This window comes from Beta vulgaris, chromosome 7 (genome assembly GCF_026745355.1).
Source record: "Beta vulgaris subsp. vulgaris cultivar EL10 chromosome 7, EL10.2, whole genome shotgun sequence".
NCBI classification, from domain to species: Eukaryota; Viridiplantae; Streptophyta; class Magnoliopsida; order Caryophyllales; family Amaranthaceae; genus Beta; species Beta vulgaris.
Window position 1 is genome coordinate 24,855,564 of NC_079208.1, and position 60,774 is coordinate 24,916,337.

A 60,774-nucleotide genomic window follows, 5' to 3' on the forward strand; every position below is an offset into this window, starting at 1 on the left:
TCAAGTTATAATCTTACGAGTTGTTCCCCTCACTAAATATTGTTTGTTCCTTTATTTTGGGTTGTCATAAACTAAGAAATATAATCCGTAAAGCGAACCCAAAAAGAAATACTTTGTGCATTTTAATATTAGTAGGTTAGTCAAAAGAAGTAATATAGTTAAGGAATAATTGCTTCTAATAAGCTAACCTTTGCCTCATCTGCCAAAAAAAAGTCGACCTTTTGATTATCCAGAAATAAGTCAACTTTGCTATCATTTAAGTCAAAAATAGGCTAAATGATTTTTTAACCTGTTGGTTACCTCTTATAACAATTCACTACTATAATTATTGTTAATTATAATTATTGTTAATTATTACTATCATTATTATTAGTAATTTTTATTAGAATTAATTGCTTCTCACCCACTGCTGAACCACCGACCACCACCCACTGCTGAACCACCGACCACCACCCAATGCACTAGGCCACAACCCACTGCCTCAACCAGCCACAACCACCACCCACTACCTCAACCAGCCACAACCACCACCCACTGCCTCACCCAATCATCACCACCACCACTAACACCACCCAGATCTAATTAAACCCACAACCCCCACCCCCACTTGCAATAACCCAACAACCCAATACCTGAACCTAGCCCCGCTGCTAACCATCGAGCCTCACCCCGCCGCAAACCACCGAACCCATCCAGCAGTACCACTAATCAACTTAACTCAACCCCACCACTACCGTCATACCCACCCAAAACACCCACCCATAACCTGACCCAACCCCACCACAGTCACCCACTCCAGATCCGGAACACCCACCCAACCCAAAACATGACCCTAAAAGCCAAAACCCCAAAATCGTTAACCCACCGTCCTCCACCCCAAAACCAGCCACCTAACCACCCACCCAAAACCATAAAAACCACCAAAAAAACTAGCTACAACCCGAATCCATAAATCCACCGTCAACCACCATACCCCCACTAACAAAACCCCGGAATCGAAAAAACAAAAAAAGAGAGAGGTAGTGGGCGGCGACCGGCGACAGTAGGCGGCAACCCGGTGACGCAGACAATGGATTAGAGAGAGAAGATGATAAGAGAGAGAGAGGAGTAGAGAGAGTCACAGAATTCAAAGGTGGGAGAGAGATTTAAGGGGATAAAACAAAACAAAACAAAAAAACATTTTTCTAACCGGTAACACAGGTTATTGGTTACATAACCTGTTTAAAATCAATACCCCTAAAAGTTTAACTTATTTCTGGATAATCAGAAGGTTGACTTATTTTTGGCAAATGAGGCAAAGGTTAGCTTATTAGAAACAATTATTCCTATAGTTAAAGCATATAATGAAATAAAGTTCCTTAAAATGATATCTAACAAGGTTTCTCTTTAAATATAAATGATTTAACTTAGTTAAAATCTTTTTCTTAAAACCTTCCTAAATTTTAGCCTTAACATCTGTTCCATTAGGACGTGAATATAAGTTAACTGTTGATTCATGCTTAATTACTATGTTCCTATGACTATATATTTTATTGTGTCAATACGTCTGTCCCTTTCAGAGGAACTGACGATTATTCTCTTATTACATCCATAAGTTCCTTTATCAATATTAATTGAATCCATAGACGAACCTACAAAATATAATTATACTTGCACAAAAACTTGAAGAGAAGTTAGATTGAAATAATTCATATATATGTAACAACCATAAAACAACTTCTCTTTCATAACCTTCTTCAATCATGTATTTATAAGAGATATCAAAAATCAAATTTGATAATAATAATGACCAAGATATATAGTATGTAAAGATTATTACCCAATTTCCTAAGAAATATATTTCACCTTTTACATACTTTTTCTAGCTTTTGTAGTCATAGGAACTCATGTCTAGAACTACTTTCTAGAAACAACTAACCTCTACATCAAGAGATGTCAGTTCCTTTCACATTACCTGCAAAATAAGCAAGTTCTTGGTTTTTGGTACCCAAATATATGTTGGGTCCTTTCTTGTTAGTAGGAAGAACATAAAATATCCATATTCATGATGCACGCACATATCTACCACTACTAACAAGGAACATCATGTACCGACATAAGAAATATTTCAAATATTCATGATGCATAATAAAACTATCATTTGGCAAATGAATAATAATATGAGTGTGATATAACATGCCAAAAATAATGGATTTTCCTTAAGATGAGAAACCAAGTTCCAGAGACACAAATATGCATTGTTCCATATAACTTGTTCCTTCAACTATTTCTAGTATATGATTCTTTGATATTTTAAAAAATTGGAAATCTGAATTTTGTCTTTAGAAAACAATGTTAAAGCTATCCTAAATTTCTATAAAAACATCAAAGCCAAATAAAACAATCTTACTAGAAATACTATAAGGAACAAGTTCCAATGTAATATATGCGTATAAAGAATATCTCAAGGAAGAGATACTTACATCAAAGGGGTTGTTCATAATCCTCGAGTGACTTTTAATTGTGTATAAAAAGTCAGCCTTCACTTGTTCCTTTGAATGACATCGGGTGGAGTTCCTTTCTCGTACGTGTTCTTTCTTCTTGCAGGAACTTAACTCAGCAGGGTTCCTGCTTATCAATGAGTTCCGGCTCTGATACCAATTGTTATTTCACTAGGAACACTACAAGAGGGGGGTGAATTGTAGTGTGGAACTTATTGCCCAAATAATGCGGAATTTAAAACATAAGCAATAAGGAACTGAAAGTGCAAGAGAGATTTTTACGTGGAAACTTCTTGTCTCAATACAAGAAGAAAAACCACGACCTACTCAGGATTTAAACTCTTCACTATAATAGGAAATCTCCTATGATTCAACCTATTACATACTCAAGTTCCACTCGGAACTCCAACTCTCTCACAATCTCCACTCTATACTCTAGACTTAACTCTAAGTCTTTCAAGAGTTCCCACAACTCTTTACAAAAGGTTTACTCAAACCCTTCACCCCTAGATAGACTTCACCCTAAGTCTACGCATACACAACAAGAACTTACTCAAGTTCCTAACATGCACAAACTTGATACAAGAATTCACTCAAACCCTTTACCAAGTTTCTATTACAAGAGTTCACTCAAACCCTTTAACCCCAAATCAAATACAGACGCTTGATAATTTGGTTTAACTCTAGTATATAGAAACTGAATAACTGTAAAGGAACATGGCACTCGTAGGAACTTGAAACTCAAAGGAACTGACTCAAACAAGGAATAGAAAATATAATTCTTTTGTAACGCTATTCCTTAAGCCAAACTTATGGAATGACATAAGTCTAACACTATGGAAAGACACTAGTCAGACAATTTGAAACTCAATTGAACTTGTATATTTATAGCAGTCTTTTAGAATGAACGTGGGATTAATCATGTGTTAGTGGTTAAACCATTATCCCATGATGTTCCTTACACGAAGGAACACGTTCCTTCATCATCCCATGATCTCCATGATCACTGTTAAACGTGGGAGATTATAGTTACTGCTCCTAATTTTAGCAACCACTTTGAGCATTAATTTGAAAATCTGATTTAATTAAAAACATATTAATTATTAAATCTGAAATTAAATCATTTTAATAAAAATATTATCTTTAAATTTCTTCTGTAAAAACCAGATAATATTTTTATCATCTTTTGAAAAAATAAAATCTTTTCCTTAAAAAGATTTTCCATAAAATCAGATTTTTCCTTAAATAAAACGGTTACCTACAATCTAGGCATATTTTCTCAACTGACATATTGTACCGTTGTAATGCTCCATCCTAAGTCTAGTTCCTTTTAATAGTTAGTTCCTTTAACTTAGATTAATAGACTACCACGTCTGTTCCTTTAGAGAGGAACAGACAGACAATTTCTTTAACAATACTCATTATACGTATTATAAATCTAGGCTTTTTATTTTCCAAAAACTGAAAAGATAAAATTAAATTAATTAAAATCAGATTCCTAAAGAAACCGATTTTATTAAAAACTTATCTTTTATTTTAAAACTAAAACTTATCTTTTATTTTAAAACTAAAACTTATCTAAAACAACTAATGCATATTATTTATAAATGATTAACCACGTAGAGATTTATTAAGAAATAAACTCTAAATAAATTCTTATAGATTAAGATAATAATATGCATCAGATTTATTGACTCTTAAATACTTTTGACTCTAAGTTCCACGAGTTCCTTTGACCTTACGAGTTCCTTTAGACCTTGTTCCATTACCTTTCATGTTTCCATATACTTACATGAATCCTAGAAAATAAACTCATATTTTCTGCCTTCATGCTCCATGCTGCTCCAACTCAAGAACCGCATGTTGATAGCTCCACCTTTGGAACTTCAGTGTGCTAGTTCCTTTAAGAAACTTCGCACTCATAGTTCCTGCTCAGGAACTTCTTGTTTCAACTCTGAAACGTTATATTGCTGCTCCCACTCAGGAACTGCTCCAGAACTTCATATTCAATGTTCCTCATAGGATGTACCTAGGAACCGCTCTATTTGTGTTCCTTATAGGAACTCTTTTAGGAACTTCACTTGTGGGAAGACCTTCATGATGTGATATATTCAACCTTTGATGACTTGTTTCATGTTAATGTAATATGCACATCTCAAACACACATGTTAGTTAGATAATCATCATTTGTTTACAATCATCAAAATACTATATGACTCAACATTGAGTTTGATAGCGTTGAGTTTGAGGGCAAGTTGGGATTATATGATGGAGAAGTATGGCCTAGAAGGAGACAAGTGGTTTGCTTGTTTGTATGAGTTGAAGTATAAGTGGTCCAAACCATTGAGTAAGGACTTCTTCTCAGCTGGAATTTTATCCTCCCAACATAGTGAAAGTACTAATAATGTTATAAGCTTTCAAGCTTCCAAGACAACAAGCTTGTATGATTTTTTTGGTATGTTCCAAAACACTATTTTACGACGAAGACAAACTAAAACCAATGATGAATTTGTTGATTCTAAATCTGTCCCCAAGTCTTATTTTCCTATGGCGTGTATGTTGATACATGCTAGTCAATTTGAACAGCTACAATGTTTAGGGATTTTGAGCAAGAACTTGGGTATTCTTTGGGTATTATTTGTGAGTTTTTGACTATCGATGACACAATATTAGTTTATAAAGTGTCGCCTGAGAAGCATCCACAACGGACACACCATGTCACTTTTGATTGTGTCAATAAGTTTGTTAGTTGTTCTTGTAGGAATTTTGAGGAGGTGGGGATGTTATGTTATCATTGCCTAAGGGTACTTCACATGCACCCGGTTAGTAGACACCTTCATCTTATATTTTACGGCGGTGGACAAAGTTTGCCAAAACAACGGGTGAACATGTCATCACTAAAGAAAGATTGCATTCCTTGGCGATTTCAAATATGTATGGTGTATAACAATCTCACCATAAGAAGTCATGATAATGAAGAGGCAAGGAAGATAATGGAGAAGGGTTAATTATATGCGTGATCTTGTTGATGTGTTGGCTGTTTTTGCTAATATTAACTTAGGTGATTCAGAATCAGGTGTTGGAGAATCAACAGCATCAAATTCCTCTACCATTACTGTTTTTGATCCTCCTTAGATTAAAATGAAAGGAAGAAGTGTGAGGCCGAAAAGTGGAATATAGAAGAGCAAGGGGGGTAGAGGTCGTGGGAAATCTGTTTCAAATGCTGCAAAGGAGTTTGGCTCTTACACTCAACCTGCAAGATTATTTTACTTGCTTATAGTGAGTTAAAAGGGTGACTAATAAGCTTTAAGTGGTCACTAATAGGCGTAAAGTAGGGACCAACACTACTACAAAAATGGCCAAAGAGACTACCTATAGGATACCGGTTGTTACTAACCCATTTCTTAAATGTAGGAAACCATTGATCATCTAAAACCAGACTCATAAGTTTAACTATTTAACTAATAAAAAAAGTGTTTGTGAAATAAGAGATTGCTTCTAAGTAAAACCGGTTTTCTTGAAATATTTAATTTTTTTTAATTTAAGTTTTTTTCAACATAATATACTATTATATGTATATATTCTTCTTGTGAAGATATAGGAAACTACTTCTAACTTGAACCGGTTTCCTAAAAATAATAATTCTAAAATTTAATATATTTTCAATTTATATTGATACAGTATAAGATAAATCTATTTACTTTTAAAATTGTTTTTCCTTACAATAGAAAAAAATACTACCACTCCTAGTATTATTCTATCTATACATCGTGGTTAACGTAACCAATCTATAACAACCTGTCAAAAAAAAAAAATCTCGAAGCATCCTCGCCATAATACTCTCGGGCTCCATAGCTTGAAGCCTCACACCATCGTCAATAACCACCACTCCCCATAATCCAAATTCTCCCCATAATCTAAATTTTTCCATCACAATTCCAATTAAATTTCCCACATTTCTCAATTGAAAAACTGAAATTTGTGATTCAGCTTCGTCAATTCTTTTTGCTATAATCGATCTTAGGGCTCTCACATTGTTCGTCGATTTTAGGTTAGTTGACTAACATTAGCTTTGCATTTGTAAAATTCATAAAGTTTTTAGTAATCATTGATTTAATCTGTATTGGTTTGTTTAATTTTAGTATTCAGTGTTTGCAGAATTTGTTCTGGATATTAGATTTTGCTATTGTTTGTTTTATTTCACATCTTATTTTACCTAATGTGTGTTGTATTTTCAGATAATATGAACCAAATTATTTTAACATGAGACTGATGTATACTGAAATAATTAACAAGGGATAAGCAGCAAAATCATTAACAATAACTAAAAACAAAATGAAATGCACATCAAAGGATAGTTCGAAATCTGAAAGAAGATGCCAAATTGTATTCTGGATGAGTGTATATAGATAGCTTTAAGATTCGCTATCCCAGAACGGCAAGCCGATAGTTCTTGTGCAACTGTACCTCTCCTCTTCCCAAGCAAATATACTTTCTATGTTTCATAATGCACTAATCATTTGACTTACACAATCCACGAAAACAAACTTTGATCATAATTCCATCATTGTATAGAAGAACTAATAGAAAATTTAATAGGATTCTTACATGGAAGAACTTTTAAATACAAATATAATGCTAACAATTTTACCAAAAGAATCATCATTATTATAATTTCTGGCAAGCTGATGGTTAAAAAAGAAAAAAAATGAAACTTAACCACCAAATGTATGAAGAAAATCATAAAGGAAAATCTTACAAGAAAAACATCAGTTGTCATAAGGATACTTGTAGGTATTACAGTATTAGTAACCTCTGTAGACCATTTTTTAGAGTAAAGCTTTGATTGGAAGAACCAATTTTCCATACTAAATAGTTGCTGTTTTTCAATCCCCAAAGAAAACAACTAATTAAGTGAGCATCTACTGCTTGTTGCCCAATTCACCCTCATCTTTCCCCTCACCCCAATACTTGAATCTCTAAAAACTAATACATTTTCTAAAAACTAATGAATCTCCAAAACAAACTAATAGTTCAAGGAATCTATGCTAGAACCTATCTAGTATTTAATTATTTGTCCAAAATCAGTCCGAAAGAACTTCAATCTATGCTCTTCCTACCATCCTTGTATCTACCAATTTACTTCTATTTACCATCCTATAAATAGAAAAATAGTAGTCAATACAATAGGAGCAAACACTTGCTGCAATCCTGCAAAACATCAGCTTAAAGCCACTATTGAAGATGTGTACACTTATGTGTACACCTAGGCACCAAGATATTTCCTTCTCTTAAAATATCTTTTTTAGTTTTCTGTTCCTAGTATTTTGTACTGATCCCTAGGTGGATTCTAGTCGTTATTTTTGTCTTTTCTGTTTCTTGTCTTTATGTACAGCTTGCTTAGTCACCCTAGGTTAGCAAGCTTTCTGATATAAAAAGGTAGAGGAGGTAGGATTCTAGGCGCAGCTTTGTAAGGAGAAAAGCTCCATTTTTCCTTGAAGGAATATATATCAAAAACTACTGGAAAACTGATTTTCCAGATTAAAAGGAAAGTTAGAGTCACTGATTCTTTTCATGGTATCAGAGCAATAGGGTGTCAAGATCCTTTCTTTAAAGTTTCAGAGGCTCTATCTTCCTGTTTTGAGTAATGGCAAAAGATAAAGGAGAACAATCTGGAAATGAGAATTCCAGTGTGAATCCTTACAAGGATCCCTTGTTTATAGCTGTTAATGATAATGGTTCTACTCCATTAGGAAGCATAATTTTTGATGGAACAAATTTTATGAACTGGAGTAAAAGCATTAGGATAGCTTTGGGAGCCAAGAACAAACTAGGTTTTCTTGGAGGGAAACATCCCAAACCTACTTCAGGTGAAGAAGAAATGCAGAAATGGGAAAGGTGTGATTACATGGTGAGATCATGGATGCTGGCTACCATGAAATCAGATGTGGCAGCAAGTTTGGTGAATATGCAATCCACCAGGCAGCTTTGGGAAGAGATTGTTGAGAGGTATGCACAGACGAATGCACCACAACTTTTCTCTCTCAAGAAGGATCTTTGGGAGCTTCAGCAAAATAATCTTAGTGTAAGTGAGTACTACTGTAAGCTAAGAACATTTGGACCAAATTGCAGATCTGGAAGGGATACCTGAGTGCACATGTGGAGCAATGGCAAAAATGCTCATGTGATCTTGCAAAGAAACTGATGGAATTACAATCCACTGAGAGATGATAAAATTTGTGATGGTCTTAACAATGGTTATGACCAAATGAAGTCAAATCTTCTAAGCACTGACCCTTTGGTCACAGTGAACAAAGCCTATAATTTGGTTCTTCAGATTGAGAGGCAGAAGCAGATTACAGGTGAGATGACAGCAGCCTTGGAAGCTAGTGCGTTGGCTGTTAACAGACAAAATCAAAGTAGAAGTTTGGGACCATTGAAGAATTTTCAAAAGAAGGACTATTTTAAACAACTCAAGATAGAGAAAATGGCTAGATTTTGTGATCATTGTGGGAAGAAGGGTCACTGCAAGGAAGAGTGTTTCAAGATTGTAGGATACCCAGACTGGTATAAGAAGGGTGCTGAGCAATTTAAAAGTGCAGCAAATGTGGAAATGACAACACAGGACAACCCTCTTGAGTTCTCAACTCAGAATGGAGAAGGATATGGAGTCAAGCAGGACAGCAAGTTCATGAACAACTTGGTCCAAGAAGTCATCAAAGCAATGACAGAAAAACAAGGAGAAGCAAGTAGCAGTCAAGCAAACTTTGCAGGTAAATTTAGTATTTCTAATGCTGCTGTAAATAAAATTGATACAAAATCTGGTTCATGGCTCATAGATTCTGGAGCTAGTGATCACATGACAGGTAACAGAGAGTTGCTGTTGAATAAAAGAATCTTAAAAGGTAAGATAAAGGTAGGACTTCCAGATGGAAGCATGAAATTTGTGTCTGAAATAGGAGATGTGAGTTTAGATCATGACATTATTCTGAAGAATGTGCTTTATATTCATGATTTTAAACATAATTTGCTCTCTGTTGCTAAACTACTAAGAGACAGAAGTTTCAAATGATTTTTAACAATCATGAATGCATCTTACAGGACCTTTCCATTAGGAAAATGTCTTTCTTGGGAAACAAGAGAATGATCTCTATAAGCTACACAAAGATGATGCAGAGAAGCATGATGAAGTTTTATTGAGGACTACTAATGATGAGACTATGATGCACTGTAATAATGTAGCTAATCTAGATGTTATTCATGCTAGGCTAGGGCATGTTTCTTTATCCAAGATGCAACACTTAGATTTTTGCAAATGTAAGAACCTTAAAGACTATTTTTGTGATACTTGTTCTATTGCTAAACACCACAAGCTACCTTTCTCTCCTAGCAAATCTATTGCTTCTCACATTTTTGATCTAATTCATGTGGACCTATGGGGTCCTTATAGGACAAAAGCTATTACAGGTGCTAGTTATTTTCTTACTATTGTGGATGATTACAGTAGGGTCACTTGGACTCAACTGTTATCTAACAAAGAACAGGTAAAAAGCAGTTTATTAAATTTTTTATTCATGTTGAAAACCATTTTGAAACCAAAGTAAAAACTCTTAGGAGTGATAATGGGACTGAGATATTCCAAGATGAATGCAGACAGATATTTGTGAAAGGGGAATCACTCATCAAAGGAGTGTGCAGGAGTACCCCAACAAAATGCAAGGGTAGAAAGGAAGCATAGGTTCTTGCTTGAAAGCAAGAGCCTTGAAGCTACATGCAGGTATGCCTAACTACTTGTGGGGTGAGTGTATACTTGCAGCTACACACTTGATTAATCTGTTGCCAAGTGCTGTTATCAACTGGGATACACCTTACAAAAGATTAACAAACAAAGAACCCAATTATGAACATCTTAAAATAATTGGATGTCTTTGTTATGCTAGCCCACATCAAAAGCCTAGTGATAAATTTGCTCCCAGGGGTATCAGATGTGTAATGTTAGGCTATCCATATTGCCAGAAGGGTTATAAGGTGATGACACCACCAGGCAGATATTTGTAAGTAGAGATGTTGTTTTTAAAGAGAATTTATTCCCTTTTTTACAGAACAACTCTCCTCATATAGGTATGGAAAAATCTCCTCACCAGCATATTCATGATTATGATGATGTTACTAACAATTTACATCCAGTGGATGATGATAGAGTCAATGAAGATGATTTTGCAGATACAGAACAGCTTGAGCAGGAAATGACTTATGAAGGTGAACCAAGTGGTTTAGAAACTCAGCCACCTACTGTTGAGAGAAGAAAGTCTTCAAGACAAGCAGAAATCCCAAGATACAAAGATTACATCTATGATATTCCAGGGAAGAACACTACAACTTCTCATGAGATTTCTTCCTGTGCTATTGTTAACCAGATGAGACAGACTCAAGAGTTTGCTGAGGACTATTTGAGCTACATGAATAATGTACTCAGAATCAGGGAGCCTTTACATTATGCAGAAGCAGCAAGGGATGAAGGATGGACTCAAGCTATGCAAGAGGAACTCAAGGCCCTTGATGCAAATAACACTTGGGATCTGACTCATCTTCCAGCAGGAAAGCAAGCTATTGACAGCAAGTGGGTTTATAAAATCAAATTCACACCAAATGGTGAAATTGATAGGTTGAAGGCCAGGCTTGTGGCCAGGGGAGACAAACAAATTGAGGGAAAGGACTATAAACATACTTTCTCTCCTGTTGCTAAGTTCACCTCTGTCAGGGCTTTGATTGCTTTGGCTACCATTCAAGGATGGAATTTACATCATCTAGATATCAATAATGCTTTTTTGCATGGATATCTAGATGAAGAAATTTACATGAAACCACCAAAAGGATATGAACAAGCTATAGAAGGGCAAGTCTGTAAACTTAAGAAAAGCTTGTATGGATTAAAACAAGCCTCAAGACAGTGGAATCTTGAACTCACTAAATTCCTGCTTGACCATGGCTATACTCAATCTAAGAAAGATTATTCCTTATTCTCTAAGGATGTAGAAGGCACCTGGGTACGTGTTTATTCTTGTCTATGTTGATGATCTTTTGATCACAGGCAATGCTCTTCCTGAAATTCAAGCTATTAAAGAAGCTTTGGATATTGCCTTCACTATTAAAGATCTTGGAGCAATGAAATACTTCTTAGGTATAGAAGTGGCAAGAAATGAGAAGGGTCTCATGTTACATCAGAGGAAATTCATCCTGGACATCTTAAAAAGCACAGGGACTGAAAGTTGTAAACCTGTAAAAGTCCTTTTCCCAAGGGTATCAAACTCTCAACTGATGAAGGAGAGCTTCTTGAAGATGCTGAGCTCTACAGGAGTATTATAGGAAAATTGCTCTACTTGAACCTCACAAGACCTGACATTTCTTATTCTGTTCAACAGCTTAGCCAGTTCATGACAACTCCTAGAAAACCACATCTTCAAGCTGCAATTCATGTTATCAAGTATCTCTCAGGCACTATTAATCAAGGATTATTTTACTCAAGTGATTCTCAGCTCAAACTCACAGGCTTTTGTGACTCAGATTGGGGCAACTGTGCCTTCAGTGCTAGATCCTTAACAGGATATTGTGTTTTCTTAGGGAATTCTCTCATCTCCTGGAAGACAAAGAAGCAAAAAACAGTTTCCAAATCCTCTACAGAAGCCGAGTACAGATGCATGTCTCAGACTACAAGTGAACTGGTTTGGTTAGAAGGGGTGCTTAATGATCTTGGGATCAATGTTCCTAAACCTATTGATCTCTTTTGTGACAACAAATCAGCAATTTACCTTGCACACAACCCTATTTTTCATGAGAGAACCAAGCATCTCAAAGTAGACTGTCATTATGTTCGTGAACATCTCACTACTGGGTTCCTAAATGTGCTTCATGTGAAGTCTTTCCTTCAACTTGCAGACATCATGACTAAATGCCTCAGTGAACAGCAACACACGCATCTTAGTTCCAAGTTAGGACTGATTACCACCAGTCCAACTTGAGGGGAGTGTATTGAAGATGTGTACACTTATGTGTACACCTAGGCACCAAGATATTTCCTTCTCTTAAAATATCTTTTTTAGTTTTCTGTTCCTAGTATTTTGTACTGATCCCTAGGTGGATTCTAGTCGTTATTTTGTCTTTTCTGTTTCTTGTCTTTATGTACAGCTTGCTTAGTCACCCTAGGTTAGCAAGCTTTCTGATATAAAAAGGTAGAGAGGTAGGATTCTAGCGCAGCTTTGTAAGGAGAAAAGCTCCATTTTTCCTTGAAGGAATATATATCAAAAACTACTGGAAAACTGATTTTCCAGATTAAAAGGAAAGTTAGAGTCACTGATTCTTTTCAGCCACACAACATAGTTGCATAGGAAGAAACCAAAAGGAGTAGTACAGCTTCCATCACATTTTTGTAGCAGAGTGACAACCAAAATATACAACTCCAGCCCTCGCAGAACTGAACTGCTACCAGCAGATCAGAAAATGAATAGCTACTAGCAGATGAGAATCTACTGACGACAACTACTAACCACCCCTGTAGAACTGGACAACTACTAGCCAACCTTGTAGAACTAAACAACTACTAGCAGTAGAATATCAAACATTTGGGGCCGAATCAGATACTGTGTTGTCTATGGAAAATGACATAGTTCTCTATCAATTTTAATAACTTGGTTATTTTCTTGACATCTCACTGATCTTTTTTTTCAGGACACATCTCACTTTTATCAAACTATAGTTTATAAAGGATTTCCAAAGTTAGTGAAATGGGACAAAGGACAAGCATGTTGAAACCATAGCAAACTGATTCCTCTGTTTTTTTGTTATGTATTAATGCTTTGATCTTCTTATTTGTAGGTTTGATAAAAGAATCACAGCATTTGCGGAGGAGAAGCTCCACAGGGATGGTATCAACCTGCAAACTGGGGCAATGGTTGTGAAAGTGAATGACAAAGAAATATCAACCAGAGCACACAAGAATGGTGGGCAAATATCCTCCATGTCATATGGAATGCTAGTCTCGTCTACCGACATTCGACCTCGTCCAACGATAACACAATTCATGAAGCAAATTGGTCAAGTATGTTTATAAGGGCACAAATATATTTACTTATTCTCAACCAAGTGCATCATTCAAAGATGCACTTGCTTGATTTCAGACTTTGATCAATAGCACATGAAAGTTATAAAATATAGACATACTAGTTCTTATTATAATTCTTTGTAATTATTTTGTAGTACTTTCTTGGGATTTCTAGCACTTATTCGCAAGAGATGATTGACGAGCTAAAGATACGTGGGTGAAATATTTAAACAATCAAGCACGAGACGGTGGAGATTGAAGACAATGGTCAAGTTTCAATTGTACATATTATTTGCTCAAGTTAGAATTTTAATTTTCGTAGATATCATTAGATTATAGAAATTTTATTTTTAAGACATTAATTATTGGAATAAATTGATGCTTTGACTACTGAAATTGATTTTGTATGTAAATTAAATGTAGCAAATTTTTTTATTATTAATAAAGCAAGTAGGAATTTTTGTTTCATAATATTATTATTATTGTGGTCATTTATAGATTTTTGAGTTTTTTTGTTAGAGACAACCTTTTAAATATAACTTTTTGCAAAGACAACCTTTTAAAAATTTTTGGGCAACTTCAGACCTTAATGAAATTTTTTTTTGTTAAAAACAACCTTGACCAGAAATCCGGCATTGACTCACCGGACATACCTTTTTCATCCCAAATTCCCCCATTTTTCTCCTTTTACCCCCCTTTAATCATCTCACCACCACTCACCTCACAACTCTCCATTTTCAATTCTTCCTTCCTCAATAGATCGTCGGCTATTAACCCTTGGTCGGGGTGCAACGACGAAGACAAAGAGGGATGGTGCTTTTCAGCACTCACTTCGAGCAGAGAGACAGCGTTTGAGAGTGCGTGAGTGCCAACGAAAGAGAAGATATGAGTTGCGGGAGAGAGGGAGGTCAGGCGAGGCTTGCGGAAGGATGTCGGATAGGTGGGTCAGTGGCTGGGGAATGACGTTAGCAGTGGGGCATGGTGCTGCAGATGGTTCGCATTACTTTGCAAGGTGGCAGGCGGTGGTGGTATTGTGGGCAGTAGCCCAAAACAGAGGAGAGAGAGAGAGGATCCTTGAGGCTTGTTTGGGCTACATTTTTCCGATGGATACAAGGGCTAATTCCGGCGATCTATTAAGGAAGGAAGAACTGAAAATGGAGAGTTGTGAGGTAAGTGGTGGTGAGATGACTAAAGGGGGGTAAAAGGAGGGAAATGGGGGGAATTTGGGATGAACAAGGTTTGTCCGGTGAGTCAACACCGGATTTCAGTGAGTCAACACCGGATTCCGGTGAGTCAATGCCGGATTTCTGGTCGAGGTTGTTTTTGACAAAAAAAATAACATTAAGGTCTGAAGTTGCCCAAAAAATTTAAAAGGTTGTCTTTCGCAAAAAGTTGTATTTAAAAGGTTGTCTTTGACAAAAAACTCTAGATCTTTTTTTAAGGCGTATATACAAGGAATCACAAATATAGGAGCAGATAATGTATGTATATTGTAGCGTTTTAATTAAAAAAAAACATGCAATACACCTAAGAATCCGGTTGTGGTTAATAACTGGTTTCAAAGGGTAAGGTACGTAAGGAGACTGGTTATAAATGTTAACTGGTCTCCTAGCCTCTTTTCACACTATATGTACACTTATTTAAGAGACTGGTTTTACCTATCAACCGGTCTCCTAAATAAACAAAGAAACCAAGCATTATAACCGGTCTCTTAACCTAGGACACCTGTGGGATAGAGATGTGTTATAGTCCGGTTTCCTAGGCTATTTTCAACCGGTTTCCTAGGCCTTTTTTTGTAGTAGTGGAATAGGATTATAATGGTTAGTTAACAATATGTTTTTGTTATGACTAATTTAAGGGGTCACTAATTTTTTTTCTTTATTACAATTGAATAATATTTCTGTTTTGACCTATTTTTTCTTCACCACTTATGATTTTCAAGGAATTGAACAGTTGGTAACTAAATAAAATAAACTGATGACTATATGCCTATACTAGGTCACTAATTAAGATAAACTACTGACTAATAGGCTTGTAGTGATGATAAATAAGAATATTGATTTTAGGCTTATGACTAATATCTTAATTAAGAATACCCACAATACAGTACTGCTTTCTAGTGTTTTATACTTTAAACGTTTTGTTTTTCAAATATTTAAAATTACTTATGCATACTAGGTCACAATTAAGAATAAACTGGTGACTAATACGATTAGACTGGTCACAATTAAGAATAAACTGGTGACTAATAGGATTAGACTGGTCACAATTAAGAATAGTGGTTTTCTTTTAATTATTTAATACCCACAATAGAGTACTGATGAGATAAACTTGAAATGTTAGTATGTTATATAAACTGGTGAGCCAAAAAACAAAAAAATTCGAAACACTTCTCCATATATGGTTACTAATTAGCATAATCTGGTGATTAAAAGGCTTATAGCGGTCACAAAATAGAACTTTGCCTACTGCCTATTATGCCATTAGTTTTCGTATTTACATTTCAAAATATAACCTAATATAACCTATGAAAGTTGTTGATATATCAAAATATAACCTAATAGATTGGGAAATGTTGCATCAACATTTGTGCAAAAAACCATATGATCATAATTCATAATATAGCTTTCTAGGAGGCATTCTTTGTTTTTCTAGGAGAGATTCTTCTTGTGGGAGAGCCTTTTGGTGGTACTTCAGTGGCTGCTTCTTTTTTTGTGCTTCTTGGTGTCTCTTTGATCGTCTGGTAAAGACTAGGGGAGGAACAAGTTTGCTTATATCTTCTTTGTTTGGGTTTTTTAGGTTGCTTTTGTTGCTTCCATTCGGGTACACCCAAGTCAAATGATGGCATATCTGCAACTGTTTGCCTTGTTGTTGTTAGGAGCTCAATGTCATCAATCTGTTGAAGAACTTCAGGGTTCTCTAACAGTTGAGTCAATATGGGTGATGCATCCCGTGGAACATATTCCTTCCTTTGTTTAAGCTCCTCCAACCTTCGCGTGTTACATTTTATTGAGGCATATTAAGAACATTATAGTTTCCCACTCACCCATACCAAATCTGCCTCCTTTGTTGTTATTTGTTGCAACCTCTTCTAGCACACGCTCATGGACTATTTCATATGCCAAATGCTAAATTTGTGGAACTGATGTTGGTGTTTGCATTCCCTTCCAAAGTAAACAATGGAAGTAAATAAGTTGCAGTATGATGATGCGCCCACCTACACTCTTTGATCCTTTTCTGTTGCAACTTGTTACAGCTCTGTCCAACCTCTCCAACACATAACCGCACCAATTCATTCTTGGGATTTGCACGGGATCCAAAAGTGCTTTTGTTATATCCATATCTATGTTGTTGTGTGGTGTAGGAGTGAGAAATGTCGAGAGCGGGTACATAGCATAATAGGTTTGGGATCTACGACCTCCATTTGGTAGTTTCAAAATATCTTCAACTAGTTTGGATGCTTTTATTTCTGCATTGCTTGTACATCCTAATTCTTTACGCCAATAATTTTGTGCCCAAAGATCTGGAATGTCTATTTTGGCAAGAGTGTTTTGGACAACAGGATCGCCTACTTTTGGCAGTTGAAAGATGTCATAAACATCATTTTCAGTTATATTGCATCCCCTAGTTACATCAAATGTAAACCAGTGGCTGCTCCCATTATACTATTGGACAAGCCGGTCCACCATCCCTTGATATTACGCATTCATGTTTAGCATAAGCAATCCTCCAAATCCCATAAATTCCATATGCCTCTTTGATCTCTAGTGGGTTGCTCATTCAACTTGAACAATCCACTAGGGGAGCAATATGTTGAAATCAGAACTTTTTTAGCCCTATAAACGAATTTGGAACAATAACAAACATCACAACCATAGTGATCATCAGACATTAAACTGATCACTAATTGAGATAAAATGGTGACAAAATGAACAATATTGAGCGCAAAATGAGTTAATGTAGTGATAACCTTATTTCTATTTTGCAACTGATTTTTAGACATTAAACTGGTCATTAAAGTTGAATTAGCTATAGGTACCATATAAATACAATTTAGTACCATAAGTGGTGACTAATACCATTAAACTAATTGAGATTAAACTAGTCAGTTTTTAAGCTAAAATGGATACAAAATGACCAATATTGACAACAAAATGACTTAATGTAGTGATAACCCTATTTCTATTTTGCAACTGATTTTTTCTAATAAGTTAATGTTTTAGAGTTGAATAATGGACATAAAAACATAATTTAAACATAAAAGTTAAATGAGTCATAAGTACCATAAAAATACAATTTAGTGCCGTAAGTGGTGACTAATAGAATTAAACTAGTTACTAAATGATATAAAATATCAACTAATACTGTATTATAAAACATGAATGAAATATTTTTGCAAATGATCAATAAATATGAATGACATAATTTAAAAATGAATGAAATGTCAACCTGGTTTTAGGGGTTTTTTCTGGAGAACCATCTTGATCAATCTCTTTCAAAGGTTGTTTTCCTTTCTTCTTTGCTTGTGTACTAGGTGATTGTGGTGTACGAACTTTTTCAGCATTGTTAGTAGGTTGTTTCTTTTTTGTTTACCTCCCTTTCTTTCATGTGACTCTGTTGAACCCTTTGGAGAAATGCTTATCTCGTACTCTGAAGGAGTTTGCTCTCGAGTTTCCCTTTCATTCTCTGGAGGAGTCTTCATTCCCCTTGTTATGATTCTTCTTTCAGGTGATTGTAGTGAATCCTTTGGAGTACTCTATTTTCCCGATTTCATTCTTTTTCCTTTAGGTAACTCTTTTGGATCTTTTTCTTCCTTTGTTAGAGGTTGTTTGCGTCTTTTTCCTCCCTTTCCTTGAGGTTGTTCTGTTGGGTTTCCTTCATCTGTCCTCTTGTTTGGCTCAGCTTCAGCTTGTTCTTCTTCAATTATGGGAGGAGATGTTCTTTCCTCAGTTTTCTTTGGTATTTTAGGTGGTCAGCGCCTTTTTTCCTTTGCTACACTTTCCTATCATTAGCTGCCTTTTTCTTCATCTCGGTTAGAGTTTCTGTCACAGTATTGTATGGTTTTGCTTTTTTTGTGTCTTGATTGTGTGTATCTGTAAAAAGTGGTCATAATTTTAATTATTCACTAAATGACATAAACTCGCAAAAATACAAGTTTAATGGTTACCAAACTCTTGAAGTTATCTAAACAGAAGCAAAAGTTAAGCCTATCTGTTACTTTTTTTCTAGAACCTTTTGTTTTAGAATATTCAACTTAAGCTTTTGTATCTACTTATAATGAGCTTTGTTGAAGTTTGAAAAAAATAAGCAAGCACATATAATATTTATCAACCCTCATAGTGAACTTGTTCGTAGCCCGTAAGTGAGATTTATGTGTCCACTTACAGACCCACAAATTACTCTTTATCAAGCTATAATAGGAGCACAAAAACACTACCATCAGAATGGAAAAAGGTTAAGATACTCAACATAACTATCTTGAAACTAGAGGAAGCCATTAACCTAAAATTTTGACAGTTAAGAAGCCATTAAACTAATTCTTCTTGAAAGTGAGGAAACATTAATACAATTTGAACACTCACAGAGCATATTATCAATCCATCATCAAAGAATTCATTAGTTTTCCTCTTGCTGATGGTTAGTCCATGGGTGCTATTTGCAGGAAGAATACATTATAAGTCCCAAAAGCAAGCACCATATAATCATTTGTGTTTTTGCAGGAAGAATACATTATAAGTCCCAAAAGCAAGCATCATACAATCATTTGTGTGTTTTGCACTAAAGGACGCTAACAATCCACTAAGACATTCACATTCTGGCTCATTTTAAAAGTCATCCACATCCATTCACTTCCATATCCTTCATTTTCTCTCAGACTCTTACGCAAGAGGATTATGCATCACCATTCTTGTGCTTTAACTCCATTGCACAACAAACAAAAACATTACCTATTTCTTTGCATCAAACATTCCATAGCAGTTTCTACTCATCCTTTTTAAATCCAAGTTTGTAGTCTATACGCATCGTGTTATACTACATAAGAAGCCCACAGAAACCAACATTTTAATATAAGCGTCTTTAAAGCTTGTGCACAACATTGTGCCCCACTGAACCATGGACACATATTTACACAGCTCTAATGGTTCTTTTGGTAAGCGACCATAAATGGTGTAAATGATAATGAAAGGAATCCCAATGTGAAAATACATGTTAATGCCATTTCATACCATAACATCTATTTTCTTCCCAAAGTCTTCTTGCCGTCCAAAGGTACTAAATGACATAAACTGGTTACTTATACAAGTTTATTGGTCACTAAATTTAATGATGTAGAAAATGAATTTTCAATTGTAGTTAGTGACTGCCAACAAGCAGATTTCATAGAATCATTGAAATATTGAAATTAATATCAAATAAGGGCGAACTTACATAAAACCTCAAGCAAGCAAAATCTAATAGAATAATCTATGAACTGGGGGTGTTAATATTGAAATTCAGGAGATTACGTCAATTGAGTGCTCTAAATTCAGGAGAAAATTAGTTCAGAAAACTAATTCAATTGAGTGCTCTAAATAACACATGCATAACCTAATATTGAAATTTATACTGAAATTTAGTAGAATACCTTCATTTGTTGGCGTTTTTGGCGATTTTTTCTTTCGTCTTGTCATATTTCGCTATTATACACCAGATTAATTGTATAAAAAAGCCTAAAAAAATCGCAGTTTAAAAGAATTCATTAAATTATTAGAAAAACAAACCAGAAATTGAAGAAAATATGATTAGAAAACAGTTGATGTAATGATCTTTTGTGTGTAAATTGATGGTTCCACCGAAATTTAGTAGAATCATGCATTTTTGAACTTTTTTTCGGTTGAAAATTGGCAGAATTTCGAGAGAGAGAAGTGAGGTTGAATAAGAAACTGTCAGTGGGAAAAAAAGCTCTCAAGTGAATAATACGCGCGTTTCTTTTAATTTTTTTAGGTTTTAGTTTTTGGGATTTGGGTTTGTGGGGTGGGTATTTCTGTTATGGGCCTATTGGGCTCCGCCTAATTTTATTATTACAATTAGGCCGTCTCTGGCAAGACGAGCTGTAGAAAAAGAATAGAGGAAGTATGTAAATAAAATGATGTTGAAAAATCTCATTTTACAACAATACAAAATCAACAATGTTAACAAAAAATTTACAAAAAAATAATACTTTATTCATCCCAAAATATAGTTCTTGTTTCTATTTTGGGAGTCAAATTTTATAAACTTTGACCAAATATTCTTATTAATGTATAGAAAAAACATACTCATGTAGTCATGTGGGATTTTGTTAAATTTGACTCAATGTGTACATTCAAAAAATCTGTTGTGAGAATAGATATATAGAAGGAATGTTACTGAAAGGAATTTATTAGAAGAGTATGGTATTTGTATTGATGTGTAGAACTGATTTCTTACACCGGTATTTATAGGCAAAAATTATACTGTTTTAACATTACACTTTCAACATATTTTGCGCGGAGGAAAAACTTTTCCTAACATGCATTAAATGCATGTCAGGACATTCACTATGCTTGAACAGTGAGAATTTCCAATCCACTGTTTCTCAACACTCCGCCTTGAATGTCCACTTATAATTCATAATAGACATTGTCTTATTAAGAATCTTTGTTAGGAAAAACCCTGTGGGAATAATCCGTAACTAGGGAAAGAGTATAACTATTATGTAACCTTATATGCTTAAAATCAACTGCCTCATTAAAAACCTTGCCAGGAAAAACCCGATGGGATAAAAACCTGATCGAAGGGAAAAAGGGTGCAGCGCATATAATACTCCCCCTGAATTTAGCATATATCAGAAGATGACGCATTCCAATTTTTCGGACTAATTCTTCAAATTTCTTCGCCGGAAGGGATTTGGTGAATAAATCTGCAAGATTCTCACATGATTGGATTTGTCGAATGTTGATCGTCCCTTCCTTTTGGAGGTCATGAGTGAAGAAGAGCTTTGGTGATAAATGTTTAGTTCTGTCTCCTTTGATGTACCCTTCGCTTACTTGGGTGATGCATGCAGTATTGTCTTCGTAGATGATAGTTGGATTTGTTGTTATTGTTTCCATCCCACATTCTTCTTGGATATTCTTGATCATTGACCTTAGCCATACACATTCCCTTCCAGCTTCATAAAGAGCAATTAATTCTGCATGATTTGATGATGTGGCCGTCAAAGTCTGCTTGTGATTTCCAAGATATTGCAGTACCTCCATAAGTGAATCATATCCGGATTGAGACTTAGCCTTTTGTGGGTGAAAGGTAGCCAGCATCTGCATATCCAATGAGTGACGCATTGGTCTTGACTGATAGAATAATCCGAGATCTTGTGTTCCTCGAAGATAACGTAATAAGTGTCTGACTCCATTCCAATGTCTCTTAGTTGGTGCATTGCTGTATCTAGCTAACAAGTTTACTGAAAAAGCTATGTCAGGTCGAGTATTGTTAGCCAAGTACATTAAAGCACCAATTGCACTTAGATATGGTACTTCAGGACCAAGAATCTCCTCGTTTTCTTCTCGTGGTCTGAATGGATCATCTTTCTCATTCAGGGAACGCACTACCATTGGAGAACTTATTGGGTGGGCTTTGTCCATGAAAAAACGTTTCAGGATTTTTTCTGTATAGTTTGATTGATGGACAAAAATCCCATTTCTTAGATGTTCCATTTGCAGGCCAAGGCAAAATTTTGTCTTCCCGAGATCTTTCTCTAATCTAAGTATTTTGCAGTCGCTTCAAGTTCTCTAGGAGTTCCGATAATGTTCAAATCATGACATATACAGCAATGATCGCGAATCCTGATTTAGATCGCTTAATGAAAACACAGGGACTGATTTGATTATTTTTGAATCCTTCTTTCAATAGGTATTCACTAAGACGATTATACCACATTCTTCCAGATTGTTTTATAGAGTGATTTTTCAATTTTATTGAGAACATCTCTTTGGGCATGCAATTTTCTGGTAGTTTTAGTCCTTGGAACTTTCATATAAATATTTGTGTCAAGTGAGCCATACAAATATGCGGTCACTACATCCATCAATCTCATTTGCAATCCTTTCGAAACTGATAAACTTACCAGAAATCTTAGTGTAGTTGCATCGACTACTGGAGAATATGTCTCATCATAATCAATCCCTGGCATTTGCGAGAAGCCTTGGGCTACTAATCTTGCCTTATATCTAGTACCTCATTTTTCTCATTTCGTTTTCTCACGAACCATTTGTACCCAACTGGTTTTACACCTTTTGGTATTTGGGTTATTTGACCGAATACTTCACGTTTTTCAAGTGATCTCAATTCTGCTTGAATTGCCTCTTTCCATTTTGGCCAATCTTTTCTACGGCGACATTCATCAACTGTATTTGGCTCTACTATCATTTTCATCGTATGTCATTTCAACCGCTATCGAGTAAGCAAAAATTTCATTCAAGACAACATCTTTTCGATTCCATTGTCTCTTTGTAGAAACATAATTAATTGAAGTTTCATTGTTGTCTAGCTTTCATGTTCCTTTTCTTCTGGAAACTTTTCTTCATTTTTTTTTTATTGTCATCATGCTGTTGGGAGATTTATATTAATTTCGTTCGTTGTCTCCCTTGCCTTTTCATTTTTCTCGGTTTTAAATCTTTAGAACCGGGTGGTCTGCCACGTTTTCGACGTGCTATTGACTCATTTTCAATAGGAATTTCAATCCGTTCCGGAGCATTCGCAGCAGGTACATGTGACTTTGTCACTTTCTTAGAATCTATGAATGCATCTGGCAATTGGTTTGCAATACTTTGCAGATGAACAATTTTTTGACTTCTTGTTCACATGAATTTGTTCTCGGGTCCAGAAACGACATTTGCGATGCGTTCCATGTAATTTCCGATTTTATATTTTGTGGGTCCACTTTCTCTCCCCCTAAGGATGGGAATACCGACTCATTAAAATGACAGTCGGCAAATCGAGCCGTAAATAGATCACCAGTTGTTGGCTCTAAATATTTGATAATTGATGGAGATTCAAATCCAACATATATTCCCATCCTTCTTTGTGGACCCATTTTAGTACGTTGGGCGGAGCAATAGGTACATGTACAGCGCACCCAAAAATTCTCAAATGTGAGATATTCGGTTCTCGGCCAGATACTAATTGTAGGTGAGAATTTGTGATAGGCTGTCGGCCTTAATCTTATCAATGTTGCCGCATGTAATATAGCATGACCCCAAGTAGTAGATGGCAATTTTGACCTCATTATTAATGGTCTTGCAATTAATTGTAGTCTTTTGATTAATGATTCAGCAAGACCATTTTGTGTATGTACATGAGGTACAGGGTGCTCAACAATAATCCCAATAGACATGCAATAGTCATTAAATGTTTGGGATGTAAATTCCCCAGCATTGTCTAATCTTATTTTCTTTATTGTTATTATGTATGATCTGGAATTGAGTTTAATCGAATTATTTGAGCCAAAAGTTTTGCAAATGCAACATTTCTGCTTGACAGAAGGCTCACATGTGACCATCGAGTAGAGGCATCAATTAATACCATGAAATAACGAAATGGTCCACTGCAGGATGAATAGGCCCACAAATATCTCCTTGAATTCTTTCTAAAAATTGGAGATTCAGTGGCAATCTTATTTATAGATGGTCTGATTATCAATTTGCCAAGTGAGCATGCAGAGCATGTTAATTCATTTGACCGAGGAATTTTGACATTCTTTATAGAGTGTCCATTTGAGTTTTCAATGATTCTATGCATCATTCCTGTGCCGGGATGGCCTAATCGGTCATGCCATAGAGTAAATGAATTTCTATTATCTAACTTCTGGTTAGATATCATATTAATTTCAATCGGACGTATATCTATGCGATATAGTCTCGAGGAAATTGCTGGCAATTTTTCATAGATGTATTTCTTGCCGTTTTCTCTGCCGTTAGGCATATGAATTCCTCTTTGTTCACCTCATTGTTTCCAAATGGTAACCATTCTGACGTACATCTTTGAAACTTATGAGGTTCCTTCGAGATTTACTCGAATATAATGCGTCATTAATTATCAATTTTGTCCCATTTGGAAATATAATGCAAGCTTTTCCAGAGCCTTCAATTAGCTTGGCTGTCCCAGAAATTGTACTAACATTTGCTTGGAATATTGTAAGTTTTGAAAAAACTCTTTATTTTTCAATATGGTGTGTGTTGTCCCACTGTCCAGGAGACATTGTTCTTTGTTCCAACTTCTGATGAATTCATATCTTCATAAATAATAAATACGATGATTAGTATAAGAAAAATACGTATTTTTATTAATAATAAGGAACAAATACATGAAAGTGGATATTGAAGCAGTTAAATAAACTAAGCACATTAATCGATTGTGATCTAAACAAATTATTTTCAATTCAGCATCATCCATAAAAAAATCTGAAACATCAAGGCTGGGCATGGATGTAGTGGCTTCATTAACAAAGTTTGCTTCAGCATTTTTTCCTTTGTTTTTTATTGAAGCTTGATATAGATCTACCAAATGTTTGGCAGTACGACATGTGCGGCCCCAGTGCCCAGTCATGCCACATCTATGGCAAGTATCATTTCCTTTATAGGATTCTGCCTCTGATTTCCAGATGATTGTCCCCAATTTTTATCAGAATGTTTAAAATTATTATTTCTTGGGGAAAATCGGCCTCTTCCACGTCCACGCCCTCGGCCACGGTAATTACCACGTCCTCTCCCACGACCGTTGTAATTACCGCGTCCACCACTATGTATAGCATTTGCTTCTGGTGGATTAGAGCTTTCTATTGCATTTATCTCATGAGTGGCTGAAGACCCCGTAGGTCTAAGATTATGATTTTTCAGCAAAAGATCATTATTTTGTTCAGCCACAAGTAGTACTGAGATTAGCTCAGAGTACTTTTTGAAAGCTCTGAACCTGTATTGTTCTGCCAATATGATATTAGAGGCGTGGAAAGTGGAGAGCGTTTTGTTTATCATTTGCTCTTCTGTGATGGGATGATCACAATATCTTAACAATGATACAATTCTAAAAATGTTGAATTGTAATCACTGACCTTTTAAAATCCTGGAACCTCAGATTGGTCCAGTCATAATGTGCCTTTGGGAGAGCACATTTTTGTGATGCCCATATCTTTCATTTAGGCTATCCCATAGTTCTTTTGGATCATCCACAAGTAGATATTCACTTTTTAAACTTTCATGTAAATGATGTCTTAGGAGGACTAAGGCTTTTGCCTTTTCTTGTACAGTCGCAATTTTAATGATGCGGCTGTTGTAGTTGCATCCCCTTGTTGGGTTGTCACATCTTTAATTGTATGTTCCAGTCCTTGGGCCTTTAAATTCATTTGGGCGTCCACCGTCCATTCTAAAAACTTTTGCCCAGATAGATCTAGTATGTTAAATTGTCTTTTCACTAGATCTCCCATTCTTTTGACTACAAATAGGTAAATATTTGAAATTAGTAATGATGATAAATCACATATATATATTATCTCCCCCTGATTTATATCATTATTATTTAGATAAATAATACAAACAAAAAAAATAAAAATTGCGTACAACAATAATGAAGCAAAAAAAAAAAAACAAGAAAATACCAAAGAATAGAAAAAGTGAATAAACAAAAAAACTTCCTAAAATGCACTTAAAGACAAAAAAAAATTGATATTAATGTGCATTTTTCGCCATTTTTCCGGGGGAATATTTTTTTTCTCCTATTTATGTATTAGGAGATATATCATTAATGCCATGAGGAGGAAAAAGAAACCGGCTATAAGAAATAAGTAGAGTTTTATTTTCCTAAAATCCTCTTCAAAAGAGGAAGATGAGGGTGGAGGACGGTTGTCGTCGGCGTTAAACATGGTGGCCGGAAGGTTGAGGAAGAAGAAAAAATTTGTGGGTTTAGAGAAAAAAAATCGGAAGAAGATAAGGGATGTGTGGTGAAAATGGGGATGGTAATCCGCTTTTATAGAGGGTTATCCCTAACTGTGCAGTTCATATACAGTTAAAAAATATACAACGCAATAAAATTCTAATATTGACAAATATATTAGAGCATGCTAGTAAATTGGTAATATAATATATGTAACTATAAATGCAAAAAAAATAGAAGATTAGAGACAATAATATATAATAATGTTCTGAATGCTTGTTCCCTGCATACATACACATTATTGCACATATAAGACATAATAATGCTATCACTTCACTAGGCCGTCCATATAGGTGGCAATAAAAAAATTAACCTGTCCATATAGGCGGTTTAAGAGCAGATAAATAAAATAACGTAAATAAAATGTCCTTGCCCTCCATGAAGGTGGCGTTAAAATTATTTGTTTTCTGTTAGTAGTATGGTGACGTTTACTACTAGTTTTTCTCTGTTCATCTCTATCTCTTTTATTACTGGGGAGGTTGATTTTCAGCTGGTTGTATAGGAGGGTTATTATTGGTGTTGGGAACAGGGGTTTGTGGGTTTTCTCTGTAAGTATTTGTACCGTTGTTACGGTTACTGGGTCGGGGCTGTATTACAGTTCCCCTCGCTGGGTTGGTAGTGAATGGCACATTGTTTCGCTCTATCCAAATATAAACCCGAGACAGAGACATTGTGTAAAATGTTAATCCCGTTACTTTGTTGTCCATGTTCGGTAGTAAAGTGTTGGGCTTGGAAAAAAAAATTTAAACTTAAAAATAAAATGGATGTAAAGATTTTAAGGATACCTTAAAAATTTTCGATAGAACACTCGTGCTGATAACGTGTTGTGAGAATAGATATATAGAAGGAATGTTACTGAAAGGAATTTATCAGAAGAGTATGGTATTTGTATTGATGTGTAGAACTGATTTCTTACACCGGTATTTATAGGCAAAAATTATACTGTTTTAACATTACACTTTCAACATTTTCTGCGCGGAGGAAAAACTTTTCCTAACATGTATTAAATGCATGTCCGGACATTCACTATGCTTGAATAGTGAAAATTTGCAATCCACTGTTTCTCAACAATATCAACTTTTTATATTTTTTACTAAGGCTCCGTTTGGTAGGGCGTAAAACGTTTTCCCGGAAAACTATTTTCCTCTATTTTTAGTTTTACATTGTTTGGTTGGCAAAAGAGTGTAAAACCATTTTCCTTTGGGGTAAAATTACTCTCCCAATGATGGAAAACCATTTTCTTTCCAAAATGAAGGGAAAACTATTTTCTTTATCTCTCTTGTACACTCCTCTCACTACCTCCTTACTTTCCCTTTCATTTTCCTTTCATTTCCTCATTTTTCTTACATGTAACCAAACAACGGAAAACTAATTTTGGAATTGTGTTTTTCATTGTAAATTGTTTTCTATGAAAATCATTTTACACTGAAAATATTTTACGCCCTACCAAACGGAGCCTAATACGAAATTGACGGAGCGACGGAGGGAGATACGGACTAATATTTTTTTATGACTAATACCATTATTTCTAACCCGTAAATGACGAAATTTTAAGAGGGGACCATGCTCAAAAGTTAGCCTCCGACCAAAAAAACCTGCAATGGCGGAACAATCCTCTGTACCTGAAAACCGCGAAGACACCTCTGTTCCCGAAAACCGCGAAGATTTCGGAAAATCACAATTCGGGTAATTCCTCCTCATCTCTTTTCATCTTCCTCGTAAACTTTTCTTCTAAATCAACTCTAACATCTTGTGCCTTCTCTTTTTCCCCACCAGATGCGACCATTACAAGAGACGATGCCGAATTCGAGCTCCATGTTGCAATCGCGTTTTCACCTGTCGCCATTGTCACAATGAAGCTATGGTTGGTTTCATTTTTTTTTCTCTCTCTTCAAAGTTTTTTTTATTGCTGCAAAATGAATTCATGATTATATGATTTTATCTGCTTGAAAATAGTGCTCGTTGAGCAATCTCAAGGAGCAGCATGAGCTTGTTCGTCGTGATATTAAGCAAGTAAAGACTTCCCACTTCATCTTTCTTTCAACTTTTGTTATTTGGGTTGAGAACTAACATAGTAGGTGGTTTTTTTTTTTTTTTTTTTTTTTTTTTTTTTTTTTTGCAGGTTATTTGTGCAGTTTGTGATACTGAGCAACCGGTTAGCATTTTTTTTTTCTTTTCACTTCTATTTATTTCTCACATGGGTAATTATGTTAACTCTAATGATTATGCCTATTGTTGGCTCAAAGACAATTATACTAATTTAAGAGTGCCTCGAATAATGACAAGTTGACAACTACTAGTATACGATAAGTCAATACTCGTGGAAGAAAAGGCTTTAATCTATTCAACTTATTTCGACTTGCTCAAGAAAAAATGAGTTTAGATAATATATAATAAGTCCTGACTAGTTCCGGTAAGTTAAGATAAGCTCAATAAGCTCAGCTATGTGTTAAGATAAGTTCAAAAGAGTCAGAATAAGTTAAATAGAATGTACTCTAAAACTATTCATGAGTAGAAGTTTTGAAATAGGGTTCTCATCAACTGGGTGACATGAAGATGAGGGCAGCCAAGTCAATACTGATTTCTTTTAAGTTGTATCTCGAAGCACAAAACTTGTATATTGAATCACATCTATGTTCTAAAACCAAAATTTTACTATCTTCGTTTAGGTAGTAGACGATGGTGATATTTTGGGGTTCATATGTGACATTTGTGATTCAATGTGCAACATTTATGAATCAAAGAAATATATTAGTAACTTTTGTGTGGGAAAAGACCCCCCCTCCCCCGCGCCCATCTTGTTTGTCCTCTTTCGTAATTTTTGCAGGTAAATAGGAATCGAGAAGTATTAGAGATTAGACTGACAATAATATGCAAATAGGATATCTGAAAGTTTTGAAGATTAAACTTTAGAGTGTTGGTTTCTCCTGAATACTTTTTTATTATAGATTTTGTTTGTGCTATGCTCTATATCCGTGTACAGGTGGCAAAAGTTTGCTCTGGTTGTGGGATTGTCATGGGAGAATATTTCTGTGAAGTATGCAGGTTCTATGATGATGAGGTAATGGGTGTTATCTGATTGCGTTATTCTTTTTATCGCACAACTGTGAAATAGTGATTCACAGTCTTTGGATGGGCATACAACTGTCGTCTATTTTTGTTGCAGACTGAGAAGAAACAATTTCATTGTAATGATTGTGGAATCTGCAGGTCAGAGAACTCTATGTTGTTTCTTATTTCTGTGTTGTTGTACATTGTTTTAGTTAACTGCAAGATTTGTTCAATATTAAATTGCAGGGTTGGTGGTCGTGAAAACTTCTTTCATTGTGCGAAATGTGGTATGCGTTTGTAGCCTCTTTCTGAAATTGGTGAAGTTTAGTGTCTAATTTGTGGCTGTGTAATGTGTGCACTTATACTTCTCTTCATCTTGTTTGATTTTGTCACGTTGTTATGATTCTTATCTGTTTTCGTCTTTACTTAGAACTTAGTATGGAAAAGACTTGCAAGATGTATTTTTGAGGCATGCAGAATAATCATTCTTTTTTACACAGTTATAAATTGGTTTTATGTCCCTTGATTTACTACTAACTGGGAGTAAGAGCACATACTCCATATATTCATCAGATAAGCTACTGCTTATAATAAAAAAAACGTTCTAACCGATATAGTTCCGTGGTTTCAAGCATTAGTCATAAACTCATAACTACATCAAGTTCCGTTAGGAAATCCCAAGGAAGTTAAACATTTGCTTTACTGCTGCCTACTTTATTGGCTGGTGGTGGCTTTTGCTTTTGCCTTTTTGCCATTTGTTTGTCCTTGTAACAGAAAATATGGTAGCAATTCAGAACTTTTGGGATTGAAACTCTTATAAACAAGATGATATATGGAGAATTGTTTTATGTTTTAAAAGTTGTAATTTAGGTATGATTGGTTCATGTTGGTGAAGTGCGACAAGTATAAGCTTCTGAATGATGACAGTTGGTTCAAGAATGTCTATGGTTGTCGAAAAATGACAATTAATCCTAGAATACGATGGGAAAACCTTCTTGCGTCCTGGGAGTCTTTGGGAGACACCCCTCTGATGCTGAATTATGTCATAGGAAGGTCTACATTGAAAAAGAATACATTATGCTCAGATAGAATTAGATGAAAAGGTCAGTTATTACCTAGGGCTAAAAGAGATTCCCTGAAATTCAAGCAATATTGTGCTCGTTTAAGCTTTACAAATAAAATATGGCCTAAGCTTCATTTGTGATCTCATCATTGAGAATTGAAACTCTCCCTTGCACTCACACATGTGAACCTTTTAAGATCTAAAGATCCTATTATCCAGCTCAAGTAATATTTGAGTGGTGATTATCAGTTTTTTTGATGATTAATTACTCCTTTCCAATATTTATTAGAATGTTATTCAATCCCACCCGTCACTCATTAGTTTGAACACTTCTTAATTGGGAAAGTCCACTATTTTTGTTACTTCTTACTTACACACTTTGGCCCACCACTTCTACTTCTATATCCCCGTCCATCTTCTAGGGCTAAAAAGATGCCCCGGAATCTTCTCTCACATCTACTTTTCTATTAAAATAACAATTTGTAACCTAACAACTTGTAAGCGTTCAAACTAGTACAGAATAACACCCAAGGGGTTTACACCCATATATAAAAGGAGGGTTAAGGACAAAGACATCTCATGCCCTTAAGCTATCATCAACTAGATCAACTACAAAATCAAGAAAAGTCAAGTGACATTTAGAAGCTAAAACTTGACTCCAGTCTGCTGCTATATTTGAGTGGTCATTAGCGTGGGGAAAATAATTTTCTTAAAAGCTGTCATATAGTGCTGAACTGGTAATAACAGATCGTGTATGGGTGAAATGTATGTATATTCCTAATTATCATGACACTTGGCACACTTTTTTTGGTTTTTTTTTTCTGTCACATCATGGGCTCAGGCTCACTGGTGCTCATATTAGCCTTGTGAGGGTAATTAAAAAATGCTACCTAATGTGAATGAAATTAATTTTACTTTCATATGTGAAGTACATTTCTGAACTTCTCCCTGAACATTATGAGAAAGAATATCCGCACAACACTTCTATCTTTTACGTACACCTTAACATGGGCATCATAGAGTTCTTCCTTTGAAAGACCCTATGTTAATCTGTCAAGCAAGTGTTTAGCAGTCACTGGTTGGTTCCCTGTTCATCTTTGGGTGTTCACCATGTGCTTACTAGTGCATATGTCTAGCTACAAAACCTAATATTTCATACAAGATAAATCTGCATATATTGTTTTTCTTTGCTTTAAACTTTGATTTTCTTTCAAAATTGACCTTAGATAAAGAAATGATTCATTTTTGTTACACACCTTATTGTGGTCTGCTTAGGTGCATGTGTCATTGTCCCTTCAAGATAACTTTCTTCTTTTGCTAGTGTCTGACTGGTGTTAAGTTGCAAAGCTATAAATGTCATAAATAAGTTGAAAATGAGGCAAGAGTAGAAAAAAACGGCTATTAAAATACCCTTTTTCAGGATATTGTGGCATCCAGTTCATTTGTCATATGGTTCTACAAGCATTTTCAATCTTTAAAGTATGCTGAGTTGACTGACTCTGAGTCTTAAAAGAGAGACATGACTGAGGGATGGTACTAGTTTAGGTTTTTGGCATTAGTGTGAACTTTATGGAAAGTCGAGAGAGTAACTCCGAATGTTTCCAATTGAGAGTGCAGGATCTTGCTACTCAATGAGCCTCCATGACAACCACGAGTGTGTGCAAGACTCCATGAAGAATTTCTGCCCCATCTGCTACGAGGTTTGTAGTCCGATGCTGATTACCTAATCTATATATGATCAAGACATTTATGTTGTAATATTCTGATCATGTTGTATCTCTATGACAGTATCTTTTTGAGTCGATCAAAGCCACGCAAGTTATGAGATGTGGGCATACGATACACACGGGTTGCTATGTTGATATGGTAAACCAGAACCAGTAAGCCCATCCACCTTAATTCCCTTTGCCTTCTGCATTTCAATTTCTTTAACAAGTGTATGCATTATCCGACTTCTGTCTTCTCAGTGGAGTATGTCAAAACTTGGAAGATCTTATTATTGAAAGATATCTATTTGAAAGGGTTGCCACTAGGAAATGTAAGATCTTACTGTGCAATATATCCACATCCTCCTATTCGTTTCACCTACTGCAGAAGGGCAGCCAAGTAATTATTCACTAGTTGGTTTTCTGACTCGCTATAATTTGTTATAGAGAGAGAAGGGTATCTAAATTATGTAGAGAGAGAGAGAGGAAAAACGCAAATGTTGGCCAGTAGTTAAATCTATAAATAGGAAGGTAGAATAAGAAGAAGGCATTAAGAAATATTTTGGTGACTTGTAATTCGAGAGTACAACCTCTCAGAAAGCAGTGTAGCTTCTATTCCCTTTGAGAAACATCGATATAATCTAGCCCTGTTCTTCTACTATCTACTCGGGTCCATCTCGTATAGTGAACCTCTAGTAAGTTTATTGCAGTTGGTGTCAGACGAGTGATATAATGGCGCCCAGTAATGCTCCTCAAAGGGTGCAGACGGTGGAGCTAGAGCTTGCTGAAGCATGCAGAGTAGATGCGACAAGGGAATGAACGCAGCGTTATATGTAGAAGATGACCCGCATGAACGCTAAGCTTGTAGTTTGTAGCATTCATGGAGGCCGAGTTACAATTCCAAAACGAAGTGAGCTTCAACTCTTCGGACTAAGAACACCCACCCCCAACCCCACCACCACCTCCACCCCCTAAACCCAAAAAAACCCATATAACCCAATACACCCTTTAGTGGCTCAAATGGCGGAACCATTTGGAAATTTTAAAAACTGGACATGCTGTTATTTAGTGGAGAGAATCCTGATGGATGGATCTCGAGGGCTGAATGTTATTATGACTTCTACAACCCCGGAGAAAAGGTAGAGGTGGCAGTGGTAGCCTTGGAAGGAGATGCTTTATTCTCGTACCAGTGGGAGAATAGGAGACGACCAATTACCCAGTGGTTGATGCATAAGACATCGAGGAGTCAATTTCGCACCACCGAGGAGGGTTCATTAGTTTATTTTTTGGCCCCATTAGAATAAGTATCAAAGGAGATAGCCCTCAACCACTTCATTATTGGGCTTAAGGGAGAGATCAAAAGTGAGATCACGCTCTCCATGGACCCCTAGGCCACTAATGAATTGATGGATCTTGCTATAAAAATTAAGGAGAAATTTCAAGCCACAAACCCTAAGTATGAATACGACAACACTACCCATAGAGCCCAAAACCTCACCCCTAAATCTACCCATTGACCCACCATAGCCCACTCAAAAACCTTCTCTCAAACCAGCCCAACTTTCACAAAAAACCAAGCGCAAACCCCCATAACTCATTCTCAGCCCGCCTCATCCTTTTAGCGGAGGAGTCTGGCGACTCTTCGATAAGGAATTCCAGCACCAACACTAAAATGGCTTATGTTTCCGTTGTGATGACAAGGTGGAGTTTGGGTAACCGGTGTAAGAAACCGAACCTTAGTGTCCTACTCACTAATGAAACACCAGGATGGAGGATCTCAAAATACAAGAGCCTCCGACGAGTGAAAACCCATATCTTAGCCACAAGCTAATTTCCCTCGTGGTCGGGATTACTAACCCTTGCACCATGAAGTTAGTCCGACACCTAGGTGGCACTGAAGTAGTGGTCATGATTGACCCCGGAGCCACCCACAATTTCATCTCAACCACCACCGTTAATACCTTGAAAATCCTGTTAACTTCCACCATAAAATTCGGAGTTTCGTTCGGTACCGGTGTGGCGGTGCAAGACATCGGAATGTCAGTGGGTGGTCCTCCACCTCCAAGGCATGACGGTGATTGAAGACTACCTGCCCTTGGAGTTGGGACCATGGAATTAAAACTCTTTCGTGCTGTTACATATTTTGGATTTGTCGTTCTGCGAAATCCTGTTACGGAACGGCATAATAAAAATCACATACTTCTCGCCGCGTTGTCCGTTTCGTGACTCACCGCGTTAGAATGCTTTTATTCTTGTTACATTCGTTCTTTTCAAACATTCGCCAAATATTTTATGATTTAATTATATAGCTGATGAAACATGATATTTGATATATTTGATTATATTATGTTGCAGTAATGCTTCATAAACTAAAATAGTGAAAACAAGGTTAGAACGTATTAATGTGAATTTTTTAAGCATCTACCGCGAAATGTTCTATTCCCCCGTTACAAGCCGTTCACGCGACAACGCGAACGTTCTCGCGAATGCGTTCCTCACAGTGGTTGGGATACTCCAACCTCATACTTGGAGTACAGTAGCTCGAAAAGCTAGGAGCCATTACCACTAACTGGAAAACGCAAGTCATTCACAGGAGACCCTTTGTTGGGCCGATCCAAAATTTCTTTAAAGTCTATGATCCGAACCTTACAAAAAGGAGGTGGCATATTGGTGGAACTAAGCCATAATCATCCCAGCCTACATTCTAGCCGACGCACACCTTCTGACCCCACCCCTCCATCCATGCCTACCAAACCTCGTCACTGAATACCAAGCCATATTCCACATGCCAACAAGCTTACCTCCCAAAATGGCCCATGAGCACTCCTCCAACCTCAAGGAGGGCAGTAACCCAGTTAGCGTAAGGCCCTTTAAATACCCGCAAGTCCAAAAAAATGAAATAGAAAGACTCATTGGAGAAATGTTGGATGCCGAAACTATCCAACCTTCCACAAGCCCATTCTCTAGCCCGATCATTTTGGTTAGCTCTTGGAGGTTGTGTAGATTACCGGCCCTCAATAAAGAAACGATAGCTGATAAGTATAGTATCCCATCCCCGTCGTTGATGAGCTTCTTGATGAGCTCCATGGAGCAACTATAATCTCCAATTTGAACCTTAAATTCGAATACTACCAAATTCGGGTTAAGTCCTTTGATGTCTAGAAAATGGTTGTGCGTACCTATGATGGCCACTATGAATTTTTAGTAATCCCCTTTGGGGTTACTAATGCCTGTGCGACCTTCCATCCTTTATGAATGATATCTTTCGACCCTTCCTTTGCAAGTTTGTTCGTGTTCTCTGATGATATCTTGTTTTATAGCCCAAGTGAAGAAAGCCACATGCATCATTTAGCAGAAGTATTTGAGATCCTCGCCATCAACAAATTGTATGCTAATTAAACATGTGTGAATTTGGCCAGGCCCAAATGTCCTGTTTGGGTCACATAGTGTCGGCCCACGGAGTTGAGGTAGACTGAAAAAATCCAAGCTATGTTGGAATGGCCGACTCCACGAAACTTGAAAGAGCATAAAAGCTTCTTGGGTCTAACGACCTACTACAGAAAGTTCATTGGGCACTATGCTGAATTGGCGGGCCTATTGATTGACCAGTTGAGGAAGGATGCTTTTGGGTGGAATGAGGAAGCTGCCCATGCTTTTGGGTGGAATGAGGAAGCTACCCATGCTTTTGAGGCTCTAAAAAGGGCCATGACCCAAACCTCCATGTTGGTCATGCCCAACTTTACCCAAACCTTTGAATAGATGTGGATGCTTCGGGCTATGGCTTGGGTGTTGTCTTAATGCAAGAAAATAGGCCCATAGCATGTTACAACCACACTCTAGCCTAAGAGGGAGATTGAAGCCCATATATGAAAAAGAGGTCATGGCTATTGTTTTATCGGTCCGAAAATGGCAGCAGGTCGGCCATTCCTTTTCCATGTGGAGCAACAAAGCCTCAAATTCCTAATTGACCCACGGGAAATGGGCTTGGAGTATCATAAACGAGTCAGGAAGCTATTGGGTTTTGACTTCCAACTACAAAAGAACAGAGTTGCAATGCACTATCTAGACGCTAGCCATCGGACGTCGCTTGTAGGGCCCTGATTTCAAGCCCAGGACCCTTTCCTTGCTCAATTAATCAACGAGATCAAAGAGGGAAAGACCATTAAGGGATTTTCAATGGAGCACAACCAATTACTCTACAAGGGGCGTAAAGTCATCCCGAGCTCCTCTCACACTAGAAGTGCTCCACCTTTATGATGATTCTCCATATGGAGGCTACTCCAGTGACCGGAAGACGTACCTTCGTCTCGCCGTCGAATGGTATTGGCGGGCATGCGTAAGGTGGTCGCATGCTATGTCCAACAATGTCCCATCTGTAAGCAACATGAAGCGTCCACCCAATCCCCCGCCGACCTCTTACAACAATCTCTGGCCTAAGTTTGGGAGGACATTACAATGGATTTTGCGGAGGGTTTGCCGAGCTCCAAGGGGATTCACCAAGTACAGTCCTTATATAGAGTTGAAGCACCCTTTTGTCCATTCTCACGATGGGCGAAATCTTCATCAAGGAAATTTGTCTGCCTTCACGGATTCCTAACCACCATCGATTTGGATCGGGACCGAATCTTCATGAGTGACTTCTAGAAAGAGTTATTTCGCCTCCGCCACACCTTCGTGTTGAGAAGCACCGCCTATCATCCCAGACCAACAGTCAATATGAGGTGGTGAATAAATGTCTGAAGACTTATCTTCGTTCCTTCACATTAGCAAAATGAAGTTGTGAGCGGATTGGCTAGCTTGAGCCCATACAACACCTCGCCACATCTCTCCATTAAAATGACTCCCTTCCTAGCTCTCCATGGCCGGGAAGCACCACATCTCATCCGCCATGGCCATGGAAGTACAACCACGGAATTAAAACTCTCCTGTTCCGTTACAGAACGGTCGTTTTGTAACGGATGTTGGATTTGCCGTTTCGCAAAATTCCGTTACGGAACGCCATAATAAAATTCACAACTTCTCGCCGTGTTGTCCGTTCCGTAACGCGAACTCGCTGCGTTAGAACGCTTTTATCCCCGTTACATCCGTTCTTTCAAACATTGGCTGATTTTTTTTATAATTTTATAGTTAATAAAACATGACATCTTATTAGATTTGATTATATTATGTTGCAGTAATGCTTCATAAACTAAATAAATGCAAATAAGGTTAAAACATATTAATGTGATTTTTTTTAAAAAATTAACGCCGCGTTGGCCGCGAAATGTTGTATTTCCCCGTTACAAGCTGTTCCCGCGACCACTTTTTTTTCTCTCCTTAGTACAACAGTAGGGTCTCTTGAAGCCCATTTAGAAGAAAGGGACTCCATCCTCATGATTTGAGGGCTTAGATGCTCCGCAACGCATGAAAGCTGAGGCTGACCGCAATCCTAGAGAAGTCACCTTTGAAGTGGGAGATCAGGTCTACCTCAAACTACAACCTTACCGCCGTAAATCTTTGGCTAGGAGGCCTTTTGAGAAGCTTGCAGCCTGTTATGATGGTTCCTTTGAAGTTCTTGCTAAGGTTGGGTCCTTACAAATTGGCCCTTCCACCATCAAGCAAAATCCATCCTGCGTTCCACGTTTACCAGTTGAAGCCAGCTTTGGGGCCAGCATCATTCACTCCTCCCCCTCCCCCCACCCCCCCCCCCCCTTACCCTTACTTCTAAGTTAGAGATGATCAGTGGGTGTCCGAAACATCACTCAAGGGGACACTTCCTCTATTGAGGTCCTCATCAATGGCAGGTCTTATCTGAATTTGAAGCTACATGGGAACAATTCACTTTGATCCAAGAGAGGTTCCCAAGTTTCCGCCTTGAGGACAAGGTGAATCTTTGGAAAGGGGGTAATGCAATATATCCACGTCCTCCTATTAGTTTCACCTACAGTAGAAGGGTAGCCAAGTAATTATTCTCTTGTTGGTTTTGCTGCTCACTAGAATCTGTTATAGAGAGAGAAGGGCATCTAAAGGGAGAGAGAGATGAAAAAGGGAAATGTTGGCCAGTAGTTAAATCTATAAATAGGAAGGTAGAATAAGGGGAAGGCATTGAGAAATATTTGGTGACTTATAACTGGAGAGTACAGCCTATCCAAAGCTGTGTAGCTTCTATTCCATTATCAATACAATCTAGCCATGTTCTTCTGCTCTCTACTCGGGTCCATCTTGTAGACTTGTACAGTGAACTGCTAGTAGGTTTACTGCATACTGCAGAAAACTTGTTTCATCTACGTAGATCTAGAAGAGTGCAACTTAAAGATTGCCAAGGGAAAAAGAAAAAGGTTAATTGTTCTGAATTCCAATTAGATGAGATGGATTTACTTGGTTTTTATAGACCTTTAGGCTTTAGCAGGCTCCTGGGCCCTACGAAGGTTCCCCAGTGCTGCTGTACAGTTATCTTGCTCGCATGAACAGTTTTGATTTCTCTGGTAAGAGGTGCATAGCCGCATCCATAATTGCTCACCAAGTCTCAGGTCGTTGAATTGGATATATATACCAAAAATGTGCAAGTATACGTTGAATAATCATGTAAAATTCATCTCATTATGCAACAAATGCTAATAATACCAGGAGGCCTTAGTCCTGTTATGCAAATTATTTTTATATCTAAAAACATATATGACAATGTTGATATGAAAGTAGAAGTTGGAGTTCTTTAAGCTTATATAACAACCTAACCTATATCACATTTTCTAACGAACATGGTTGTTGGCTTTAGTTTGCTAGTGCGCTTCCAGAGCATTTTTCGCTACTGTATCATTGGGAATCTTCAAATAGATAACAGGAAGTGCTGCCTATAGCTTGCCAAAATCGCATCATTAATGTGAAAAGGTTGTGGATATGTGACCGACCCTTCTGAATTTTGTTTTTCGCTCATGTTTCTCGTATCTTCGTTTGTAAAAGGTGAGGTAATTGAGCAGCCTTGTTCTTCTCAAAACAAGTTTTTGATCCCTCAGGGAGGCTTAGCTGCTGTCCTTCTGTCCGAGCATTGGTTAATTTTGACATTGTCTTTTTTTTTTCTTTCATTTTTTGTAGTCTTTCCACCCCTTCTCCTTCAAGTGGATTTTGTTAAAATACTTTATGTTGATGAATGTGTTTTTCTTTCACAACGTAGGTATCGCTGCCCCATATGTTCCAAGTCAACTTTGGACATGTCAAGTGATTGGGAAAAATTGGATGAGGAGGTAAGAGTTAATAACATTAATTTTTCATTTCTTCCATGGATTGCAAATCTATATACTGGATGCAGTTCCTGTCCAGAAATCATATGCATGAATGCGTGATCTGTTTGGTTGGTATATTAAGTGAAGTTAGAATACATATATAGGACAAAGAATATTGATCCTATGATCCTATACTCTTGTGTTGGTTAGTTATTACATAGTTGGTGGATTTTTAACATGAGGGTTCCAAGAATCACTATCCCTTTCAATTTAAGTGCTCGAATAAGTTGGTTAAGTGCTTCCTAACCTTTTGGTTTCAGAGCAACCGGAATATCTATGATTTATATCTAACATTGTGCTTCAGTAGGAGGTGGCCCAGGTATGAGGGGATGCATTGTTTTCTTCTCAAGCTGATCAGTCGAATTTTAGTTGTTATTTTCTTGCGTGGCTGCTTTGTGTTAAATTAACCTTACTATATAATATTAGCTTTGATGTCAACTTGAACTTGACCAAGATGGTTCAAATGAAAGTTCTGAAGGATTCAGTAGGTGCCTAGATGCTTGCCTTTTGTTTCGGTCGTTTTCTTATCTAGGTGGTTATATTCTTTGTAAGATACGGTTGGAAATATATTTAATCTCCGAGGGAAAATTTAAAATCAATTGAATAACTTTTAACGTATTGATTGCAGATCGGAGCTACTATCATGCCTGACGAGTATAGATATGAGGTAACTCTCTACATACTTGCCTTTTGCATCTGCTTTACTTTGGTACCTTCCTTTTTCATTGTCAAGACCACTATCTCAGAGGAACTGGGGTAAGACCAGTGCTTAGGGTAGAGGTGGGTGGTATATGTTCTATCAATTGATTTGTGGCATGTGTAGTATACCTCTAACTTGTTACCCTACATTGAACATGTAAATAAACACTACAACTATAGGAACTTTTTTATTGAGGACATGTTTCCACTTGGGTGTGCATATGAAAGACGAATTTCTTTAATGGATAGGCTCATAAGTCAGCTGTGAGATTTGTTAGCCGAAGCAAATTCTTGACAAAAAAGAATTAAAAGTTTTACCCTACAAAGAGGTGGGCTGGGAGGACTGGTGAAGAGTTGAAGAATAAAAATTATGAAACATACTTCATCTGTTCCTTAGTTGCAACAATTTGAATTTCACGATTGCCAACCGTTGTCTATATCTTTAATTGTTTTCTTTTTACAAAAAATTAAATGCTATTTCTTTAAATATACATTGAGATGATTCCGGGACATCTCACAAACTAAATTTTGTTTTATACTATGTTACTCCGACACCTTCATTTACCTCAAAAATCGGCTTTCGTGTCGTGTTGTGTCCGACACGACACATCACTTGGATACTTCATTTTAAACTAAAAACTTGTCTTTTTTCAATAAAATAGCCGAGTCGGACACTTGGACACCCGTATTCAAGTAGATATCCAATTCGTGTCTGAGCAACATAGGTTTTATATATTTAGTCTAAATTACCAGTCCAAGTTAGTATATGTACAGTGCATGTTGCAACAGAAGAAAGAAAGGAAGTATTGCATAAAATCTTTGAGGAAATTGCAAAAATTCTTCTAGACTTATGTGTTTGATAGAAAAGGGATAATTGTGTTCGTTAAAGATAATAATCAGGTTATTCTCTTGTAGCCACAATCTTCCACTCCGAGTCTTTCGTTGTCGCGTATAGTGTATCACTAGTAGGGGACTCTCTTTGATTGTCTGTTGATTAAACTCTGATACTAACCGACAAGGTCCTTCCATTGCGAGTCTTTAGTTGTCGCGTATAGTGTACCACTTGTAGGGGACTCTCTTTGATTGTCTATTGATTAGGCTCTTATACTAACCGACAAGGTCCGAGTGTTTTGACACTCATATTATGTGTGGCACATCCATGCTCTTCTGAGAGCAAGAATGCAATCCCATTGCGAAAAGAGGCTTGTATGTGCGTAGGAGACACAAGTGCGAATTCAGTTAGTGAAAAGGGGAACTCTTGCTCATTAGTGAAAACGAGTTTGAGTCAGGCATCCCCTAGGGCTTGTGTGCTTTTTCCTGGCCCAAGCGGAGCCGAAGCAACTTAAATGAAACATAACTGTTTTTCCTAGTGAAAACAAAAGCAGTAGACACATAATAATCAAGGAATAACCTACACCCAATATCTAGAAACATAAAGTACTAGAAAGCATAGAATACAACAAATTCAAGTTAATTTAAGGTGTATTCTGCAATATGGAGTGCCTATCTAGTATTCATAAGGAGAAAAACATTAGATGGAACATGGTATCCTTAAGTGATTGTTTTGGGTTTCCATTGAAAAAGAAAAGTGAGTATTTTGGGTTGATGTTTTGAAGTAATGAAATATTGACTAAGATGTGTACCACGAGATGAAGCCTGGGTGAATGTAATGGAGAGGAAATATTGTGTGACATAGGATACCTCAAAGGTTAATGAAAATTTATATAGATAAACACTATTCTCTATTATACGAGTCGAAATGTTGGGCATTTAGGAAAGACCATATAATGAAAAGGAGTGTAGAGGAGATGCGTATGTTGGCATGGAGTTGTGACAACACCTTAAGGGTTAAGATTTGGTATGTAGATATTTGGAAGAAGGTTGGAGTTGCAACCGGTGAAAATAAGATGACAGAAAACTGACTATGTTGGTTTGGGCATGTGGGGATTTAAGAAGGCCAAAGGTGCATTAGTTGGAGGGATTCAAAGATTTTATGAGGTATGCGTATTGGTAGGAGCATATAACTTTAGATAAATGGAGGATGATCTTTGTAGATGATCACTAGTGATAAATTCTTGGTTCACGCTGCTGGTCACATATTTTGGGAATAAGGCTTGTTATTGTTCTTTTTCTAGGAGTGGTTTAACATATTTTTGGTCTAAAATAAAGTATAAGTTTTCATGAAAAATATGTCAGGTTATCAAGTTACTTTGGTGAAACAATAATTCAGATCACATAATTTGTACCCTCGTTTAGCAAACTGAGCAACATGCCCTCCATTGGCCACCCATATGTTGGTTTACTTTGTTCGATGAAGGATCTTCAGATGTGTCATCATCCGTGTTGGACTTGGGGAAAAGTTGAAACATAATTCATCGATGTCAATTGTGACGGTGAATGTAAAACTTTGTAACCCGTAAACATAGATTCACATGTGTCTAGTGCTCATTTGAGTCTTGTGTGGTAATTTCTACTCCGCTACTCCCTATACTGTGAAATTATTCTCAGTCTCCTTGTTACTCGGTCTACCCAAGGATACTATTGCGAACCTATCATACACAAACCATTTATCTTTTAGGAAGTATGACAAATTTTCCATAAGATCCCCAAATTAGTATATGTGACTATTACTTATTGGACAGAAAGAGTAATGCTTTTTTAATTTACATATGAGCAAAACAAAATGCTGATTCAGAAACAAAATTTGCAGGTATTAATCCTCTGCAATGATTGCAGTGGCACAAGCAGAGTGAAGTTCCACATATTTGGGCACAAGTGCAGTCAATGCCATTCGTATAATACCCGCGTAACGGAGAAAATTGATTTACAGCAGGAGCCACCATCAGTTAGCTAGCTCATTTTTTGTCCATGAACGTATTTGCACTGCTTTGAAACAAGTATTCAGATTACAAGAGTTGACCTTTTGTTCATAAAAGTCTAGTTTCCGATTTCTTGATGACTGGGTTTTGCACTGGTTTTTTCCTAGATTTTGAAAGGCGGGCCTTGCCATTGGTGTAATCAACAGTTTTTCCATTGTCAGCAAGTAGTCTCATATCGAATTCAAAAAACCATGCTATTATTACTTAACTAGTGTGTGTCTCGGGTGGCCTCGAGTGTTACTGTTAACATATCTGTATGGAAATCATTTGTAATACCATGTAGTTTGTAAGTTGTGCTATGCAATGGATAATCTTGACCAAAATTTCAGTGTCATTCTTACTTTGTGAGACTTGAAATATGTCAAGTGCATATGAAACCAAGAATGAAAACATCGTAAAGTGCATAACTAATTTTTTATTTGCAAACAATGCTCTTGTTGTAGTTGCTAAGCATCATAATCTTTTCGGTTGTTGCTTCAATTGGAGCTTTGGTATATATTTGGTTGGCTACTTTTGGTGGTTGGGTTGTCCGGTCAATCTTCATTCCTGCATTTTTGTTATATGTATAATACAAGTATTAGTTTTTGTAATGGTTATTCTTTCTATTGATTTTATGAGTGTAGTTGTCTTACGCAATAATTTTGTTCCTATTTTTGTGGTATTTTCTGCTTCTTCATTTCGGGTTAGTTCACCAAGGAATTGACTCTTATATGTGTCTTCACCATTATCATCGAGTACTTGGCTTCCCGTTTCGACAACTGTAGGAGTTTTTGCATTTATGATGTATGCAGCTTGGCATTTCTCATGCAATTGTCAATATCATGTATGTATTAATCATGTATGGCAATAAATTAATTTAATTTGTTGGTCTTTACTTTTTTGATGCTTGCCATTTCTTTATGTTGGTGTTCCTCGTATGATTTTTCTAATTGGTAGTTTGTCTCAAATGTCCCTTGGCAAATAAGTTGTCTCACTCTTTGTGTTGAGCTTGACCTTGAACGCAAATTGTTTTCCAATATAATTTTGCAGGTGGTCTAAGTCTATCACCTTCTCAGTGCCATTTTTTCTACAATGTATATTTTATGTCGGTAATTGTGAAGTGTCATCTGTGAGGGATTGTTGAAATATTTCTTAATTTTCATATTACCTTTTTTTGCAAGTCCAACAACTTGTTCAATAGGCTCGCAATAACTTTTCAGCTTCCTTATCAAATAATGCGAGTGGAACACATGCACTCTCATCATCGATGTTATTTGTTAGAAAAGACCTATAGTTGTGAAGAGGTGCATAGCAATGTACTAGTCATGAGATTGGAGGAGGCCCAAGTCAAGCAAGCAAAATCAAGCTTTGCATAGACTATCAATTAAATAACTATTGTATAAGATCATAAAGTTATAAAGCAAATCATCGTTATGTTTTAGTAACATTATGTTGTAATAATTAGTGTTAATGCTTTGGATAAGACTGTAAGAAAGTTTATTGACAACTATCATTTTGTTAGTAGTTGTTTACCTTATCTTTGGATATTTGACCACAAAGTCACACTTGTACAATATGAAGTCTCATCGATCTTGGTCTTACATGCGTCGTAAGAGTTGTAATGCCATTGTTTGTGAAGATCTATGCTTGTAATTGTGGAACTGCAAGTAAAAGTCTCATGTAGATTTTGATTTTTAGTTGATATATTTTGTTTTGTTGTTGAGGTATTTTGTAGAGAAGTTTTTTTTTTAAACTATCCTAGATAAGTGTGTTATGAGTCATATTTTACCATTTCTCCTGGGTCCTTTTGCAAAATGTCTTCTAGCTTTTCTCTGTTCAAGAACATGGCTTGTTCTGGTGGTTCATGTGGGTGTGGCTCCAACGCTTTAATTGGTTCCATTTCATCCCTCCTATTTATTCATGCATGATTTGATTAGTGGTTTTTGTGTGCATCAATGTTTATTTGGAGAATTTATTTTTTGGATTTTTTTTGAGTTTTTGATGACGTACCTTTGTTTGAAGCCTTCTGTTTCTGGAATGTCTTTGTTGAAGTATATTTTTGTTGCGCTAGTTGAGTGGCGCTGGTATCTTCCTGTGAGACATGTATGTCGTGTCATTACTGCATAATTTGTTCAACCGAATTGTATTGAATTTATGCTTACATCGCCCATGACCATATTATTTCTAATTACATATTTATTGTTTTGATTATAGTTTAGTTTTCTGTTTTCCTTTCTCTTACCTTGGTGCATATTCACTTTTATTGAAGTGATGATCACTACTTTGCAGGTTTTCTCTTTTGTTTTCTCGGTGTTGATCAAATCTATATTTGCTCCCCACAAAGTGACCGTCACCTTCAAATTGTGGTATGAGTTGATTAGTACATTATGGTATTGAATCTCTTGTATAAAATCCTTGTTTTTACTGAAGGAAGAGGGTGTCTTACTTTGGATCTAAGATATAAATTGCTCCTACATTGACCCAGGTTTTTTTCTTGAATTCTAGTTAGCAAGGCAACAACATCTGCATTTTGTACATCAATAACCAATTAGCATAAGTTGTTAAAGATGTGGTTAGTATAATTTAGTAATTTTCTGCTTAGCATACAATTAGTACATCAATGAGTAATTACCTATGATGTAGTCAATTTTGTTGTTTCGTTCTTTCAATCGATCAAGTGGGTGTGTCATAAACACTTGATCCTGGATTGTAGCTTGAGTTTCTTGTTCTTGAAAGATAGTTGTGTAAGGTGTAAACCTGATGATTTGGTCATTTTCACGGACAAGTGTTGTTTGTTGTTTCTAGCAATATCAAAATTGTTTAGAGTATGTATTTTTCCTTCTCAGATCGGATCTTTGTAAGCCTGTATCAAGTCTCTTCTCATAATTGCTACAATCCTCCCTGCATATTTTGTTCATGTTATTTATCTATATAGTGAAAAAGGTAACATGTTTAATATTTTTTTTGTCTTAATTATTGTCACTGAACTTCAGAATGAAAGAAAAACGAAGGATTGCAATAATGTAGCTAGAGAATATCACTGAAATTATATATACACGACTAGAGGTAGGCATGGGCCGGGCCGGCCCGACACGATTTGGGCCCGACCCGTTGTTCGCTACGTGGGCCGCGGGCCTGTCACGGTCAAGAAATTTTATTTCCGGCCCGCACCGACACGAGCCTGCGTGGGCCGACCCGCGGGCCGAATGCTTCTTTCCTTTGTTTTTTAGCCTAAAACTGTCGAAAATACAAAAAAATTAAATAAAACATGGGCCAGACCTGTAAGAAGCACGATCCCGGCCCGCGGGCCCGTGGACAAATTTTTAAAATTTTGATCCCGGCCAGCCACTCACAGGCCCGAGCCCGGCCCGAGCCCGCCACTCAAGGGCCCGAGCCCGACCTGGCCCTCCATTTACCCAAGCTCGCGGGCGGAGCCCGTGAACAGGCCCGGTCCGACCCATGCCCACCTCTATGCACGACTTATTATATGATGGAGCAGTAAGAACTACAACTTTTTTTTCCATTCCAAAATGAAGAGAACTTACTTTCAGCCTTCAGAAGAATAAGTTGCTAAATAATAATAATAATTGAAGTATTATTTGTATAATTTAATGGTAGAAAAACAAAAAAGAAGTTAATCATAATCGATGAAGGTTTGAAATAGTTTATGGCATTAATACAAGTCACATTAGTTGTGATTTTTTTTTTTATCAGGAAAGGAAAACTTAGGATAACCCCATAAATTCGGGGGCCAGTCTAAAACATCATTGCGGATGATAAGAGAAAAATTAATATCGAAAGGAGGGAAGGATTAAAGAAGCATGGAGCAAAAATGACCTCTATTGGCCATGAAGTACGCTGCTCTATTGGCCTCCCGAAAGATGTGGACAATTTGGAAGCTTAAAAAGTGATGATGATCCAGGCCTGCATCAGAAATAATGTTAGCAATTTCCCACGGGATCCTTTAAATGTTCTTCAAAGAATAATCGACCGCAAGATTGTCTCCCTCTGTGATAATATTCTTAATGCCTTGCGAAACGACATCCCTAATGCCTTCTCTTAGCCCCCAAGCTTCTTCTTGAAGGATAGAAGGGGACTTCCCAAGCGCCTTAGCACCTGCTAGAAGCACTGACCCGTTCGCATCACGAAGACCCAAAAGAAGCATTGCCACATTGTAACTTCGAACCATCAAAATTCACTTTCACTAGTAGAATAAATGCTTATTGTTGCGGTTATTAAGTGGCCTATTGTGGCGGTTTTGGCCGCGCAACAATTAAGGGCACAACAATAGGTAATTAACCTATTGATGCGGTTTCTGGCAAAAACCGGTCTATTGCTGCGATTTTACCTAAAACTGCAACAACAAGTATTTTTTCAAGATTAAAAAAACAGGTTTATTGCTGCAATTTCTTCCTAAAACCGTAGACGTTGGGCAGGTAAATTTTCTTTTTTTTCAAATTTCTCGAGGCGTAAATTTATTGTAGTTATTGTACAATTATAATATGTTACATAGCTACAACAATCCACTGTTACAAACACCTAATATAAAAAACTAAATTTGAGAAAAACAAACTAAAAAATTTAAAAACTGAAATGAAAAGAATAAGAATCAAATTAAAACTAAAAACTTAAGAAATTAAAAATTATGAAACTGAAATGAGAAAACTAAGAAACAGGATGAATTAATTATGTTAACCAAGGCATCAATGACAAAATAAAATGTATATAAAGATCAAGTGGCACTAATAAATCAAAATAAATATAAGCAAAACAACAAAAAAAAAAACAGAAAAATATATTACAAATAAAAATCTTAAAATCGAAAAAAAACAAGCATCACCATACTCTCAACACTCGCTCTCTCGAACCCCTCCGATGGCGAAGCTATCACATTACTCCCCGCAGTCGTCACCACACTCTAATTGTGAAGTTTCGAACGGTCAAACGAGGAGCTTCGAACGGTCGATGAAGGAGAAGCACAATCGACGAAGTAAAAAATACGAAAACTTCGGTTTGGGAGAATCACAACCGAGAACGAGGAGTCGAGCGACGATCGACAGAGTTTTCGTGTTTGGAGAAGGGTGGCTGCGAAGGAGGAAAATCAGAGGAGGAAGGATGAGAAGTTAGGATGAGAGAGGAAAAGGAGAGTGAGGTAGAGGAAGAGGAAAGGTCAAAAGGAAGAAGTATGAAAACGACTGGTGTTCAAAACAAGAAGACCCAAGAAGAACCCTAATTGGATCGCGCGTCTTCTTTTATAAGCAAGAATCTATTGTTGCGTGTGTTTAAAGGAACCGCAACAATAGTCTTATAAAATAAATGAGGATATTAAAATATTTTTTTTAATATATTGTTGCTTCTTGCCAAAAACCACAACAATATGTATGGTCAAATAGTCAACTTTTTTCAAAAATTTTCCGTTAAAACCATATTGCTGCGGTTTTTGGCCGAAACCGTAGCAATATATTTATTTCATATTTTACCTTTTTTTTACGTGATATATTACTGCGTATGGGTAAAAGCGCTGCAATACCACTACATCAATAGTCAATTATTTTACTAGTGTTTGACAAACCCTGGAGGGGGGGGGGGGAGGGAAATGACTATGTTCCCCCGAACACAACACCTTAGAAGCTCTTGGGGCTATGCCTTGAAAACTCGGCGCTTGATTGTGGACATCAAAATTAGCCTACAACCAACTTGTAACAAACTTATTAATAACAAATGCAGCTACATAATGAGAGGAAAACTCCTCACTAAAAACAACTTTGTTTCTATAATTCCAGATAAACCACCACCCAATAGCGAACAAATTTAAATCCTCTGTAGGCAGTAAAGAATGATAATGATTATGAATTTGGCTAAAGGACTTATTTTAAAATGGGCCACAGGAGGAAAAGAAGGCCAATTATAGTCTATATGTAACTTGGCAAAATATCCACCATGGATGGACAAGAAAAACACAGATGAATTGTAGTTTCAGAATGGTAATTGTAAAAAGGACATTCCTGAGGTAGAAAAACATGGCTTCGTTCGTTCCAACCGCGCCTTCATTACAAGCTTTCCGAATAAATTTTTTTACCTTTGAGGGAAGATGGAGCTTCTAAACCCACGCATAGTCTACTTTAACAACATTCGCATGGAGCAAACCTTAAGCTAAAAGAGCACCTGATTTCACTGAATAATCCTCATCCGCTGCAAGCCCCCACACAAGAGAGTCTTGCTACGAGTGCCAAGGGATAAACAGAGAGCTGACTTGCTCCACCAAACGTGAAGGGAGAAACATAGCTAATCTCACACTATCCCAACTCCTATTAGATAGAATAAAATTGCTCTCCTTAAGATGGAGAGGATCAGAAGGGGGCTGCACCATCGATTTAAAAGGGAACTGAAATAACCAATTATCCTCCCAAAAAAGAATATTTATTCCATCCCATATCTGCCACTTCAAACCTTGGCAACAAATACTCCCGGGCTCATAAGATTTTTCTATTATCAAGAAGCTAAATTTGACACTTTGTCGGATAACAGAAAACTATTCTTAACATATGTATTTCTAACAAGTTTAACCCTTAAGCTGTTATTATCTTTCATTAACTTCCAAAGTAGCTTAAGTTGCAGAGTTATATTATTAATATCTGCCTTCCTCAACCCAAATCCCCCAAAACACTTTAGTTCACAAATCCTATGCCATCCAACGAGGTTTGAAGAAGCATTGGAAGGATCCTTATTCCTGAAAAAATTTCTATAGGTTTTGACTAAAGTACTCAGAATGATTTTTGAAAGATAAAGAATTTGCATCTGGTAATTTGCTTTGGTGTCCATTTTGACTGAATTAGAACCGAGCTACCGGCTTGGGAAAGTGAGTTAGCTTTCCATTTTGACAACTGATTGTTTACTTTAGTAACTATCTTGCCAAATGTTTCTTTGGTAACCTTGGCCGTAATTATTGGGCAGCCTAGATACTCTCCGAGGTCTTGGCACTCTACCATTTCGAAAATGCTAGCGAAGTTCCTCTTTTCTTACTCAGAAATATTAGCCGTAACCAGAAAAGAAGATTTATGGTAACTAACTAGTTGGCCCGTCTGAGAACAATATTTATCTAAGATCGAGCGAATCAAACCACAACTAGTTTTCGATGCTTTCGCAAAAATCATTGTATCATCTGCAAAAGTTAGAAATGGGATTCTAACTATCGAATGACCAATGGAAACTCTAACTAACTTGTCTTTTGGTCACTAGCAAGAGCAAGTTGGCGAGCCAGAAGTTCTGCACACAAGATAAATAAGTAGGGAGATAAAGGATCACCTTGACGAATTCCTCGTGAAGGGGAAAAGGAGTCTCCAGGTAAACCATTAACTAACACCGAGAAAGAAGTAGTATAAATGCATTCTCTAATCCACCCTATCCAACTAGCACTGAAACCTAATTTTTCTAGCATAACCATTATAAACGACCATTCCAGCCTATCATAGGCTTTTTTCATATCTAGTTTAACCGCAATCCAGCTCGACAATCCCCCCTTCTTTCGAAATGAATGAAAAACTTCATGTGCGAGCAAATGTTATCTTGGATGAGCCTTCCAGGAACAAAAGCCCCTGCAACGGGTGGATTATTTTACCCATGACAACTTTTAGTCTATTAGTAATTACTTTGGAAATAACTTTATAGATTGTTGAACACAAACTAATTGGTCTAAAATGATTTGCAGAAGAAGGATTGTCTATTTTGGAATTAAAGCTAGAAAAGTGTGGTTAATCTCTTTTAGAATTTTTCTATAGTGAAAGAAAGCTTTTACTGCCGAATGACGGAATTGCCTACCATTAGCCAATATTTCTTAAATAAAAAAGGGGGAAACCCATCAGGTCCTGGAGATTTATCTGGAGCAAGATCAAAGGTGGCACATTTAATTTCTTCTCTCGAAATATCAACCGTTAGAAATTCGTTATCTACACATGAAATAATCGGGGAGATGGTCTCAAAATCAAGATCACTATCAAAATGACATAACAGGTTGGACAAAAAGCGCAAATTAAATTCTTTAGATATGGCCTGAGCTATTTATGTTGGTGAGTTGAGAGAGGTGTTTTCTGTTGTTACAAACTCTTTAATTTAGTTTATGCTACGACAAATAGAAGCATGTACATGGAAATAACTTGTATTGGCATCCTCTTGTGAAAGGTATGTTGCCTTGCTTTTTTGTTTCCAATATTCGTGGCTAAAGGATAAAAGTATGCTTCTTTTCAAGAGAAGAAGATCTTGTTTACTTTGGAGAGATTCATCAAGTTGGTTAGAAATTAGGGCCTCTTGAAAAGCGGATATTTTTTTGACTACTAAACGAAGTTGGCGAAACACATTTCCAGATTGTGTTTTATTCCAAATTTTAGTTTTTTTGTATTTTAAAAGTGTACATTTTTTTGACTAGATTTATGACCCATTAATACGACTACACCAAGTTTTCTTTACAAATTATCATAATCCTTTCGGGTGCACCACATGTTTTTCAAATCAAAATGGGGGGCTTTGGTAATGATCAAAGGCATAAAATAAAGAGAGATAATATAGTGATCAGAAGATGTAAAAGGATGATGAACGAATTTTGCTTGAGGAAATTATGCTATCCATTAAATGCTTGCAACAACTCAATCTAACCGTTGAAAAATATTGTTATCACTAACTTTTTTTTTCCTCTAAGTGAATCTTGTTCCATCAAAGGGAATTTCTGCACAACTAACTTGGGAGAAAAACTTATTTAAAATACACATTCTATTAATATAAAACTCGGCTCCACCAAGTTTATCCATATCAGAGGCAATCTCATTAAAATCACATATTATGACAAAGGGTAAATTAATAGAATCAACATACGAAATTAACTCAGAAAGAATTCTAGCTTTTGCTCTTTTCTTGCAGGGGCAATAAATAAAAATTGCTACAAAAGAGAAATTAGAAGCTAACAAATAAAGTTATAGAACTTACAATAAAACGATTAGATTTATATATAACAGACATGCTAAAAGGATTTATATTAAAAAACTTCCAAAATAACCATATCCCAGCAGAATAACCTGAGGTTGGGATAAAATCATAGAATTGGAACCAACTTGGTGGAAAGTATTGATAAAGACAGGGGATTGTGATTTTACTTCACATAACATCATTATTTTTATATTACAACTTACAAAAGTCCTTCACTTATGGCAAAACATTTTCCCTACCAGTTGCTCTAACATTCCAACAAGCAATCGACATAACTTAGGAATTGAAATCATGATCACTTTGACAAAAAAGAATTTGCTAAAAGCTTAATTTCTCTTCCTGATCTTCACAGCAGAAGAGGACAAATCACTCTCCATGTCATCATCTCTTCTCCTAATCGAGTCAAACTGAGAAGAGAGGATACCTGTGAGAGAAGGGTCCATCCCCATTTGCTGAATCTGCCTGACAATGAAGTTGTCAAAGTGCACGGAGTGGAAAAGAATGCTCAGCTAAAGAATTAAATTCACCCAGACTACCAGTCATCATTCTCAACCAGAAAAGTAGTATCATCATTCTTACTAGTGCCGATATCACTAAGACATTAATTATGAAAGCCTTTATGAGCATTCAACTAAGACGCACTTAGCAACTCAGAGGGAAAGTAAACTCTCAGAGGAGTAGGAGAGAAAAGGGGGAACATACGCTCACCAACTTTGGTCAAGTTTAATAAGAGCCCCTATATCATTAGCAGCTAAAAAGTTTGCTATTGAATCAAAATGGAGCAATTCAGTGGGGAGGCGAGGAATTCTTACCCATAAGTCCACCCACTTTATCTCTTCAAGATAACGATAAAAAAAGGCTTCCAAGGCTAAAGGATGAGAAGATCACCTTGGACATGCCAAGACCTCTCAGTCCACACTAGAAAGACATCATCAGGGTTAGAAAACTTGAGCAACAACCAATGATTACCCATTTCTAGGTGATCAACTTCACCATTAAGAAACTTCTAATTAGCCTTTGTACGATCCCTAACGGTACATACATCCAGAGGAGCAGATAGCATTTTTGCAAAATAAACAAGTTATAAACAAATCTTCAATGTCTAACTTGACCTGAGGAAGGTCATCTAGCACAACGGACACAGGGAAAACAGGAGGGGAGGGGGATCATGAACATGGGGGGAGTAGGGAGCACAGAGGGTTCAAGGGAAATGGGTTTAGAAGAAACATTCTCATCATTAGGTAATTATTTGCTAGAAGTTTCATAATTTTTAGGGTTAGGGTTGGCTAAAATCACATCTTTAAAAGAGTGAGACTTTGCCATAATAAACACCAACGAACTAGTAGAGAATTTAATACTAAACAAAGAGCATACTAGGAAAGAAGAAAAAATTCAAGGATGGAGATGTGAAGAGAAATCTTACCAGAATTTGCCTTTAGAAAAATTGATAAACAGTCCCAACTATGGGCGTTCCACCATTTTCAGTCCCAACTATGGGCATTCCGCCATTTTCAGTCCCAACTAAAGATTATTTCTTAGCGGTCCTAACTATGCATCATTTTTGCAAATTGGTCCCAGCAGGTCAATGACATGCTACAACAGGTAAAACGCATTTTTTTCTCTTTTTTTCCCACAACCTTTTTCTTCTTCCTCCTTCACCTCTTTCTCACTCCTCCATCCACCATGTCCTTCTCTCTTCTGCACCCTCCCTCCTTACTGGTTTTGGATTTTTTTTCCTTTCTGGTGTCGGAGTCTGCGGTGGTGCGCTTCTGCCCCAATTTCTCTCTCCTCGCAGCTTCTTCCCCAATTTGCTCAAATTTACATTGTTGTTTATATCAACCTAATAAAACAAATCCTCCCTGTAGAATACTATGAATTTTTTAGAAAAAGAACCTTCACAAATTGGAGGTCAATTAGGTTGCAGGAAGTTGACAGCAAATTATAGAGGCCTCCCAAGATGACTTGGTCCACCAACACCCAAGATTTCTATTCATGTTTTGAAAGCCAAAAATACACTCAACAAATTACCTACATCCAGATTTAGAATTCTAGATCAGCTCTTAGGAAATGCTTATAGGTTATTGACCTCACATGTGGATTCACATACTCATGGACCGAAAATTATCAAATATTAAAATATAACGGACATCAAAACCCTGAATGTTGAAACATATTTCAACAAAGAGAGAACTTAATGGTTTAACGATAAATTTAGGCAGAAGATAAGCATTTTAGAAATTATTTATTTTATGTCCATTTGTAGAATCATCAAGCTTAGTAATGCTTGTAGGAGGAAGCTCTGAATTTCTAAGAATATAAGATGGTTAATGTTGCAGCCATTGGGTTTTTCCCAGCCATTGGTGTTCCTCGCTGTGTGCTGGTGGTTCGTATATAGCCAAAGGGGGTGACTGGGGAGGGGTGTGAGGTGGGAAGGGGTGGCAGTGGAAGGGATGGGTGGGAAAGGGAGGGTGGCATGGGAGGAAGGTGGTTGGAGAGAGAAAAAGGAAGAAGGAAACTTTCTTAAAAAACAAATTAATCGGTCAAACTTGTAACCAGTCAGTTAGGACCAATTTTGGCAAAAATGATGCATAGTTAGGACCGCTCAAAAATAATCCTTAGTTGGGTATGAAAATGGCGGAACACCCATAGTTGGGACTGTTCCTATCAATTTTTCCTTTGCCTTTTATAGGCAAATATAAATATCAAACTGGATAAATTTGGTCAAATTGGCCACCAGCTATCAAGATTATTAATTCCGATCCATCACATTAAATGCAAAGGAACCATTAGATTTCCTTACGAACTCCGTTTGCAAAGCTAGATCTATTGAAGTTACTCCTACTGGCATCACTAACAAACTGAAAAAGGGGGAATGAACACCACTGCAGCACACCATTTCAAATAAAAGAAGAGACCTCTCACTCGCATTAAATACACTGGCCCGAGAAATCCTAGACTCCCAATCTAACTTAAACTTGAATTCGAGGAAAGAAAAACCCTTAATCCAATTGAAATCTTTTTGTGAGGCTCCATATAAAAGATTATCCGTAATTACACTTAAAGAAAGTACTTTATTACTCTACAACACTCTAAATAATGATTTTTTAGCTTCATAGCTATCAAAATTGAATTGGGTGGAGAACCAGAAAAGTACAAATGACACTACTTAGGGTTACAATTAAAAGCAACCACAAAAGTAGACTTTTACTCTTCAATCAGAGCTTAGTAGAGAAAGCAATTATGAAAAGATTTGCGTGAGGAAGGAGATCAGGGAGATGAGCTGGAGTAAAATTGAATTGGGGATTTTTTTTCTAGGGTTGGTTTTCTCGGGTTCTCTTTCTCTATCTAACATCTTTCTTTTCTTCTGTAATGTTGTTATATCCACATTATTTGTGATTGAAATGACATAACATTGCTTTGGTAAAAAAATATTTGGTCAGACCATTGTATTTAGGAAACATTAAAGTTAGTACAATACGTAAGAAAGCATATTCTTTTTAACAGATATTATCATAGAGGTAGCTTTCTTAATTGCCTGAACTATGTGTGTAATTTGTGTAACTTATACCTAATCTGATCAAATGCTTGTCTCAGACAAGCCACCGCCTTAATCGTATGCAAGAAAATTTTAATGAAACTTATATTTTGAATCAGATCTATTACATTTCCTATACTGCATTATTATTCTTATGAATGCCTAGATAAGTTCAAGAAACTTGAGACTTGACTCTTAGTAAATTCATTCAGCTAAAGCTTAACTGCTTCATAATCTACTAACTCAAAATCCTACATTATGCTAAAAACTCATCCAAGGACACCGCATTACTCAGCACCAAATTCCTCGACTCAAATGCATTCTTATTCTTATAAATGCCTACATAAGTTTAAAAAACATGGCCAATTGGCCATTAGTAAATTCTGTCAAGGCAAAGCTCAACTCTAATTTCATGATGTACTAACTCAAAATCCTGCTTTATGCAAAACAAACACTTATTATGTATTTTGGGCGACATTAACATGAATTTGGAGGGTGAATTGCAAAAACAATACCAATGACCCCCTTGATATAAACAGAAGTCATGTGTTGTCTCTTCATTCATCTCCTCCACTTGATAATTGGCCACAAAAGAATCCTAGCAATAGAAGTTTCCTGTAGTATAGTTTATTAAGCAATATGTTTTTTTGTTTCCATTACTCATTGGATTTTTTTTCTCTTTAATGCCTTGTTATAAATTTCACTTTTTTCAAATATCAACCTCGTACAGTTTGTGTTGGCACATTACATTAATTTGGGAGCGCAAAGTAGGACCATATTCACGAGTCCTAACTTCATAATTACACCGAACATGTTATGTTCAAGGAAGAGTAATGTGTTTCTGTAATTTTCTTTTACCTGTTTGTCATAGAGTAGCATGTCAAACGAACTTGTATTGCTCCGGTTATACACCACATCCCACATTCTTATGACTCACGCCATCGATGGCCCCCTCGGAATGTGGGCTTGAAGTCAAGAATATGTTGTCTTTTCTATTCCATTTATCAGTGTTTTGATTCCTACATGAGAAAGGGTTATTATGAGAATTATCAAATTTCAACTGTTTAATTGTAAACTGGACAACATGGATAATTTAGAAAAGAATATGGAGATGTAGAAGTATATATATAGGAGTGACACTATATAACAAACAAACTTGGGAATGATTTTACTAAAATGTAGTTTAGACATCGCCTTTTATATAACATATACTCCTGACATAAGTTCATCTTTATACATCTCTAAATATTTCTTTGTAGACTACATTTTTTGTCATTGTAATATGTCGATCTTCGATTTCTATCCTCAGGATGCATATTTTCAATCCTTTACGTGCAGTGACTCTTGAGACATTTCTTGTTGATTGTCATTGCAAATAACACTTTTATGGGAAATTGACGCCTCATTAGGTTAAATGGCGAATTCCAATCAGATAGTGACATTTCCACCCTTGGTATAATTACCAGCTCCTGCCTTTGTACTTGGAATGACAAGTGCTTCTATGAATTTTTGTTGTAATCTTGTGACAATAAGGCGTGTGTCATTACACAACCTATCTCTTTTGTTGACGTTTCTCAATAATTTTATAGGGAATCCCAGCTTTATGTGTATCTCATGATTTGGTACCCTCGTAAACTTAAGGCTATTAAGGAACTCAGTTGGGTACAATGCTTCGAGATTTCTTTTTGGTAAAAATGTAAGAAATATTATTACCAAATAGCAGATACACACCAGCAACACACAAATAGACAACCAACACAACAAAAACACCCCCAGCAAATCCCAACCCTTACATCAAACAAACTAACTCCCAATAGTTACCAGAACAGCTAAGGTAAACTCATAACAACAACCAGCAACAATAATGTTATCTAGCTAGCTATGCAAACCACAATTGGTCACTGTCCTTCCAAGTGTGACTAAGCTTACTCTTCACTCTAATACATATATCTAGCTGAATTTTCTTGATCACCACAGCAGGTCTCCAGACAGCAGCTTCCCAAAGTGAATTATTTATGGCTCTCCAAATATGGTACACACTAGCAGCTAAAGAAGCATAAGCTACTTGTTGTTGTACTTTGCTTCTAAACTTTCTCCCCCATTTTCTCCAATGATTATAAATACTTTCTTGCGCAGACATTCTTAAGTGTAGCCAGTTCATAATCCCCCTGCATACTTCTTGACTAAATTGGCATTGAAAGAATAAGTGAGAACAAGAATCTTGCCCCTGTTGACATAGGAGGCAGGATGCATCCTGACAAATTCCAGCTTGCTGCAGCTTTTCTCTTGTTCTTAGCCTTCCCAGCATAGTTAACCAAGCTATAAATGAGTGTTTAGGGATATTGATTGGATTCCAGACCCAATGCTTCCACCATACAGTGTCTTGATCTCCCCTGAGCCAATTGTAGCCTTCCTTAACAGTGTAATCTCTGCTGCCATCCATCCAGAGATTATTGTGATAAGCCACTTTCATTTTATCCTTCATCTTGCAAATTACTTTCCAAGACCAGCTAGCAGATGAGGGAGCCACATAGGTCCACCAATTCTCATTCTTGATATATATACAATGAACCCATTTAATCCACAGAGTATCCTCCTTTTGAGCAATTTGCCAAGTGTACTTTCCAATTGCTGCCATATTCCATAGTTTGCAGTCCCTAATTCCCAGCCCACCACTTTTCTTAGGTCTGCAGACCCAGTCCCAACTGACAAGAGGGGCCTTAGTAAGATAGGCCTTACCCTCCCACAAGAAAGCCCTACAAAGTTGCATAATCTTCTACATCACCCCTTTTGGAATTATGAAGACTTGAGCCCAGTATATGTGGAGGCTAAGTAGCACTGAATTCACCAGCACATTCCTTCCAGCATAGGATAAGTGCCTAGATGTCCAGCAAAGTAACCTATGTAGAATCCTATCAACAAGGATATCACAATCAGCAGTAGTTACTCTTTTAGAGGTTATAGGAACCCCTAGATATCTGAAGGGAAAACTATCCTTCTTAAAGCCAGTTACTTGCAACAGTCTGGTTTGAACTTCTTCACTGATGTTCCCAAAATAGATAGCTGACTTCTCATGACTAGCTTTCAACCCAGAAGCTTGAGAAAAAGAGTTAAGTGCCCTCATCATCAGCATAACAGATTTAACCTCTCCTTTACAGAATAGCATTAAATCATCAGCAAAAATAAGGTGGGTAAGCTTGAGATTTTTGCATCTAACATGATACCCAAACCCAAGTTTACTACTCATCTTCTTCATAATTCTAGTGTAGTACTCCATAATCACCACAAACAAAAGAGGAGAGAGTGGATCCCCCTGTCTCAACCCCTTCTTGCCCTTAAAAAACCCACATAATCCACCATTTATACTAATGGAATATGAAGGACTAGTGACACAAGTCATGATCCATCTCCTGAATGTCTCAAGAAACTTTAACTTGGTAAGAAGCTCACCTAAGAAGGCCCAGCTTACAGAATCATAGGCCTTCTTGAGGTTTATCTTCAATGTGCATCTAGATGGTTCACTTTTCCTTTTATAGTGACTCAAGATATCTTGGCAAATCAAGATATTATGCATGATGCTTCTATTAGCAATAAAAGCACTTTGAGCTTGGTCCACTATCCCAGGTAATACCAGCTTCAATCTGGAGCATAACATTTTAGATATCACTTTATACAGAACATTGCAACATGCTATGGGACGAAATTGACTCACATCTTCAGGTTGTTCTACTTTAGGGATTAAACAAAGTGTAGTTGCATTAATCTATTTGAGTAGTTTACCAGTCTGAAAAAAAGTCAAGAACAACATCCATAATCTCCTGTCCCACACAAGGCCAACTTTCTTTAAAAAAACCACTGGAATAGCCATCTGGCCCTGCTGCTTTCCCTTCATCAATGTCAAAGAGAGCTTCCTTCACATCAGAACCAGTGAAGGGAGCACATAGATCTTGTTGTTACTGGTTGTTAATTACTTCACCTTCAGCAATAATAGAGTTACTTACTCTATTATTAGCTTCACTTTCAGAGCCTAATAGCTTTTCATAGTAATTAAGGAAAGAGGCTTCAATATCATCTGAATTTTCTTTCCAACTTCCAGATGTATCCTTTATCCTATATACATGATTTTGCTGTCTTCTCTTTCTCAGACATGCATGGAAATAAGCAGAATTTTCATCGCCCCCTTTTATCCAATTGGTCTTCACCTTCTGCTTCAAGAGACTAAGTCAAGCCTTTGTCACTCTATCATACTCTTGCCTAGCCACTTTCTCTTGATTATGCAAATCTGGATCCAAAGGTTGAGAGTAGATAGTCTGTTGAATGTCAGTCAACCTAGTAAGAGCCACCTGGGCCTCCGTCTCAATATCTGCAAACTTTGCATGATGCAAAGCTTTCAAACATGGTTTCAACCTCTTCAATTTTTTAACCACCTTGTACATTGCTACTCCCTGCACATTATCTTGCCAGCTTTCAGCCACAATTCTCAGGAAATCCTCATCATCAGACCACATGTTGCAATATTTAAATTGAGAAGCTTTGCGAGTCACTGTTGCATCTAATCTTATTACCATAGAGCAATGATCTGAGATGCCCTCAAGGATAATAATTGCATTAGCAGCCCTAAACACATCAAACCACTCTGCATTTGCTAGTACTCTGTCAATTTTCGAAAACACCCTACTCTCTCCATCCTGCTTGTTTGACCAAGTGAAGAAAGGTCCACTGGAAGGATGCTCCTGCAACATACACATTCTTACACAATTTCTGAACCCAGCTACCTCCTCCAAAGTAACTTGAGACCCAATTCTCTCTCCCAAATTCAGAATATTATTAAAGTCACCTAAGACTAACCAAACACCTTTGATATTTTTACTAATCTGCATCAAATCCATCCACAACCTACCTCTCTCCTCAGCATCATTCAACCCATACACCATTGAAATAGCAAACTGTTTACCAGAATGTTTGTGAATAACCTCACAATGAATGACTTGATCCCAATATATGTACTGGACACAACAAATTAGGATTCCAAATAAACCATATTCTACCACCAGCATGATGCTGATAA

At 36.8% G+C, this 60,774-nt stretch overlaps 2 protein-coding genes and 2 long non-coding RNA genes across 5 annotated transcripts; 2 read left to right on the forward strand and 2 right to left on the reverse strand.

The window, feature by feature from the left end:
* Positions 1-6,253: 6,253 nt before the first annotated feature.
* Positions 6,254-13,974, forward strand: LOC104899036 (uncharacterized). The gene is made up of 3 exons (XR_790879.4): positions 6,254-6,531; positions 13,353-13,575; positions 13,734-13,974. It is a non-coding gene; the product is annotated as an uncharacterized LOC104899036 (long non-coding RNA).
* Positions 13,975-17,925: 3,951 nt separating this feature from the next.
* On the reverse strand, positions 17,926-21,327 carry LOC125491657 (uncharacterized). Its single transcript, XR_007268396.2, has 2 exons — positions 20,204-21,327; positions 17,926-18,671 (listed from the first exon to the last, which is right to left on the reverse strand). It is a non-coding gene; the product is annotated as an uncharacterized LOC125491657 (long non-coding RNA).
* A 6,756-nt stretch (positions 21,328-28,083) lies between these two features.
* On the forward strand, positions 28,084-43,726 carry LOC104899038 (E3 ubiquitin-protein ligase MIEL1). 2 transcript variants are annotated; one of them, XM_010686176.4, is made up of 12 exons: positions 28,084-28,245; positions 28,336-28,423; positions 28,516-28,572; positions 28,682-28,714; positions 29,543-29,620; positions 29,726-29,769; positions 29,857-29,897; positions 32,291-32,373; positions 32,462-32,553; positions 39,530-39,599; positions 40,267-40,305; positions 43,048-43,726. In XM_010686176.4, the coding sequence occupies exons 1-12, from the start codon at positions 28,160-28,162 to the stop codon at positions 43,189-43,191; spliced, it is 855 nt and encodes a 284-aa protein (XP_010684478.2). In that variant the 5' UTR covers positions 28,084-28,159; the 3' UTR covers positions 43,192-43,726. The 2 variants fall into 2 exon arrangements, with proteins under 2 accessions (XP_010684478.2, XP_057252071.1); XM_057396088.1 differs by having other exon boundaries at positions 43,074-43,726.
* A 13,859-nt stretch (positions 43,727-57,585) lies between these two features.
* Positions 57,586-58,476, reverse strand: LOC125491869 (uncharacterized). The gene has a single exon (XM_048633945.1). The coding sequence runs from the start codon at positions 58,474-58,476 to the stop codon at positions 57,586-57,588; it is 891 nt and encodes a 296-aa protein (XP_048489902.1).
* Positions 58,477-60,774: the final 2,298 nt, after the last annotated feature.

What these genes read in the sequence shown, in the direction of transcription:
- LOC125491869 (XM_048633945.1), bottom strand. Translation starts at nt 58,476, where the DNA reads ATGCAACTTTGTAGGGCTTTCTTGTGGGAGGGTAAGGCCTATCTTACT.
- LOC104899038 (XM_010686176.4), top strand. Translation starts at nt 28,160, where the DNA reads ATGGCGGAACAATCCTCTGTACCTGAAAACCGCGAAGACACCTCTGTT. An exon ending in TTCGTCGTGATATTAAGCAA is followed by an intron (nt 28,573 to 28,681) that starts GTAAAGACTTCC and finishes TTTTTTTTGCAG; the next exon opens with GTTATTTGTGCAGTTTGTGA. An exon ending in GATATGGTAAACCAGAACCA is followed by an intron (nt 32,554 to 39,529) that starts GTAAGCCCATCC and finishes TTCACAACGTAG; the next exon opens with GTATCGCTGCCCCATATGTT.